The sequence below is a fragment of the Gouania willdenowi genome, chromosome 13 (genome assembly GCF_900634775.1).
Source record: "Gouania willdenowi chromosome 13, fGouWil2.1, whole genome shotgun sequence".
In the NCBI taxonomy this organism is placed as follows: domain Eukaryota; kingdom Metazoa; phylum Chordata; class Actinopteri; order Blenniiformes; family Gobiesocidae; genus Gouania; species Gouania willdenowi.
This window is the reverse complement of record NC_041056.1, coordinates 1,650,516-1,712,320: the sequence shown is the minus strand read 5'-3', so window position 1 is coordinate 1,712,320 and position 61,805 is coordinate 1,650,516. Positions and strand designations below refer to the sequence as shown.

Sequence of the window (61,805 nt, the reverse complement as noted above, 5' to 3'; positions counted from 1 at the left end):
AAAATAGAGGTAAGGCTACAGTAAAGAATAAATAATGGGTGAAAAAATTTCAAACACCAAAAAATGGAGGTAAGGCTATAGTAAGGCGTGAAAAATTACAAAAAAAATTTCAAACGCCAAAAAATTAAAGGCAAGGTTATAGTAAGGCATGAAAAATGGCGAAAAATTTTCAATTGCCAAAAAATAGAGGTAAGAAATAAAAAAATTTAAAAAAAAAATTCAAATGCCAAAAAATCGAGGTATGGCTACAGTAAAGCATAAAAAATGGGTGAAAACATTTAAAACCTCAAAAAATGGAGGTAAGGCTATAGTAAGGCATGAAAAATTACAAAAAGATTTCAAACGCCAAAAAATTAAAGGGAAGGCTATAGTAAGGCATGAAAAATGGCAAAAAAATTTCAAACGCCAAAAAATTAGATGTAAGGCTATAGTAAAGCATAAAAAATTACAAAAAAAATTCAAACGCCAAAAAATGGAGGTAATGGTATGAAAAATGGTGAAAAATTTTCAAGCGCCAAAAAATGGAGGTAAGGCTATATTAAGGCATGAAAAATGGTGAAAAAAATTCAAACACCAAAAAATGGAGGTAAGGCAGAAAAAATGACAAAAAAATTTCAATCGTCAAAAAATAGAAGTAAAGCTAGAGTAAGGAATAAAAAATGGGTGAAAAAATTTCAAACGCTAAAAAATGGAGGTAAGGCTATAGTAAGGCATGAAAAATTACAAAAAAAAATTCAAACTCCAAAAAATGTAGGTAAGGCTATAGTAAGGCAGAAAAAATGACAAAAAAATTTCAATCGCCAAAAAATGGAGGTAAAGCTATAGTAAGGCATGAAAAATGGTGAAAAAATTTCAATCGCCAAAAAATGGAGGTAAGGCTATAGTAAGGCATGATAAATTACAAAAGAATTTCAAACACCAAAAATTGAAGGTAAAGTTATAGTAAGGCATGAAAAATTACAAAAAAAATTTCAAACGCCAAAAAAATGGAGCTAAGGCTATAGTAAGGCATAAAAAATGGCGAAAAAATTTCAAGCGCCAAAAAAATGGAGGTAAGGCTTTAGTAATGCGAGAAAAATAGCGAAAAAATTTCAAACGCCAAAAATTGGAGGTAAGGCTATAGTAAGACATGAAAAATGGCAAAATAATTTCAATCGCCAAAAAATTGGAGGTAAGGCTATAATAAGACATAAAAAATGGAGAAAAAATTTCAAACCCCAAAAAATGGAGGTAAGGCTATAGTAAGGCATAAAAAATGGCGAAAAATTTTCAAGTGCCAAAAAATGAAGGTAAGGCTTCAGTAATGCGAGAAAAAAAGCGAAAAAATTTCAAACGCCAAAAATTGGAGGTAAGGCTATAGTAAGGCATAAAAAATTACAAAAAAATTTCAAAAGCCAAAAAATGGAGGTAAGGCTATAGTAAGACATGAAAAATGGCGAAATAATTTCAATCGCCAAAAAATTGAGGTAAGGCTATAGTAAGACATGAAAAATAGCAAAAAATTTTCAAGCGCCAAAAAATGGAGGTAAGGCTATAGTAAGGCATGAAAAATGGGTGAAAGTATGTCAAAGGCAAACATTGGAGGTAAGGCTATAGTAAGGCGTAAAAAATGTCAAAAAAATTTCAAAAACAGAAAATTGAAGGGAAGGCTTTAGTAAGGCATGAAAAATTACAAAAAAATTTCAAACGCCAAAAAATGGAGGTAAGGCTATAGTAAGGCATGAAAAATGGCGAAAAATTTTCAAGCGCCAAAAATTGGAGGTAAGGCTTCAGTAATGCGAGAAAAAAAGCGAAAAAATTTCAAACCCCAAAAAATGAAGGTAAGGCATGAAAAATTACAAAAAAAAATTTAAATGCCAAAAAACTAAAGGTAAGGCTATAGTAAGGCATGAAAAATGGGTGAAAATATGTCAAAGGCAAAAAATGGAGGTAAGGCTATAGTAAGGCATAAAAAATGTCGAAAAAATTTCAAAAATAGAAAAATGAAGGTAAGGCTTCAGTAATGCGAGAAAAATAGCGAAAAAATTTCAAACGCCAAAAATTGGAGGTAAGGCTATAGTAAGGCATGAAAAATTACAAAAAAATTTCAAACGCCAAAAATTGGAGGTAAGGCTATAGTAAGGCATGAAAATTTACAAAAAAATTTCAAAAGCCAAAAAATGGAGGTACGGTTATAGTAAGGCATAAAAAATTCCAAAAAAATTTCAAATGCCAAAAAATGGAGGTAAGGCTATAATAAGACATAAAAAATGGCGAAAAAATTTCAAACCCCAAAAAATGGAGGTAAGGCTATAGTAAGGCATAAAAAATGGCGAAAAATTTTCAAGTGCCAAAAAATGAAGGTAAGGCTTCAGTAATGCGAGAAAAATAGCGAAAAAATTTCAAACGCCAAAAAAATGGAGGTAAGGCTATAGTAAGACATGAAAAATTACAAAAAAATTTCAAAAGCCAAAAAATGGAGGTAAGGCTATAGTAAGACATGAAAAATAGCAAAAATTTTTCAAGCGCCAAAAAATGGAGGTAAGGCTATATAGTAAGGCATGAAAAATTACAAAAAAAAATTCAAACGCCAAAAAACTAAAGGTAAGGCTATAGTAAGGCATGAAAAATGGGTGAAAGTATGTCAAAGGCAAACAATGGAGGTAAGGCTATAGTAAGGCATGAAAAATGGCGAAAAAATTTCAATCGCCAAAAAATGGAGGTAAGGCTATAGTAAGACATGAAAAATAGCGAAAAAATTTCAAAAACAAAAAAATGGAGGTAAGGCTATAGTAAGGCATAAAAAATGTCGAAAAAATTTCTGAAACAGAAAAATGAAGGTAAGGCTTTAGTAAGACATGAAAAATGGCAAAAAAATTTCAAATGCCAAAAAATGGAGGTAAGGCTATAGTAAGGCATAAAAAATGGCGAAAAAATTTAAAACGCCAAAAAATGGAGGTAAGGCTATAGTAATGCGAGAAAAATAGCGAAAAAATTTCAAAAGCGAAAAAATCGAGGTAAGGCTATAGTAAGACATAAAAAATGGAGAAAAATTTCAAACCCCAAAAAATGGAGGTAAGGCTATAGTAAGGCATAAAAAATTACAAAAAAAATTTCAAACGCCAAAAAAATGGAGGTAAGGCTATAGTAAGGCATGAAAAATGGCGAAAAAATTTCAAGCGCCAAAAAAATGGAGGTAAGGCTTTAGTAAGACATAAAAAATGGAGAAAAATTTCAAGCGCCAAAAAATGAAGGTAAGGCTTCAGTAATGCGAGAAAAATAGCGAAAAAATTTCAAACGCCAAAAATTGGAGGTAAGGCTATAGTAAGGCATGAAAAATGGCGAAAAAATTTCAAGCGCCAAAAAAATGGAGGTAAGGCTTTAGTAAGACATGAAAAATGGCAAAATAATTTCAATCGCCAAAAAATTGGAGGTAAGGCTATAGTAAGACATAAAAAATGGAGAAAAATTTCAAACCCCAAAAAATGGAGGTAAGGCTATAGTAAGGCATAAAAAATGGCGAAAAATTTTCAAGTGCCAAAAAATGAAGGTAAGGCTTCAGTAATGCGAGAAAAAAAGCGAAAAAATTTCAAACGCCAAAAATTGGAGGTAAGGCTATAGTAAGGCATAAAAAATTACAAAAAAATTTCAAAAGCCAAAAAATGGAGGTAAGGCTATAGTAAGACATGAAAAATGGCGAAATAATTTCAATCGCCAAAAAATTGAGGTAAGGCTATAGTAAGACATGAAAAATAGCAAAAAATTTTCAAGCGCCAAAAAATGGAGGTAAGGCTATAGTAAGGCATGAAAAATGGGTGAAAGTATGTCAAAGGCAAACAATGGAGGTAAGGCTATAGTAAGGCATAAAAAATGTCAAAAAAATTTCAAAAACAAAAAAATGGAGGTAAGGCTATAGTAAGGCGTAAAAAATGTCAAAAAAATTTCAAAAACAGAAAATTGAAGGGAAGGCTTTAGTAAGGCATGAAAAATTACAAAAAAATTTCAAACGCCAAAAAATGGAGGTAAGGCTATAGTAAGGCATGAAAAATGGCGAAAAATTTTCAAGCGCCAAAAATTGGAGGTAAGGCTTCAGTAATGCGAGAAAAAAAGCGAAAAAATTTCAAACCCCAAAAAATGAAGGTAAGGCATGAAAAATTACAAAAAAAAATTTAAATGCCAAAAAACTAAAGGTAAGGCTATAGTAAGGCATGAAAAATGGGTGAAAATATGTCAAAGGCAAAAAATGGAGGTAAGGCTATAGTAAGGCATAAAAAATGTCGAAAAAATTTCAAAAATAGAAAAATGAAGGTAAGGCTTCAGTAATGCGAGAAAAATAGCGAAAAAATTTCAAACGCCAAAAATTGGAGGTAAGGCTATAGTAAGGCATGAAAAATTACAAAAAAATTTCAAACGCCAAAAATTGGAGGTAAGGCTATAGTAAGGCATGAAAATTTACAAAAAAATTTCAAAAGCCAAAAAATGGAGGTACGGTTATAGTAAGACATGAAAAATGGCGAAATAATTTCAATCGCCAAAAAATTGGAGGTAAGGCTATAATAAGACATAAAAAATGGAGAAAAAATTTCAAACCCCAAAAATTGGAGGTAAGGCTATAATAAGACATAAAAAATGGAGAAAAAAATTCAAACCCCAAAAAATGGAGGTAAGGCTATAGTAAGGCATAAAAAATGGCGAAAAATTTTCAAGTGCCAAAAAATGAAGGTAAGGCTTCAGTAATGCGAGAAAAATAGCGAAAAAATTTCAAACGCCAAAAAATGGAGGTAAGGCTATAGTAAGACATGAAAAATTACAAAAAAATTTCAAAAGCCAAAAAATGGAGGTAAGGCTATAGTAAGACATGAAAAATAGCAAAAATTTTTCAAGCGCCAAAAAATGGAGGTAAGGCTATATAGTAAGGCATGAAAAATTACAAAAAAAAATTCAAACGCCAAAAAACTAAAGGTAAGGCTATAGTAAGGCATAAAAAATGTCGAAAAAATTTCAAAAACAAAAAAATGGAGGTAAGGCTATAGTAAGGCATGAAAAATGGCGACAAAATTTCAATCGCCAAAAAATGGAGGTAAGGCTATAGTAAGACATGAAAAATAGCGAAAAAATTTCAAAAACAAAAAAATGGAGGTAAGGCTATAGTAAGGCATAAAAAATGTCGAAAAAATTTCTGAAACAGAAAAATGAAGGTAAGGCTTTAGTAAGACATGAAAAATGGCAAAAAAATTTCACATGCCAAAAAATGGAGGTAAGGCTATAGTAAGGCATAAAAAATGGCGAAAAAATTTAAAACGCCAAAAAAATGGAGGTAAGGCTATAGTAATGCGAGAAAAATAGCGAAAAAATTTCAAAAGCGAAAAAATGAAGGTAAGGCTATAGTAAGACATAAAAAATGGAGAAAAATTTCAAACCCCAAAAAATGAAGGTAAGGCTATAGTAAGGCATAAAAAATTACAAAAAAAATTTCAAACGCCAAAAAATGGAGGTAAGGCTTTAGTAAGGCATGAAAAATGGAGAAAAATTTCAAGCGCCAAAAAATGAAGGTAAGGCTTCAGTAATGCGAGAAAAATAGCGAAAAAATTTCAAACGCCAAAAATTGGAGGTAAGGCTATAGTAAGACATGAAAAATGGCAAAATAATTTCAATCGCCAAAAAATTGGAGGTAAGGCTTTAGTAAGACATAAAAAATGGAGAAAAAATTTGAAACCCCAAAAAATGGAGGTAAGGCTATAGTAAGGCATAAAAAATGGCGAAAAATTTTCAAGCGCCAAAAATTGGAGGTAAGGCTTCAGTAATGCGAGAAAAAAAGCGAAAAAATTTCAAACCCCAAAAAATGAAGGTAAGGCATGAAAAATTACAAAAAAAAATTTAAATGCCAAAAAACTAAAGGTAAGGCTATAGTAAGGCATGAAAAATGGGTGAAAATATGTCAAAGGCAAAAAATGGAGGTAAGGCTATAGTAAGGCATAAAAAATGTCGAAAAATTTCAAAAATAGAAAAATGAAGGTAAGGCTTCAGTAATGCGAGAAAAATAGCGAAAAAATTTCAAACGCCAAAAATTGGAGGTAAGGCTATAGTAAGGCATGAAAAATTACAAAAACATTTCAAACGCCAAAAATTGGAGGTAAGGCTATAGTAAGGCATGAAAAATTACAAAAACATTTCAAACGCCAAAAATTGGAGGTAAGGCTATAGTAAGGCATGAAAAATGGCGAAAAAATTTCAAACTCCAAAAAATGGAGGTAAGGCTATAGTAAGAAATAAAAATGAGAAAAAAGTTCAAATTCCAAAGAACGGACTTAATGCATGAAGATGTACAAAAAAAATTTAAACGCCAAAAAATGGAGGTAATAATAAATAAATTTCATATAGAGGTTTTTTTAGGAACGCAAAGTCACTTTACAGAATTAAGAAATAATTATTTCACTCCACAATGGTGGTAAGCTTTCCTGCTCGGGGCAGACACCACCAACAATACATTCACACTAGGCAATGTGTGTGAAGTGCCTTGACCAAGGACACAATATCAGATACCACTGTAACCTGAAATTCTCAGTGGTCTCCCATCCATCTACTAACCAGGCCCACACCTGCTTCGCAGCACAGATCTAACCAGATCATGCAACAGCCTGGTATGGCCACATAAAGGTAACACTATAGTAAGGCATAACTAAAGATGAGAAAAATGTCAAACACCAAATAATGGAAATAAGGCAATAAAATGGGTGAAAAAAATTCAAATGTGACTAAAAACTCTGTTTTAACTCTATCAGCAGTGACTAGCTTTTAGTGTGAGATCATGCATGTGAGGGGTGGAGAACGAGCAGGGAGACAGGAAGACGTGATTGGTTGAAAAAAAAATGGTTCATTTTTTTCCATTGGTTGAAGTTTTGGATTTTCTTCGTTCCTTTTTCAGAGAACACATGATCTTAATTTCTGTCAGGACATAAAGACAATTTCAAACAAAAACTTATCTGGAGAAAATTGCCTACCTTAGCTTTAAGCAACACCGAACCTGGTTGGTACCAAGTTATGTAGTGAATCAGATCTGAGCAACTATAAAGGCTCCGCCTCCTGGTGCGCTGCACTAACATTGTTGCTTTTCACCGTCATCATAAATGTATATTATTGTTTTTATTTAAGATCATAAGATGTTCCTCCATAGGCCCTTTGGCTCTATGCTACGAATCTAGATTAATCTTTGTTAGCTGGCTTCAACTAAACAAACATTCCCTGTCAGAGAGAAGCTGTCCTACAAAGGTCGATAACAACACGCTAATTTAAGCCAAGTGTTTTCAGCCTGGATACGTGCGCTATTCAAGTAGACCGCTATCACACACACACTGATTGTTTCACTGTCTGTAGTATGTTCCTGCTGATGTTGTCAGCCTCACTAGCGTATGAATGAATGAATGAATTAAAGCTGATATGCAGAGTTTCTGAGAAATCTATGTTCATGTATGATTCTTTTGAAATGCGAAAAAATACCTAACTAGTCTTTTACTATGGTCTACTGCTGGTGGTCATTTAAATACATTAATGTATATAAGCCCCTCCTTCGTCCTATAGACCCCTATACAAATGGAAACGATCGCCGATTGCGCCCAGCCATATAGGCTTCCACTTCCTGTTTTTGAGACTGTCAATCAAAGTGAATGTGGAACTGTGCACGGAAACAAGGCCGTGCGTCACAACAGCAAACATGTAAATATGATTATGGTTCTTACCTGACACATAGACATATATCAATACAACCCGATGCGACCTTGTTATGTTCTGCGATGCGCATGCAGAAAAATAGAGGCGTGGCTTCCAGTAGATTGCAGAAGCAGTGGGAGGAAGTGAAGCTGTTTAGGGCGGGACATCAGGACGTCCTCTCAGAAACTCCGGATTTCAACTTTAAAGATTTCACCCGTCCACGAATGCGGATCGAGACACAGGCTTCATCAGCTGACTGTAGACCAATCCGTCAGATATAAATCTATATCTTTCCTAAAGGATGTCATCGCTAAATTAAAGGATTAATTCATAATTAATCATCTTTATTTCCTAAACGCAGCTGTCAGATCTGCACCAACCAGGATCCTATAACAAAGGGCAGGTCGTTTTCTAAGAGACCTGATTGGTCAGGAGGCGGGGCTTTGGTACTCGCTAAGATCCTAGCCAGAACAAAACCTGTGGAGCCGACCATCGTTCAGCCTAAGTTACAATAATGATTTAGCTCGACGTTAGCGAGCTTCGTAGGACAGCACACATTGTTTAAATCCTGGAAGTTAGCGTGATAAGAGGTAATCTCGCTTCGTAGCATAGGCCCAAACAAAACTAAAACACAAACAAAACAAAGACACAAACACACACTAAGCAGGTAAATATCAGAGACTCACAAAAAAACAAAGATTTCAATCGTAAAAACTTTATTTGTTGTTTGTAAACAAAGGATTCATTGAACCTCAATAATCCTCCAATCAGGACTGGTTTTATTAACAATTAAAACAAGTCACAGAAACTTCAATGAAATCAAACAAAGACAAAGTAGAAATAAGTAGAAAAGGGTAAGAAGAGGTCAAAGGTCATGTTTGCAGATAAAAAGATTTAAACAGGTTTTTGTTTGGCTCATGTGACCTCACAGTAAACAGTTCAAATGTAACGTAAACACGTTCAAAGTGGCGTAAATGTTTCTAAAACAATGTAAACTTTGACCTAAAAAGTGGTGAAATCCACAGGAACATTTTCACGTCAACAGGAAGTGGAGACGTGTCTTAGACTCAGATAAACAGGAAGTGGAAACTCAGATGCCGGTGAGGATGCTGCTGGTTACCACGGCAATGGTGATGGTGCCAGGGAGCTCGTTGTCACGGTCACCGCCTTTGCCATGGAGGTGCAGCGTGGTCTGGATGGTGCCTTGCTCAGCGGGTAGAGTCAGCTGACCCAGGAAGGAGTCCTTCAGCAAGTTGTGGTTATAGAGCTACACACACACACACACACACACACACAGGGCCACAAACATGTGATTGGATCTGATCTGAGAGTCACATGATCAACATTACAATATCAACCAATCAGAGCATTAACACAGGAAACAACAAAGGAAATTTTTTTTTTGAGTAATTTTGTGTATTTTTGATGTTGTTTAGTGTATTTTTTTCTAATATTGTTTTTTGTGTTTTATTCTTGTCATTTTGTTTTTTTAGAATTTTTTTTTTTTTTTTTGTCGTCTTCTGTGTTTTCGCTCTAAATTTAGTTTTTAGTTTTTTTTTTTATTTTACTTTTTTGTAATCTAGTATGTTTTTTGAATTATTTTGTGGTCATTTTGGGTATTATTGTTGTTGTCTTCTGTGTTTTCACTCTAATTGTGTGTAATTTTATTGTCAATTGTAAATTGTTTGTAATTTATTATTATTTTTGTGTATTTTTCAGACACACCTCGATGCTGATTGGCTGCTGGGTGTTCTTCCTGTAGAAAATCCCTTTGGTGTCAAACATGGGGCTGCGGGTGCTCTTGTGGACGGGGGAGCGAACCTTGGTCCCTTCACAGCGGATGATGACGTACGGATCTGAAACTGAGACATGAGCAGTGGGAATTACAGCAGACATTGAACACAACACCATCTACGGTTCATCCACGAGGTTTATCCACACGTCACGAGAACAAAAGACATGATGTCAGAGACAGGATGTGGGCGTGGTCTGTTGTCTGAACCAATCAGTGAATTCACGCAACTCAGATTGTTTCGCTTCTGCTGGGATGAGTCAACAGGTTTAATGATCACCAGTTGATCCGATACACCGACAGGTAATCGTTTCTTATTAAGCTTTACTAAAGCAGAAAACTTTTTATACGATCATTTTAAAGCATCTTCTCACTCTGAATTTAAATAACAGATTTTAATGCATTTTAGTGTTGTTTTGTGTATTTTTTCTTGTCGTCTTCTGTGTTTTTGCTCTAATTTTGTGTTTTCTTGAAACTCTTTGTAATTGTGTGATTTTTGGAGTCATTTTATGTATTTTTGTTGTGTTTTTTTCTTCTTCTGTATGTTTCTGTATTTTTGTTGTCATCTTGTGTGATTTTGGAATAGTTTTGTGGTCATTGTGTGTATTTTTGTTGTCCTTTATTATTAATAATAATAATAATAATAATAATGCATACAATTTATATAGCACTTTTTTGGACACTCAAAAACACTTTACAGAATTAAGGGATTATTCTTTCACTCCACACTTAGTGGTGGTAAGCTACTATTGTAGCCACAGCTGCCCTGCGGCAGACTGACGGAGGCGAGGCTGCCAAAGTCCGCCATCGGCTCCTCCCACCACCACCAACACTCACTCACACACTACATTCATACTAGGCAATGTGGGTGAAGTGCCTTGCCCAAGGACACAATGACAGATACCACTGAGGTGACTGTCCCCCACTGTGGCCCCTGTAATTCTCAGTGGTCTCCATCATCTACTGACCAGGACCAGACCTGCTTAGCTTCAGAGATCTAACGGGATCAGGCAATGACAGGCTGGTATGGTCACTTTAGTGAGTTTCTCCCTAATATTGTGTTAATTTTCACATCAGAGACGCATTTTCTCATTGTTTCTCTGACTATATCAGACAGAATAAATCTGCTTTTTAATGTTGATTCTTCCACTCTACCTCCGTCTGAGTCTTGTCCAGCGAGTCCATCGGCCTGTAGGACGTGGATCTGTGTGACCAGGGACGGGTACCCACACAGTCCAGACCAGCAGGTCTGAGGAGGTTCATCCAGGGTCAGTTTTCTGTAAACGGACACAGAAACGCTTTAGAACCAGTATGGATTACATTAGCAGGTTTGACCTCACTTTGAGAAAAAAAAAAAACTCCTGTTACTGACCTGCAGGTGGCAGCAAAACACCATCACTGCTCTGTAATGATTGTATTCAAAGGTCCATTATCTGCTATTTTTCACCCATCTCCATTTGTTCTAAGAACCCCAAAAACATAGTGTTTGAGGTTTATTTTCCCAAACTCGCCTGTTTCCTGGAGTTTTAGCAACGGGCTGTTTTGATGCTGCTTATGCAGATTCACGAGGGGGCGTGTCTATAAACACTAAATTGCCTGCATGCTTCGCTCATCACACTGTTGTTATTGTTTTCAGCCAAAAAGCTGCACATTACAGTAAAATACATGGATAGTTAAGCGGCTATTGTTATTGTGAGTCTGTCTCAGCGCTTCAGGGTACGTGTTTATCTCAGCAGCAATCATTCAAACTCTCACCAGAGTTAAACTGCTGAGTCACTTTCTCCTCCTCTGCTCTTCTAACTACAGGAATAGTGCATTTAAGGTGATAATCATTTATTTTGTCCAACCGCTGCACAGCATTGGGTCACATACACGTCAGATCAGCGATACGAGGCGATAGAACAGGTAGAAAAATGTGTCTGTTCCCTGGTGCTACAGTGTTGCTGCCCACTGCTCCTCAGGGAGGGGTTAAATGCTGAGAACACATTTTGTGTATGTAGCTTTACATATGTGACAATACAGTGTTAAATATTCCTTTTTACTAGAACGGCAGGTTACACAGAAGCACCTGAACAAATCACTGCGCCAATGCAACAAACCACAAGAGCGGAGTGCACATCCGCATGAACAAATAGTGCACACACTACAGTGTACGTTCACTGTGGAGGCGTGGCACCGGCGACAGGCACTTCCTGGAGGGGGCGGTTCAGACTTAGTGACGTCACAAAAGTTTGAACCAGAGGAACCGCTCGTTTTTCAGAAGGGGGCGGAGCAGCAGCTCAGAGAGGAAGATTAGTGAGGATTGTTCAGAGATGCAGGAAGGAAGCCCAATAATACTTTGGGGGTGTTTTTGAGAAGGAGTTAATATTGTAACAAGGTTAAAAGCTCAAAAATGTTAATTTGCATGATATAGGACCTTTAATGTGTCTTTTATTGGAAACATTTTAAACGGCCAACAACTTCAGCTCGTTCCTTCTTTAGTTTGTTCAGTATCACATGATTCACATGCCATTTTTAATCAATAATCATCAAATTAACATTTCTCCATAATCCAGATCAGAAAGTCATTAAATTACCTGTAATATTTGGATTTTGTTTCACTCAGAGTGATATAACACAATGTTTGATTATGATCAACAATGAAATCTCTTTAAAAACACATTTTTAAATAAACTGAAGCTTAATATTAAGTGTTTTAAAGGAGAGTTTAATGAATCTTAATAAAGAATCAATTGTTCTTTGATCTAAAAACTTCTCCTGCCTGCAGTCTGAAGGAACATCGGTGAAGATGCGCAGCAGGAACTCTCCCTCCAGGCCGGGGTCAAAGGTCGTGGGGATGATGACGTAGCGTCCCTGCTTCAGGTCCGTGCGCAGGAACACAGACCGCGAGTTGATGAAGATGCTGCCGCCAACTTTCTGCTGAGTGCTGTGCATCCTGTAGGTCCTGTTCATCTCCACCTGACGCACGCACGCGCACACACACACGCGCACGCACACGCACAACAAAGGAACTGTTTGTTTTGTTGTTTTTGTGATTTTTCTATATATTCTATATATTGTGTGTATTTGGAGTAGTTTTGTTGTCATTCTGTGTTTAGTGTGTTATAACTCACAAGTCATTTGAGTGTATATTTGTGTTAGTTTTCTATATCTTACTTTTATATTTGTGTATTTTTGTGTTGGTTTTGTATATTGTTGGGTTAGCTTTTCAAAATGTTACTGCTATGTTTGTGTATTTTTGTATATATTTTACTGTTATATGTGTGTATTTATGTACTAGTTTTGTATATTTTACTGTTTTAATTGTGTAATTTTTTCATTAGTTTTGTATATTTTCCTGTTATATCTGATGTCTATCTTGTGCTCACTCTGTGGATGTCAAAGCCCATGGCCAGGTTCTCTCCTTGTCCTCCCCTCAGTGAAGCTCGTCGGTCCTTCTGCTGCAGACAGATCAGAACCTCGTCCTCAGGCTTCTTCACGTCAAACACAAACTGTACACACACACGTACACACACACAAAAGATGAGTCTGTCAGTAAATCTGTCAAAAAAAGGCAAAATTATTTTTTGGTCTTTCTTACCTTTCCAAAAACATCATATTGTGAATTCAGTGCATCGTCCCACCTCTACTATAGTATGTATATGTACATTTAAGGGCTAGTAGTGCCATCTTGCACCGTGTTTTCTATCTAAACACTTGTCAAACTCTTTTATTTCACACGGTTTGATCTCATGTGAGCTGAAGAAAAAGCAGTGTTTTTAACATTAATGTGAACTAGTTTGGACTTACATGAATAAATGATGCGTAAATATCATTCATTTTGGGACCAATATTCATGAAGTTTGGGAAATTGTGTGTAATAATCCAAAAAAAAGTGCAAGATTTTGGATAAATTGAGAGTTCTGTCAACAATGTGAAATTAAAAAAGTCTGCCATCCTGTGATCTACGTGCGGGAAAACAAAAATATTGTAGTTTCATTAAATTTGTGTTTGGAGGGACTGAAATCTACAACTAAATTATTTGGTCATCTACACACTGATCATTTGTATTTCCTAATGCAGGACACATATACACCATAAATACATATATATATATATATATATATATGTATAGTCTGACCTGTGGGTTCTGGAGGAAGGAGCTCTTGTTGTTGGCACAGCCGCCGCTTCGGTTGCGCAGCGGGTCGTCATGGCGACGCCAGGAGCCTTTCATCACTGCCTCCTCCCAGGTTTTATGGAAGCTCAGGTAGGACGTGTTGATGAGACGACAAAGGATCAGGTCTGTGAAGTGAGTCGCAAAGTCATCAAAGTTCATCCTGGAAAACATGAGAAGAACAGTCATGAGTCATCAAATAATCCAGAGACCACAGCTTTTATAACAGCGGGGCCACAAAACAGATTGTGACGGATCTAAAGATCACATGAAACTACAAAGACTTTGTGTGTTTTTGTGTACTGATATTTTAGTTATTTTTGTGCAGTTTTTGTTCGTTTTGTGACATTTTAACATTGTGATACGCACGCACGCACACGCACGCACACACACACACACACCAGAATCTGATCTTTATAAAAGCAGAGTCATTAACAGCAGCGCTACAGCAGCTGTTTCACACAGAACACAGTGAACTTCCTCATTAAAACTGTCAATCAACGCTCACTGAGGGCTGTGATTGGAGGAAACCGTCCTCTCAGCTTTTATAGGAGGGGCGGGGCCAACAGTGAGAGTAGATGACGCCGGGGAATCTTAAAGAATCTGTTTCAGCCAATAGTAAAATTCAGTTGTAATAGCGGCGTTCAACCCTTAGAGGGCAGTAACTCTGATATTTTACAACTAAATACATACAAGTTAAATACTTTCAGTAAAATGTGAAGAGTGAGACTAGGATTAATAAACAGCACTACTTAATACCCAAATACACATGTATTCAGCAGAAAAAAGTGAGTTTGGGGTTTAGTTACTTTTTAAATGAATATAATGAATTTTTTCAGGCAGAAAACGATCGTTGGAAAATGTTTCTAATGGAAAAGAAGATGATGAATTGTTAGGAGTTTCATCGTGAATCGTATGTTTTTGTCGCGAACGTTACAGTTTTATTGTGAATTGTTAGAGATTTATTGTGAATTGTTAGTTTTATGTCAGCGTTTTATTGTGAAGGGGATAGGTAAAGTGTGGTGATCCTCACCAGAACTCTCCGTCATCCTGTACGGTGACGCCCATGCTCTCCCTCTCACCCCTGCTCACCTTCTTCCACTCCTCCGAGCTGCAGACACACATGAAGGTCACTGGTTTCCAGCTCCAGTCCAACACAAACATGGCCACACCCCCTTACCTGTCGCTCCACGCCCCGTTCCACTCCCTCTGACCCCACGGGTTCCTCAGTCTGATCATGGTCAGTTTGTCTGACCTAAAGAAGGCCAGAAGGCCGTGACCCAGCCTGACCCGCCTCACGTCCGTCACGGCGTAGGCGTGGCCCTTCACCAGGCCGCAGTCCAGACGCGCCTCCATGTCTGCAGCGGTGGTGGCCTGTGAGGACAGAGACTGTCAGGGTGAGTGTGTGACAGCAAAATATAAAAAATACACAAATATTACAGTAAAACATACAAAAATACACAAATATAATATAAAAATATACAAATAGAACAGTAAATTATATAAAAATATACAAATAGAACAGTAAATTATATAAAAATATACAAATAGAACAGTAAATTATACAAAAATATACAAATATTACAGTAAAATATACAAAAAATATACAAAGATGGCAGTGAATTCTACAAAAATACACAAATAAAATATTAAAATATAAAAAATACATAAATAGAACAGTAAATTATACAAAAAGACACAAATGAACAGTGAAATGTACAAAAGAAAATGATTGAAGTCATCCTGTGTGTGTGTGTGTGTGTGTGTGTGTGTGTGTGTGTGTGTGTGTGTGTGTGTGTGTGTCCTGACCCTGATGGAGCAGCTGATCAGTCCTCCTCTGACGTGAACCTTCAGGACTCTCTCAAACAGCTCCGTGCGCTTGTCCTCGTCCTCTTTGTGCCCGTTCTCCAGCAGGTCCAGGGGCTCCGACACGCCGCCCGTGAAATCCACCAGAGCATCGGCCGTGTTCCCCCCATCCAGAGCCTCATAGCAGCCGCACATCCTGGAAACATCGAGGATCCACCAAAGAAAAGGATTAGATCAGGGGCCAAATACGGAGCAGTTTGATCTCTAGTGGGCCACAGATTTTATGCTGGAAAACCAGTAATTTCAACATAATTGTGGCCCAGTTTACACTTCTACGTATACATAAAATACTAACTATGCAAGAAACCGACAATATCCAAGAAATAAGTGATAGATATCAATCCCAGCAGGGACTACACTTAAAATGTCCTAGATTTTGTGACCAATTTCTATTAAATTAAGGGAAATATTATGTAATCATTTGAGTAAAATTGAAGGATTTGTAAGAATTTTGAGTTTTTTTCAATAGTTTAACATTAAAATGACTACCATGTGATATAAACACCAGGAAAACTGTGAGCACCCACAAATATTGTTGAGTTTCATTTATACAATGATTCATTTTTACTTTCTTCTGCGGGCCGAATTGGACGCTCTAAAAAGCCGGATTTGGCCCCGAACCTAGAGTTTGACACATACCCTAAATTAAAAAAATCAAAAACTAAAAAATCCTACAGATTAAAAACATTAATGAGCACATTATGGTCAGAAATATATAAACTCTATATGGTTTTCAATGCTTGTTAATGTGATGATGTTTGCAAGGAATTATTTTGAAGATAAAATACTCTGTTTTACAATCATTCCTCAGTATATGATGTTTTTATGGTTGTTTGCATCTGTAAAGTCAGAGAAAAATTGTTTTTTTCTGGTTAAATAAAAAAGAAATCAACAATAATCCCCTTCCTCCTTTTGTTGGATCAACAAACGTCGAACCATCATCATCAAAGTTAACCTACAGAGCTGGAACCGTTTCAACATTAATCAATTCACATTGACGCACATGACCTGGTTAGACACACACGTGCACACACACGTGCACACTCACTTGGCGTAGGCCTTCTCCACCAGCGCGCTCCAGAACTCGTTGCTATCGTTGGAGTGGCAGTAGACCAGCTGACCCCCCGCGGTGGGCAGACGGTCATCGATCACCACATCCACCCACACCCCAAACCTCCAGAACCTGAAGTGGAAGATCCCGGCGTAGGACTCCGGCTTCTGCTCGTCCCACTCCTGGTCCTGCCAGTCAGGAATCACCTGAGGGAAACCAGTGGATACATTTAGGATTTTTATACATTTTCTAAATTATGTCACAATCCAGTTTTTTTTCTACTTTTCCTGATAAATTTTTTCACCAAATATAATTTTTCTGTGTAGCTCAACTGTTTTTATTTGATTATTTGATATTTCACTTTTTTTTAATTATTTATTCCTGACGTGTAAAAACCATTGCATGGAACACAAACTTCATATAAAAATAAAATAATTAAATAAAAAACAACATTTATATATAATTCCTTATGTATATATTAGAGGGACTTGATTAAAAAATGAATCTAATTAATCAGAGACTTTGTAGTTAATTAATCTAAATAAATGGCCCAACATTATTTGACACAAGAAGCAACATTTTTCAGTTTAAATGTATTTTGGTATATTTGGTATGCTACATGTTTAGCATTGAGGTTCTAGCTGCTACATGTTTAGCATTGAGGTTCTAGCTGCTACATGTTAGCATTGAGGTGCTAGCTGTTACATGTTTAACATTGAGGTTCTAGCTGTTACATGTTAGCATTGAGGTGCTAGCTGCTACATGTTTAGCATTGAGGTGCTAGCTGCTACATGTTTAGCATTGAGGTGCTAGCTGCTACATGTTTAGCATTGAGGTGCTAGCTGCTACATGTTTAGCATTGAGGTGCTAGCTGCTACATGTTTAGCATTGAGGTGCTAGCTGCTACATGTTTAGCATTGATGTGCTAGCTGCTACATGTTTAGCATTGAGGTGCTAGCTGCTACATGTTTAGCATTGAGGTGCTAGCTGCTACATGTTTAACATTGAGGTGCTAGCTGCTACATGTTTAGCATTGTGGGTCTAGCTGATACATGTTTAGCATTGAGGTTCTAGCTGCTACATGTTTAGCATTGAGGTTCTAGCTGCTACATGTTAGCATTGAGGTGCTAGCTGGGGCTAGCAGAGCTCAATCTGCACACAACTGAGCTTTAGTTTTCAATCCGGTGTTTTTATTTCAACAAAAATGAACACCCATGAAGCATAGCAACGACTTCTCCTCTGTTTCACCTGTTTCTTGTGCTGTGGTCTGTGCATCAGTATTATGGGTATACCGGGAACTTGTGAAATGTGAAAGGTTTCACAAGGTTTGGAGGGAAAAAAAAAGTGATAAACTGCATTTTTTATTTTTATTTTAGAGCATTCTTTTTCTGTAATGAATTTTTCTCAATTAAGTCCCAACTCAAGTCACAACTATTGCATGTAAGACAAAAAACATACTAAAATAATTACATTTGCCTGTATACAAACCAAAATGATAGCCAATGTGCACACACCAGACGATAAAACACATTAAGCTATAAATATAACGCTATGATCTAATGTCATGATTATTATTCTCGAGTCATTGGAAACCAGTGGTCCTGTGTGTTTGTTTTGAAAACGTATCTTTTTTTCCACTCCATCAACCTTCAGTGTGTATAATTAACAGGAAGCACAAACAGGGGAATATATCCGTCCACATCCTCCACTTTTCCCCCACAGACGGCACATTAGCACTGACGTAACACCAGCCAACCCTGCGCTACGAGGCCGATGGAAATAAATCCAGCAGCATCCCATTGAGCCGAGACGGACCAGCTCCCACAAGTGCTCAGGAAGCTCCCAGAGTTCCCAGTCACACGTCATCACAGCGTTGAGTTGCTTAGCATCCTCATACATCAGCCACTGGCTCAGCCATGGACGAGGAACCAGGGACAGGGTTTAGTCGTTCAGAGCGAGGGTTCACACACGTTGAACTGTGTGTGTGTGTGTTTCTTCTGTACAAACTCCAAGAACAAAGGAACCTGAAATCCACTGCAGAGTTTAACAGCACCTAATCAGTGATCTGTGCAGCAATGAGGTTTCCACCGCATGAAAAAGTCTTCAAACAAAAGACTTACACGCGCCATGTAAAGGCCCTTGGTCTAATTTTGTGCGGCTCCAACAACAAATACGCAAAAAAACACAACAAAAATACACATAAAGCAAGAAAGAAAAAAAAATCTCAAGCAATAAAAAATATACAAAAAATGTCAACAGAAATAAACAAAACACTGAAAAAATACACACAACAAAAAACACAAAACATTGCAAAAATACACATTAGACAACAAACACACAAAACACTGCAAAAACACACGCTAGATTAAAAAAAAAACACACTAAACACCGCAAAAATACACACTAGACAACAAAAAAAAGCAGAACTCCTCCAGAAAATGAATTTAAATCGAATTTCATTTATGTAGTGCTATTTACAACAGTCATCTCATAGCAATCATCCAAATATAAGAAATAAGTGTGTGTGTGTGTGTGATGTTCACTGAACACAGTTTGTGAGTTTCTGTGCTGAAATGTGTTTCTATGAGCCAAAATCGTGGGTTTGATCTCACACTCAGTGTCTCTCAACAATCGATGTGATCTCACTAAACTGGGAGGGGGGAGGGAGGATGAAAGTGAGAAACTGGGATGGAAACTGGAGGCGGAGGAACACCAACCAATGAGAGAAAGGGGATGAAGATGGAAAAAGTCCAGCATCCGTCCTCCAGCTCCAAAGCTGCTCAGAGTCAGACATGGAGAAGAGGAGCTGCACAGACGCCATAGTGCTGGAGTTTAGAGAGGACGTCGCACTGACCGAGGTGAGACTCACTCTGTCTCACTCACTCCACACACAACATCTCCGTCTGATCTAATGAATCTACACACAACAACGGTAACACGGTTAACCCTTTAGTTGCCACAGGTTTGAGAAAACTTTTACATCATGGAAATTTAATGCTCAGTATAGTTAATAAAGTGAGTAAAAAAGTGAATGTAGTGCTATTTTAGTACTGTATTCATTTAGAATAGTTAGAGCATCATTATGCTGTAAACTGTCTCTGATGATTATTGATGATTTTACAATTAACAAGAACGCTTAATTGGTTGGTTGGATGGATGATCAAAGGGTTGGTTCATTTGTTTGTTGGTTGGATGGATGGATGGTGGATCAAATCATTAGTTCGTTCCCTGGTTAGTTGGATGGAGAAATAATTGGAAAGTTCAGTTTGTTTGTTTGTTTGTTGGATGGTTGATTGAACGGTCGGTTCTTTGTTGGTTGGATGGATGGTTGATCAAACAGTCAGGTTTGCTTGTTTGTTAGTAGGATAAATGGTTAATGGAACAGTTAGTTCGTTTGTTGGTTGGTTGGATGGATGGTTAGTTTGTTAGTTGGATGGATGGATGGATGGATGGATGGTTGGTTGATTGAAGAGTCAGTTCATTTGCTGCTTGTTGGATGAATGGTTGGTTGATTGAACAGTCGATTCCTTTGTTGGATGGTTGATCAAACGGTTGGTTCGGTTGTTGGTTGGTTGGTTGGTTGAATGGATGGTTAATGAAAAGATCAGTTCGTTTGTAGGTTGAACGGTTGGATGGTTGATCGAAACCAATAAATAAGTGCAACTTTATTATTAAAATTTGAGTTTTTAGATTCTTTTTTCAAAGGACAATAGTTCATCAGGAGTTGTGCAGTTATGTTGGATGTAAGTCAGTATTTCATTTCTTCTTCTACAGATGATGCGTCTGCGCGTGTCGTCTCTGCAGCGTTCGGGTCAGAAGCGTCAGGACGGAGAGCGTCTGCTGCTGCCCTACGAGGCCGTGTACCGCCTGGACTTCCCCACACAGGACCTGAGCTTCTCCCGCTGGTACTTCTCCCTCTGCGGACACGGACGGGTCACCGTCACCGGGATCTGCCAGCTGTGGACCCCCGACCTCACCCACCTGATGACCCGCCAGTTGCTGGAGCCCATCGGGACCTTCTGGAGAAACGCAGAGGACCCCGAGGACTCGCCGCTGAAGAGCCTGGAGGCCGACATGCAGGAGTTTGGAGAGCGGATCGCTGAGCTGGCCAAGGTCAGGAAGGTTATGTACTTCCTGTTAGCGCTGAAGGATGGAGCAGAAGCAGCAAAGCTCAGCTGCTCAGTGGAGTTCACGCCACAGAAATGAGCGACAGCGTTGGATTCTCCTCTGGAACATCACTTTAGTCTCTCAGTAGAAGCAGTTTGAACCTTTAACCACTCAGTAGATCCACAACGTTATGACAACAAGAACACACGAGTCCTGAAAGGATCCACCAACTAATCACAGCAACAGCGCTGAGCCAGCATCCATCGAGAGAGCTAGTGGATTGGTTAGATCAGCGGTTCTCAACCTTGGGGTCACCAGATGCCTTCAAGAAACTAAGAATATTTTTTGAACAATTTGAGCCAATTTTTGCTTATTTTTACAATACAAAACTTATCATCTTTTAACCTATTTTTATCACTTTTTTCTTGCCATATTTTTGCTCTTTTAATGTATTTTTGCCACATTATTCCCATTTCTGACACTTCTCCCTCACTTTTCAATGACTTTTCTGCACATTTTTTCCATTTTCCAGACATGTTCAGCACTTATAAACCCTTTCCACCACTTTTCCACCTAATGTCACATATGTTGACCCATTATTGTCAGTTTTCACCATATTTCATGCATATTTTTGCCATTTTAAACACATTCACCATTTGACATGTCCAGTATTTCAAACTAATTGTTTCAATATTGACATTTTTTCTGTCCGTTTTTGGTCACTCTAATTTGCAAAGTGACACTAAAAACATACACAAATGCAAATAAGCAAAGAAAATGCACAAAATGACAACAAAAATTCACAATTACTTAAAATATATACAAAATGAAACCAAATGACAACAAAAACACCAAAAATAACTCCAAAATAGACAAAACAACAACAAAAATACTGAAATTACCAAGAAAACATCACAGAAGACCTTTGTTCTTTCATCTGCAACTACACCAAACTCACCATATTGTAACCTCATCACCTTTTCTTGCCATATTTTTGCTCCTTTTAATGCATTTTTGCTACATTACTCCCATTTCTGACACTTCTCCATCAAATTTCAGTGCTTTATCTGCACGGCTGAAAAGGTTGAGAACCACTGGTGTAGTGGACTAGATGATTATCGGTTGGTTGGTTAGACTTTTCAATGTCCACATTGTTTACAAATTAAAAGCCAGAGCTTTAGAAAAAGAAAAGATTATTAAAGTAAAATGTTATGAACATGAAAACCGAGGCTTGTTTGAATTAAAACATGTCTGTTTACTCTAAACACTACTGGGACCAAACCATGGATGTAAAATAGTAGAATTTTTATGAAAAAGTGAGAATCAATGATGGTTTTCTTTGTGTAAATTCATGTGATGATATGTCAAATGTTATTGTAAAGTAAATATATAGCATCTTGTTGGGATTAATGAAACAAAGAAAATGATGTAAACAGTTTTGTGAATAAAATCTGGGCCAGCTGTAACGACTGATGTATTATTTATTTTCCTTAGTGACTGCTGACCCGACAGGAAACTAAAATCAATGATCAATCACAGACAATCTGGGTTACTGTAGGGGAGGGATGGGCAACTTTGATCACAGTCAAGGCCATAAAAAGGTGATTGACTGGACAACAATATCAGAATATCATCTCAGAGTTTAGATTAATGACCAATCTGAAGATTAAAATTTGTGTTATTTTGTGTATGTTTGTATATTTTTCTTGCATTTTGTGTATTATTTGAGTCATTATGTGCATTTCTGTTGTCGCTTTGTCTATTTATTTGTAATCCTGTGTATTTTGGTTGTTGTTTTTTGTTTCAGTCATTTTTGTTTTTGTTTTCTTTATATTTCTGTTCATTTTGTGTATATTTGTAGTCGTCTTAACGTATTTTTGTTTTCCTTTTGTGCCATTTATTGTATTTTTGTACTTTATTTACTATTATGATTTTATGTAAAAATCAGGGATATATTATTTAAAAAAAGAAAAGTTATCTGCTTACAGAACGGGAAACTTGATCTCACCAAGAAGTTTTAAAACAAGTAAAAAGATGACGTAAAATAGTCTAAAAACTAACTGATAAGAAGAAATATTATTAATATTTTATTAATTTATAATAAGATATTTCATTTTATTGATATTTCTACAGAGGAGGATTAAGACCAATATTCTTTTATTATTATTAATGTTCTGAGAAGTTCAGAGTCAGAATTGTGGATTTAATCTTAGAATTCTGACTTTTTTGCAACAAAATTCTGGCTTTTTCTCTCAGAAATCAGACTTTCTGTCTTGCATTGAATATTATACTATTGAGTGCGATGGTTTTCTTATTTGTGGTTAAAAATGGAGGTGAATAGGATGACTGCCTGTATTTTTAAGTTAAATGTGAAGTCTATTATACCTTTTCTGTAATCAGTTGTTCTTTTTGGAGGTGTGGTGTGTTTTTAAATTGTGGAACCGAGTGACCTCTAGAACAAGAGAAGGTTATGGAAATAGAAAGTGGGATCCTGTTGGGATTGAGGATGGGGATAGGTTGGGTTTTTATTAGAGAGCGGGGTGTGGGAGGGATGTAGAGAGATGGTTTTGGTGCTCTTTTTTCTTTTGTATGTATTTAGATTTGCTTTGGCTCAGGAACCACGTTAGAACTGAGAAGCTACTGCTTCTTGTGTACATAGTCTTTCAATGTGATGACTCAGGTTAAGAATCTTCGTTTTATCTCCTGGAACCTGAAGGGTGTTAACCAGTCTGTTCAACTTAACAAGGTAATGACACTTTTAAAGCAACTCAAGGGAGATGTTTTCTTTCTTCAAGAAACTCACCTCCGTCCTCAGACGTCACCAAGATCAAGCGACCATGGGTAGGGTGTGTATTTCATTCTACATTCTCAGCAAGGGCAAGAGGAGCCCAACCGGACAAACGTTTTTCTTTTTTCCACACGTTCACCTCTCATATTCCTGGATAATTTTTTTTCTTTTAGATAATTTTTTTTTGTCAGATATGAATTCATGTGAATATCATAGTACTGTCATCTCAGACCACACCCCCGTATCTGTCGACATTAACTTCCCTTGTTGCTCCCCACCAGTCAGAAAGTGGAGGCTCAACTCTTCCTTGCTAGCCCGAACCCCATTTACAGAATTCCTTTCTGCCCAGATCAGTCTGTACTTTGATACCAATGACTCTCCGGAGATCTCTAGACACACGTTGTGGGAATCTTTTAAGGCATTCATGCGTGGGCAAATTATATCTTATGTTTCAACTCTAAGGAAAGCAGAAAAAGCTGAGTCGGAGGCAATTATTAAAGAAATATATAGAGTGGATCTTTTATACGCTTCAGCCCCTTCCCCCGATCTTTATAAAGAACACCTTCAACTTCAATCTAAATTTGATTTATTATCTACAAATAATATACAGACACTGTTATTCCTGACTAAACAAAACATTTTGAGACTGGGGTTAAAGCAGGTAGGATGCTAGATCATCAGGCCTGCACAGCAACGCTATCCAGATTGATCCCTAAGATCAAATACATAATCGATGAAGCTACCTCAGACCCTGTGGAGATTAACTCATTGAGTGCCATTCACAACTATAGACGAGAATTGTGTTTTTTGGCTGGGGTTGCTAGGAGACGGTTTGACAAAGCTCTCCTGTGAATATTGAGCTTGTACCATGATGTAGGTGGCAGCAGAGCACACTCGACCAGAGCATGTGTGGAACTAAGTGGACTATTGAGAGTGTCATGATGGAGAGGCAAAACAATCAAAACACGAGGCAAGTGGTGACACTCGGCATGTCCGGGATGAGGAGGAAGTTGTGTGTGTGGAGAATTGACGGGGGGAGAGACTTGGAGGAATGCCAAAATACAGTAAGCTCTGACATAGATAGTAAAATAATCATAATGTTGCCATTAAAAGCCCGGTGTTGTTTTTGTAGTTTTATAGAAGGAAACCAATGTTGAGGAGTCCCTAAATAAAAAAAAGAATTGCCTTGAAGTCATAGTTTGTCATAGTACAAAATATTCAGTGGGTCTTTAAAATCAGTCAAAATGTTCTATAATGGCTGTCAGTGAGTGGGTAGAAATTTAGAAATTTTACTCTGATCTCTACTCCTTACAGTGCCACACGAAAGTCTGGGAAGGAGATTACCCTCTCGATAATATTGTGTTCCCTATAATTAACAAAGATTTGAGTCGTGAATTGGGCAGGCCAATCTCTGTCAAGGAGGTACAAGAAGCTATCATGTTGCTGCAGAATGGCAAAACAACTGGCCCTGATGGGTTTACTGTTGAACTTTTGAAGTTATTCTCCACCCCCATACCGCCAGTCCTACAGAGAATGTATAACGAGTCATTTTCTGAGGGTTGCCTACCCCTACCCTGTCGGAAGCCTCAATTTCTCTTCTTCTTAAGAGTGACAAAGACCCTGTTCTGTGCAGCAGTTACAGGCCAATTTCTCTTCTAGATGTGGACCTGAAAATCTTGTCAAAGATCGTAGCCCAACGTTTACAGCAGGTCCTATCGAGCATATTCTCAATTGACAAAACAGGATTCATGCTGGGAAGACATTAATTCCATAATACAAGGAGGCTCCTAAACATCATTAACTCTTCGAGTTCGTGTTTCCCAGAAGTTATTATTTCACTAGACGCAGAAAAGGACTTTGACAGGGTGGAATGGAGGCATCTTTACTTTATCTTGCAGAAATTTGATTTTAGTTTAGAGTTTATATCTTGGATTAAATTGCTTTCTGCTATGAAAGGACTCCAGTCAACCCCATTTCCCTTTTATAAAGGAACTAAGCAAAGCTGCCCTCTTTCCCCCCTCTTGTTTGCCCTAGCCATTGAACTTCTAACTATCTGGCTATGTCAGGAGGATGGGTTTGAGGGCATCACTTGAGCGGGAAAAGTCCACAAACTATCCTTATATGATATATATATATATATATATCCCCGTTTTTATTAAGAAGTCTTTTTTTTAGATCACTCAATCAATTAATAAGTTCTTTTCTATGGGGTAATAAAACTCAGTGCATCAGGAGATCAGTATTACAGCTCCCCAAAACATTTGGCGGCCTGGCTCTGTCCAATTTCTTGCATTATTACTGGTCTTGTAATATTCATAAACTGTTATACTGGATGAATGATATACCTCTGACATATGTCTGATGCTAATGACTGAACCCCCCCTTTTTAATTCAATTTTATTCATTTATTTTGTTGTGTGTATTGTTTAAATGTACTTTGTCTTATTGATCTGTCCTTGACCGTTACGCACTGATAACTGCTCTCCTAGGGGAGTTATGGGAGGGTGGGAGGAGATTTGGGGATAAAAAACGAAAAATGCATTACACTATGTTGTATTGTTACCAGTGAAGCTTCCAATAAAAAGAGTTATCAAAAAAAGAATTCAGACTTTTTCTTAGAATGTAAAAAAAAAGTCAGAATTCTGACTTTAATCTCATAATTCTTAGAAAACCAGAATCATGTCATTACCTTTAAATATCACAGGATTCACTATAGAGCAGTGAGCGACCACAGGCTGGAGCAGGTGGCCCTGGGGCTTTGAGGACCACAGTTTGTTTTTTTTTTTTGGACCTTTGAAGGGAGTCAAGACGACTGAGCTCCCCAGAGACACGCACGCACGCACGCACGCACGCACGCACGCACGCACGCACGCACGCACGCACGCACGCACGCACGCACGCACGCACGCACGCACGCACGCACGCACGCACGCACGCACGCACGCACGCACGCACGCACGCACGCACGCACGCACGCACGCACGCACGCACGCACGCACGCACGCACGCACGCACGCACACACACACACACACACACACACACACACACACACACACACACACACACACACACACACACACACACACACACACACACACACACACACACACACACACACACACACACACACACACACACACACACACACACACACACACACACACACACTCACACACACACACACACACACACACACACACACACACACACACACACACACACACACACACACACACACACACACACACACACACACACACACACACACACACACACACACACACACACACACACACACACACACACACACACAGAGGATAGAAAAGCAGGTACGGTGAAACCTCAGAGACGACAGTGGAAACAACACACACACATTAATCCTTAAAGTGTTCGTACACCTCCAGGCTTCTGCTGACCTGCCACTGGGGGGAAATTAAAATAGGCCTTGGTTATGGGCGTGGCTCCAGCAATAAGCCCCAGAAAACCAACACACACAAGCCAAGACAACACACACAGCGTTAAGAAGTACACACACATCCACACACACACAGAGACAGATGGGAATGTACACACACGATGTGTCTGTACAAACATACATTCATTGAAGAACCCTCTGATTGGACCAAAATCTGCTCTTTGTGGAAGTCAGTCGCTGCTGCATTCTGGGTGGAGCCTCCCTGAAATGTGGGCGTTCCCATTCAAATCATGCCTTACGCGTATTCTCCTGTCTGCTTAAGTTATTTTCCTCTTATGTTCTTCTGAACCTGGAATAAGTGCAGCGCCCCCATAAGGTGAAACATTATATTGCACTAGAAGTTTGGACAATTTAAGCCACACAGACTCATAATATTGCAGAAGACACACCCAGAAATAATCTATCCAAACTGACACTGTCACAGGGTTCAATACAGTATGTTCACATTTACCAATTGTAGACGGGACAAAATGTGTTACATTTAATTATATTTTATACGTGCCATCCTCTCCTTTTACCGTAGGGTGGTGGGCGCTGCGTCGTGGAGTTGATCAGCTGGGATCACCCGAGTTGCGCCTCAGCTGCTGCTGCTCGATTAATTAAAACTCTGACAGACGCAGACTTCTGTCCACGTTGGTCACAGTGATGTCCAACTATTTTCATACTATGTCCAACATAAAGTCACAGTTTGGTGAAATGAACATGAGGATGAACCAGAAACTATTCCCACACATATTTAAATGAGGCTCAGCTTCAGTTTGAACTCACTTACATCAGCTCGATAAGGCTTTTAACAATTTAGATTTAAAACTGTGTTTTATGGAGGAAGCCAATGGTTCTGTTTCACTGCAAACATCTCTGTGTCCTGTGGATTGAAGCAGGACGCTCTACAGGATTAATTCCTCAAACCTGCAGTGCAGGTACCGTATTGATGATGGTGATGCGCTAATCATTTCTGAATGTAGCAATGGAAGAAGTTAATAAAATCAGACTTTTCACACAAACAAACATTAATCTGTCATTAGTATGAAGGGAAAAAGGAGAGATTTTAACTGTGACAGAAGAATGCGACCAATCCTCACACTGCAATAATCTGATCAATGATCTCATCAAATCAACCTGTGATATTGTTTATCAATGAAGGCGTTTCAAATTAAAAGTGCAAGGATTTCAATATTTACAAGCGTTGGGAAAACTCCCTGTTCCGTGATTTCTAGAGAGTCTCAAAAAATGACATCATGGCCCAGTCCGCCTCCTTTGCTTCAGACCGCCTTCATTCACAGACTACGCATTTTTGGTGGGCGTGTCAGGAACCTGGAACGAAGAATACTCGCAGGAGAGAGGCGCGCAACTGTAGGCGCGTAAAAAAGGGCTTAATTCCAGACGGAACAATAGACCCCAGAGTAACAAACATCACAGCAGCTGAACACAGTTCCACATGGAGCTGTCAATCAATGCTGACTGAAACACAAGCCCCTCCTACCAGCTTTTATAATAGGGGCGGGGTCAACAGTGACGGTTAATGACGTCACCAACACAAAACAGTCACCGAACCTAATCTCAGCCGATAGTAAACTTCATTTGTAACAGCAAGCGTTCAACCCATAGAGGGCAGTGACTCTGATAGTTTACAACTCCAAACAGCAGAGTGGGACTACGATCAATAAACCATATTACTTTTACCTAATCATTGATGGATTCAACAGGAAAAAGTGGCTTTATTGTGGAATATGAGTTTATTTTAGACATCAGAAGATTTCACTTACTATTTATTATTCTTTCAGTTTTAGTCAGTCAAGTAAATTCTAAATCCTGTCGATCGAGTCAATCTGTAGTGGATTTAGTCGATTCACGTCTACACATTGGCAACTCTAGTTATTTTTACTGATTGTTCAACAAAAATAAAGGAAGATAAATTCTGATAAAATCATCACATCATCCTCAGAACTCACACAGTGTCATTATTGACCACAAAGTTTGATAGTTTTCACTAGAATTCTTTTAATCCAATTAAAGTTAAAATTCCGTTCTCGTCAACTAAATCTAGAGAAAATAAATGATTTATTAGCATGCCTTAACTTTCATGAAAATCTCTTTTAACTCCATGATTTACAATTATTTTACTATTAGTAAAATATTAGTAAGTAATTTTTAGTGTATAATTTAAAAAGATTAAACTGGTGTGGTGGTTTTGCCGCCCTCTTGTGGACAGAGCACATAATTCAACTTATTTTTTAACCTCTTTGAAAATCATGTAAATCCATTTCTAAACACACTTATCCTGTTCACTATATCCTGCAGCTTATCTCAGCCAATCACAGGGGACCACACCCATGGAGAACATACACTCCTAACATTAGAGGACAACATTCAAACCCATTACATACACGTTTTTCCTCCAACAGATTGTGTCGAACTTTTTTAACTTTTTTAAAAATCCTGGAAATGTTTTTAGAAAACTTTGAAACATTATAAATAAATAAATAAATAAATAAATAAATAAATAAATAAATAAATAAATAAAAATTCATACAAACTTTTGAACAAACAAAATGCAGTTTTTTTTTTTACAAATGTTTCTACTATTTTTAGTTTGATCTTTTTTGTTATTTCTAACGATACTGGAGCAGAAACGAGGTCAAAAACTTTTTTTCTTATAAAACATACATATACAGCTCTTCCTTTTTTAAATGTGTTAGGTAATAATAACAAGTGCCTCCCTTAATGAAACATTACTTTTAAAATAGTTTCCCTATACAGCTATAGATGTATAAAAAATAGATCTGTTCCATGAATTAAATCAAACATTAAAGCCCATTAGACTGGAAGATGAGAACACAGGGTAAAAAATGGAGAATTTGCCATTACAGGCTGATCAGAAGCTGTCACATGGATAGTTATGGTGTATCCCTACTTTAGAGACGTTTACCTTCTGCCACAGAGCTTCTCTGGAGGCCAGACTGGAGCAGGCGGCCACGAACCAGCAGTTTCCCAGCTGCCCCTGGTGCAGGTCGTGGGCACTGATGCCATCTACGAACAGATGAGGGTCACTGCTCAACTCCTACAGGAAGGAACACCACCACCACATATATCATTAGGGCTGGGACCATGTGCATTTGTACTGAATCCATATATCATGTCATTTCAGGTCATTTTACCAAATGAAAGAAAAGAAAATAGATCTGCTATACATCCTATCTGGTGGACATGTCAGCTCCTCTAAATAGTCACAAAGTCAGTGTGTGTTTGGGTCTGGAACATGTTTGGGTCTTCAGTAAACTACTTAGCATATGTCTCAGCTCCCTGTAATGTGATCAGCTTAGAGCTATGAACATAGACTGTTCACATCACTAATGATTAGTCACAGATATGCATTGGTTCTTGGGTGATACACTATGAAAATCCAAAAAATTGTCCCATAACCACATGTGGGAATGTAAAAAAATTCTGATCTGTTGTAATTTATAGTATAAATGTAAATCTTTCTTGGGATATAAAACTATTTGTCTTTGTGCTACTTCTTTTTTTTATTTTGGACCCAAACTTTGGGTTATTTCACCACACGTGAATATTGAAAATCATTATTAGTTCAAGCTGTCATTGCTAAATCCTGTTTGAACAACAAACCAAAGACTACAGCTGATTAAAAACCATGTCTATCCATCCACGGTTAGAGGAGAGATGTTTCTTCCGCAGCATCGGGAACAGGAAGTGGTCGGACTGAACCAATGAGAGGAGGCGTAGAGCCGGTGCGTGGTCGGCCCCACATGTTAAACACAGAGATTAGGAGGAGCAAACAAACCTCAGAGAGGCAGGGCTGCAGCTGAATGATAGAGCCCAGAAAAAACCAGGACACACCCAGTAAAACCACAGTGAGCCACACACACACGCACACGCACACAGAGCAGGGGACTAAAAAAATGTGCTTGTCTGATTCGAGCATCACGTAAATAACAATAATGTCAACATTTAGAATAATGACCAATTTACAGTAAGTAAAGTCTAAGTCATCTTATGTGTTTTTGTTGTTGGTTTGTGTATTTTTGCTGTTGCTTTGTGTATTTTTGTATATTAATTCTCTATTTGGTTGTATGATTGGGGTCGTCTTGCGTCTTTGAAGTAATTTAGTGGACTGTTATTGCAGTTTTGCATACTTTATTATGTTTTTGAGTATTTCTGTTCTCTTTTGTGCATTTTTGTTGTTGTTTTGCCTATTTTTCAGTTGTTTAGTGTATTTCTGCTATCCTTTGGTGTATTTTTAATATCCTTTTGTGTTTTAGTTGTTGTTTTGTATAATATTTATCATTTTGAGTGTGTTTGTTGTTGCCTTATGTCTTTGGAGTCATTTGTTGAATTTGTTACTGTTTATTGTCTTTATGAAAAGAATTGATGTTACCATTAGTAATTATTTTAGTGTTTATTTTGTGCATGTTTGGTCTGCGACACGCACTCTACTAACTTCAGCCAATCAGATTAATGAGTTTTCCCTTTGAAAATAACTGCACAGGAGACGCGACCCGCTGAAAACAGAACTGTGAGACGTTTTGTGGTCCCGACCCAGGAGTTGAGAACCTCTGCTTTAGATGAATGTCGCTCTCAGCAGAGCAGAGAGGCCTCGAGTCGCCCACACTCGGAGGAAATGATCAAATTAGAAGCTGTGTGTTCAGTGTGTGCTCACAGAAATACACACATGCAGAGTCTGGTCCTTGAGGGTCTCAGTCCTGCCTGTTTAAACAATCTGAACGACATGATATAAATGTCAGCAGCTCATCTTCACCGTGCCTATGTGTGATTCTGTCTCCAGTGTCAGATTAAAGTCCTATTTTCTCACTCAGCAAAGCAAACATGACCTGAAGATCAATATTTGATCAGGAACTATTCCCATGGCAACAAACACAACATGTCAACACACAATGACACACGACATGCCTCAAGCACTGGATTCACTTTAAAGTACAGTAAAAACAGAAGTTTCTCTAATAAACAGTAAAAAGAAACATCAGCAGCTGGTCATGTGACCTCCAGCTACTGCAGGGGTTGATCAGCTGATCAATGTTTACATTTATCTTTGTAGTCCTGCCCAATCAATAATAGTCATATTTATTTTTCATATCCAAGCTTAAATGATCTTTCATAACATGAATTAAACTGTTAACGTTTCAGATTTTTGTTATATTTGAAAAAAACACATGATAAAATATCATGATCAGTTCCGGAATAGATGAAGTAACTTTAATAAGAATAATTTTATGACTAAAATCTAACAAACAAGAACAATTATAGCTTCTGCGCAGCAATGGTCGGGGCCAGGCAATTTTATGCAAAATAACAAGCAAAGAATAGGAAGATGGGGAAAAAAATGGCCTTATAATGTGAATTTTACTGAGTTATTAATAGGGCTGCCAACTTTGGTTGTTTAGTCGACTAATTGGTCGATGCCGTCGTGGTCGACCAAGATTTTCATTGGTCGACCATCAATAATAACAGTTTCAATACCGTTAAAAAAAAATGCAATGCACTTATATAGGTGATAAGGATTAAATATTAAATATAATTTATTTAATGCCTAAACATGATTCTATATCCAGCAACAGCTGTGTGTGAGTGCGTGCTGCGCTGCAAAAAAAATAGAAAAGTGTTGCACTTCAGCTGTCAGTGAAATGAAGACATTCACTATTAAATCAATCTTTTTTCTGCACAAGAACATGGATTATCCTTATATTTGATACGTAGATTGATTATGTGAATAGATCCACTGTCACCTGTGTTGACGTGTTGGTTTGGTATGTTGACATTGTCTATTAATAAAAGCAGGCTTACCAGTAGATCTAACGTAAATATGTCATTTTATGAGGGAAAAATAGGTTTTAATTATCTGTTTCAGGTCGGGCTCTGATATAAATACCTCGGGAGGTTTAATTTTGCTTTGTCGGGTTCTATTCAAAGCTTGAATAAGGGTCAGATTATAAATGGTCTGTGTTTAAAAGCAAATTAGCTCCACAAAACACCAAAACTAAATATTTCTCTCTCTTTTTTTCCTCCTCTGCACCTGATCATTCACGTTATGTTTTTTTTTTTTCTCTTTGGTCGACTAATCACTACGTGAGCCATAGTTTTGGTCGATCAACCATTTCCTTGGTTGATTACAGCTTGAAATATTAGCACTTGGAAACGTCACCTGTAGCTTCAATAATCACCTGTGTGCAAGACAGCAGCTGTTAGCGTTCAAAGGCAGAATAATACACAGCCAATATACAAACATCATGGAGATGTTGGTCGTTTGTTCATAACAACGATTTATTTATTGGCTTCAAGTGTAAAAACTGATTTTAAAAATTCTATTTAAAAATGCTGTAAAAAAAAAATACAAATAAATGAAAAAATGCGTTTTTGAGATTAAATGTTGATGTAATAATTCCAGCAAGTTCATTTTGTCTTTGTTTTTGAAATATTATGTTATAGTTTAATTTATTCAGACAACTTTTTTCAGGAAATTTACTTTGATCTCGTAAGTATATTTCAAATTAAATTTGTCTGAATAAATGAAACCTTAACATATTGGTTAAAAGATGTGTAAGAAAATAGTTTTTGTGGAGAAAGATTGATTGGAAATGAAGTTAGAAATCAATTTTTTTTTAATGTTTGAACTAAATGATTTAAAACTTGCGTTATTATGCCAAACTAAATTTATCTTAGAAGGAATCTTGTGGACGACAACTTTGCGTTAGCTTAGCACGTAGCGGTGCAGGCTGAGCAGGGTCAAAGGTCAAAGGATGAACCTGACTCACCTTTGGTCTTTTCCAGGTAACATGTCCTATCTTGTTGTCCTGGTAGAACAGGGATGTGTCCTCGGGGGGGAACAGGGGGTCCTCAAACAGGCGTCCGTTCTGCCTGCACTGCCTCCTCAGAGCAGAGAAGTTCTGACCCTCGTACCCGACCACCATCACCCTGAGAGGGAGCAGAACCAGGGAGAATCAGGGAGAACCAGGGAGAACTAGAAAAGCACTCAGAGAGCGCAGACCTCCGCCAAGCCGCTCACTGAGGACACCTGCTGGTCAATATTTAGGGGCTGTTTTTTTTAGGATACGCGATCCACTTTAGCTGTTTTTAAAGTGCTTTGTGCTGTAGATTCTATGCAGCTTTCTCCTGAATTACTGTTACTACCTGTCAACATTGAGCTATTGACTCTATGAGAACCTATGACTTCATCAACAAGATATCCACGAGTGGTATTTTCTCATTTTTGGTAATCCAGAACATCACCAAAATGAAATCACCTGTTCCTTGTCCCATTATCAACATTTCCTGAAAATTCCTAATCTGTTCATAACTTTTCAAGCAAACAGATAAATGCAGGGTGTAACATAACTTTCCAGAGGTAATCATGGAGAACCAGGCTTTAGAGCGGATTTGGATCTACAACCAAACTAGACAGACACAGACTACAAAGGATAGTCAGGAATGCAGAAAAGATCATTGGTGTTGATCTGCCCTCCATCCAAGACTTATACCTGTCCAGGGTCAGGAAACGGGCAGGTAGCATCACTGCAGACCCCTCACACCCTGCACACAATCTGTTTAAACTCCTCCCCTCAGGCAGACGCTACAGATCACTGTACGCCAAAACTTCCCGCCATAAAAACAGTTTCTTCCCTCAGGCTGTCACTGTGATCAACACTAAACAGTCATAGAGTGTCAGACCTGTTTCTGTTACTGTGAAATAACCTGGAACTAAACATATCAACCCTGGAACAACCTGTCACTGTGAATGTTCATGGACATAACTTTTTCATTTAAATGTTCACCTATTTGCACTACTCATCAATGCACTACTGCACTATTATCTTATTATTATTATTATTGTATTCTTATTTTATTTCATTATTATTATTATTATTATTATTATTATTATCTGTTATTTTTTATTTAGTTTGCACATATTAGTCTAACTACTCTTATATTTATGTTTATACTTCTTTTTTTTTTCTTTTTATTTTTCTCTATTTTATTGATTTTTCTTTATTGTAGTTGATTGTTATTATTTAATGTTATACTACCTGAGAGAGCACAGGTCACCAAAAGAAATTCCTCGTGTGTATTCATTCACCCCTGGCCAATAAAGTTGATTCTGATTCTGATTCTGATATCAGTGGGAGGAGCTACTGTACGTGTAGTTGAGAACTCAGCAGATTTACTACATCAGACGTACACACGAACCGACACTAAACACTTTAATAATAGCATTAACATTGTTTTTTAATCAAATTTACTTTTCCTTCACTCTATTTTACCATAACAAAACATAATAAGGTCATATTATTATGAAAATGGTCATCATTTTATTAAAATAAAGTCAGTTCTATGAGAATAAAGTTGTAATTTTAAAAGTTATAATTATGACTTTATTTTATGATATTACAAGTTTCTCATAAAAATATTACAAGTAAAAAAATATATATTCTCATAAACTCATAAGTCTAAAAAAAATCCTCCAAATGCTGTTGTAGGGAAACAGAGCCATGATAATGAAATATTAAAGTATTAGGTAGTTATTAGGGTATTTTCAAAGTAAAACTCAGCAGCTGAATGTAGAATTAAGGCCTAAACTCACACTTTCTGAGAAAAAACACTGGTTGTGGTTTAATGTGGGCAACGATAAACAAACAAACAACATGTTATAAAACAGCAGGTCTTTCTCAACCACAAGATTCCGGATGTTTAACAACAATAAAGACAAACTTGTTCTAAAAATCAGTGTAAGTCAAGCAAAAAGCCTTCAAAATAAAACTACAAACGTTCACGTTCAAATTACAGAACAGTTTGAACCAAATCTTACGCAGAATAAGTTTTATCAAAGCCTGATTAAAATTAATATAAGAAAAAGTACTAAAATTAAATAAATAAATCTGCTTTTAGATGCTAATAAATATTGCTTAGGGCACAGAAAGAAATATGAATAGATATGACCAGATAACATAGCACATAATGCAATAAGTTTAGATAAGAAACAATTAGATTTAAGATACAATAATAATAATAATAATATTTTGGCAGTTTAAATATATATACACATGTGTTATTTTTGGAGAATTTTGAAGTTTTAAGGCATTTTATAACTTTTAAAACCATTAATTTATTATATATCTCAATTCAATTATTCATTGTACATTACAATTATAATAATTACTATTATTGATAATAAATAAATTAGATCTTGATTTTAAAGAAATGTGTATATCGACATCTATTTTTTGATAAATATAAACTTATTAAAATAAATAATAATTATCGTGTAGGATGGTAATAAATTCTTTTGATATTACAAAGGCTGTCTTTCACTCATATCATACCATCGTAAAGATAATCGTGAAGATGTTTCTGATTTTTAATAAAAATAACTGCACATCCTGCGTTTTATTGTGAAGGTTGCTTCAGGATTAGCTATTTTTACGGCAGCTAATTTCCATAAAACCGAAGTTTATTTTGCTTGAAAAGTTTATCGTTAGGAAATGTATTATTATTATTATTTAGTTATTTGTGCAAAAACTAAATAATTACAGCTTTCAAAACGCTTTGTTTTATGATAGTTTTTAATAAAAGTAGTTTTTTATTTAATCATCTAACTAACCGTCAGAAATGTGTGTTTCTACGCTTCGTTTGTAAAAGTAAATCTTTCTTAAACATTTTAAGTCACTGCAGTCAAATGTTAGTAAACTAGTTTTAAAACTTTACCTGGTTCGGTTTAACACCTTTGTGGGGATATTTCCGTGCTTTCTTCTGGAGCTCTGCACCGATGCTTCCTGAGTCTTTACGTCCCAAAAACAAACCTCTGAAGTCGGACAGGAGGAGCCGCGGCGTCGGTCTGATCCTCTGCTGTAACACTTCATCTGGTAACCAGTGTAAATGGTGACCAACAAACTGCATCATCAACGCTGTTTGCTGTTAGTAACGGAATTTGTCCGTCATGTATGAGTAAAATGTTGGCTTTTTATTGAGCACTGTTTGCTAACATCCACCAGTTCATTTCTGACCAATAGTTTGTGTTTTCTTGTGACCACCGAAGCTATATCAGTTAGCATCATGCTATTTTCTATCCTATCGTGATATTACAAACAAGAAACATTTTATTTTAAATCAATATTACAAATATATGTCATATGGTCAATAAGCGTATATTTTCTTATAGCTATAAAGTTTTTCTACAGTTTTCTGAGTTACTTCTAGCAACTAGCACGTCACAGATTACATTGGTCACCAGCTGAGCTGTAACACCAATGATAGATGATGCATTCAGGAGCCGCACGGAAACTTAACAAAATCTCAGTTAGAAATCCAAAAGTATGCGTTAAAAAAATAATGTAACATCATAATACTCAGAAAATATAAATAGGTAACTGATTTGTTGAACTCCATAATCTGTCATTGATGTGGGATATAATAATTAATAATTCTACCTGATTTACATTTCTCCAGATAGTTGTGAATGTGACAAATTATTTACATAAATTGTATTCATTTATCCTCTTTTTGAAACACTTTATAGCTTTTCTTTAAACATTTTAAATTATGTCATAAGGTGAGAAGCTCAGTCATTCGGGAGGGGCTCAAAGTAGAGTCGCTGCTCCTCCGCATCAAGAAGAGCCAGATGAGGTGGCTCGGGCACCTATTTAGGATGCCCCCTGAACGCCTCCATAGTGAGGCGTTCAGGGCACGTCCCTCCGGAAGGAGGCCCCGGGGAAGACCCAGGACACGCTGGAGAGACTATGTCTCTCGGCTGGCCTGGGAACGTCTCGGGGTCCCCCTGGAAGAGCTGGAGGAAGTGGCCGGGGAGAGGGAAGTCTGGGCCTCCCTACTGAGGATGCTGCCCCCGCGACCCGGAAACGGTTAAGCGGGAGAAGATGGATGGATGGATGGATGGAAATTATGTCAGATTTTAAAACATGAATATTACGTAAAAGCATTTAAATAAAGTAACTTTTTTTTTTAATTTTAATTAAGGTAAATACTTTAAAAACACATAGACTAGTGGTGAAAAGAGTGATTTCTACTCTTAAACAGTAAATAAACATGTTGATCTACATTAAGGGCTCTAAAGTAACTTTTGTAAATTAGTTTTCTGATATTACAAGTAAATGTTAAAGGTACTAATAAGTTAAGTGTGTATAATACAAGGTGAAAAGTTGTTGCTTTTACGATTCAAATAAAATAAGCTGTTCAAACTAACTAAACTAATTATTCAGAGGTTACTTTAATACTAAAGAGAATTGTGGTTTCATTTGTGTTTGTGTGGAACAATGACAGAGAGCAGAAGTGTGACATCATTTATCTTACAACCACAGAAACCTCAGTTTTCCATTCAAACCAGTCAAATCATAACCTAGTGATACATTCAAACTGTTTCCTTTTATTCTAACGAGATAGCTCAATGAAAATGTTCACATTTCAGTAATAACAAATTATGAATAAATGTATGAATAAAAAAAGTACAAAATTAAAGAACAATACTTTAAGTATGACAATTGTCATACCCTAAAGTCTGCACTATACTTAAGTTAGAGACATGGGCAACTCGAAAAACACACAAAATGACAGAAAAATACACTGAAGTACAACAAAGATACATACAATTATTCCAAAAACACATACAATGATTGAAATATTTGTAAAACGTTATTGAACTACGCAAAAAAAATCCAAAAACATATAAAATGGGAGAAAGATGTCCTAATCGACAACAGAAATACACAAAATTACACAAAAACATAAAAGAACAACAAAAATACATGAAATGACTTCATAAACAAAATGACAACACATTTACACAAAATGACTACAAAACACACATTAAATAAACAAAAAAAATATTATACAAAACATCTACAAAAATACATAAAATGAGACAAATATCTAAAAGGAAACTCTAAAAGGACGATTCCAAAAACACATTTCAAATCAGAGAAAAATACACAAAACAACAACAAAAACACACAGAATTAATCAAAAAACAAAACTGAACCAAAGAAGAAAAATGAAACAGAAAATGAGAGAAATACATAAAAAATGACAACACAACTACACAAAAAACCTAAAATATACGACATGAAACACATAATATTCCTGCAAAAAGATAGAAAATGACTATAAACTCGTTCTAAATGTTGAAATGAATGTTGTTAATGTGACCCTCGGATCAGACAATCATATTTCTGTGGCCCTGATTCTGATAAAAGTGGCCCATCTCTGAGGAACAGCATCAGTGGTGTTTTGCTGCCACCTGCTGGTCAAAACTGGGATTTGTTCTTAATGTAAAAGTGCGACACATAGTGGGAAAAAAAAGAATAGCAGCTGCTTCTGTATCATTTTAAACTGACCCAGGACCTGGATTAGACCCTCAGACCCTCACCTTAATGTTGTGTTCAAAGAGTAAGTGTAAGATTTGAACTAAAACTCTCAAACTTGAGGTCAGGACCCCATTTGAGGTCACGAGACACTTGGAGGGGGTCGCCATGATGCCTTCAAGAAACTCCTTCTTCTTGCTTCTCTCGACGAGGACAGTCGCATTCTCTGTTTCTCCCTCCCTTCCTTTCTTATCTCTCCAGCTGCTGCTTTGTCTGGTCTTGTGAAGCCTAACAAGAGCCTCTCTCTGTAACTCATCCAAAACCGGAATAATGGAATTAATTAGTTGGTCTCTCAGTGCTATCGATCAGACGAAAAGAACCGGGGGTGGTGACCCCGCATGTCCAAGCGGGACGTTTGCGGCTGGATACACCCTTAACCCTTGGAACAAGTGGCGAGTTGTGTGTCTGTCCATCCTTTCCGTGGAAGACGTGGAGGACATCTACATGATTGGAATAATGATAGTAGGCATGCTGCTGATCGGAGCTGGTGGCTTCCTAATCTATGGAAAAGTCCGTACTACGCTGGCGACTGTTTTGGAAAAGCTGCCAGTGATTTCTGAAGGATGTAGCAGGGCTCTGAACACTCAGACTCATGTGTTGATCGATATCAAAAGCAAGCAAGAGCTGCTTTTGGATCGTCTACGCGTTATGGATAACAACTGGGAGAAGTTTGAGGCCCGGCTTGGAAGTGGAAACTAGGCCATTCATTGGATTACAGCAGAGAAACCCAGGACAGAAGGCTATTGGAAATTAACATAGCCTGTATCAAATCACATTGCTTATCTCCCTTTCGGCTCCCCAGCTAGCCAAGGCTAAAGCCAAGGTTGTCTCAACTCTTATCACCAGGAAGTTTCTGCAGACGGCGGCTCTTACCCCCACTCCCTTCCCCCGCTCCTTCCCTACATTCCTCCTGGAACTGTTGATGCTGAACTTTTCCACACGTCATCTGGTCATCAGTAACGCAGCTACAGGTCTTCAACTTCAAATGCCTCGTCGGCCATCTTTCCCCACCTCCCATCCACAGCTGCATGGAGGCGTGGTTGCAGCGCCCATTGGCAGCACGCCCATGTCCCCAAACGGCTGGAATCCTGCTGTTCTTCCCACCTGACCCCCTCCCCCAGCCAACCTCCCACCTAACCTTCCCACATGCCTTGTCTCGAGTTGTTTGACTGTGTCATGCTTACATTTATGTTTGCAGAGGCGGTTTTTTTCCTGGTTTCACACTGTTTTCTCTGTTTAGGGAAATCAGTTTCAAACTGGCAGTTTTTTTCCCCTCACCCCTCCTCTCCTCCTGTTATTGATCCCTTTTTTCACCTAAATATGTGGGCGCCGCAAAAGGCTGCTCCGGTGTGTTGATGTGTCTTCTTCACTGCAACTACCTAGTCAAATTCCTCGTATTGTTCTAAACTGTACCTGGTCAATAAAGCTGATTCTGATTCTGATTCTGATTCTGATTCTAAGAATATTTTTTAAAACAATTTGAGCCCATTATTCCTCATTTTTTTTATCCTTTTTCTGCAACTACATTAAACTTGCTACATTTTAACCTATTTTTATCACATTTTCTTGCCATATTTTTGCTCCTTTTAATGTATTTTTGCAACATTTCTCCCATTTTTGACACTTCTACATCACATTTTAATGTCTTTTCTGCACATTTTTCCTCTTTCTAGACATGTTCAGCACTTATAAACCCTTTCCACCACTTTTCCATCTAATGTCACATAAGTTGACCCATTATTGTCACCTCTTTTTACCATATTTAATGATTATTTTTTGCCAATTTATCCACATTCACATTTTTTCACGCCCATTATTTGCCAGTTTAAAATAATTGTTCCAATATTGACACTTTGAACCCTTTTACTTTATTTCTGTGATGATCCCAGAGAAGCTGCTATGAATGTGTCTGTTAATTAATCTTTAACATCATCACAGGAGAAACGTCCTGGTGTCATGTGAGAAGCTGTACTTTAGTCTCTATTGGAGGAGACGCAACGACTCAAACACTCAAAGCAAAGCAGCTGAAAAGAAGAAGAAGAAAAAGGTAAACAACAAACTCTGATTTGCTTGTTGAAGATTGCTGCTGCATCTTCTTCTTCTTCTTTCTTTTTTCATTTTATTGCAGATCAAACATTAAACTGAAACGTTCCCTCAGACTCAGACTAATGTGTGTTGTTACAGCCCTGGATGTTTGTGTTTGGGTTGTATTTTAGTTTAAATATGTGACCAATGAGTATCCTGTGGGGCGCTAAAGTTGCGCATTCTAAAATAAACAGCTTTTTAGTAACAAACCACGTTTAAAAAAGTTGCTTTTGACCAGATTTACAGCAATATTTGTAAAATTTGTGATTTTTTCACATAAAATATATGTCAAATCTAAATCTAAATGCTTAATGTTAAATCTAAATGCTAAATGTTCAATCTAAATGTTAAATTTAAATCTAAATGTTAAATCTAAATCTTAAATGTAAATCTAAATGCTAAATATAAATATAAATCTAAATGGTAAATCTAAATCTAAATGTTAAATCTATATGCTAAATCTAAATGCTAAATCTAAATCTAAACCAAAATGCTAAATGTTAAATCTAAATCTAAATGGTAAATCTAAATGGTAAATCTAAATGGTAAATCTAAATGCTAAATCTAAATGCTAAATATAAATATAAATGTTAAATCGAAATGTCACGGGTGAAACTATATACTTAGCTAATGTGCAAATTCACCATTTAGATTTAACATTTAGATTTAGATTTAACAGTGACATTATATTTTTACAAAAAAAAAATCTCACTAATCTCACAAATATTGCTGTAAATCTGGTCAAAAGTATAGTTTTTTTTAAAACGTGGTTTGTTACTAAATGTTGCTGTTTATTTTAGAATGGCCAACATTCGGCGCTCCATCGGGTTCCTGTGATCCCGACACGTTTTAAAAGCTTATTTTTTATGCTCAGGCCTGTAAAACATCCACATCCAGTAACTACAGAGCAGCGTAAAGATAGAATCTAAAGTCACTGTGATGATTTGATCACTGTTTGTACTTTTATAGATCAGCAAAAACACAGAGTTATCTGCTTATTTCTTATTTTTTTTAGTTTAGGTCAAAGATGCTAAGCTGCTGGCTAACTATCGCTGCCCTGCTGATGCATTCAGGGGCTGCAGCTGGGGGTCAGCCAACTGTGACCCTAGCTCCTCCCTACAGGGTCAAAGGTCAACCAGGGGTCGAACTGACCCTGAACTGTGGAGACGGAAACAACAGCAGAGGTGAGAGACAGACGAGAGTCACGTTTGAGTTTTAATGACATTAGGTGTATGAAAAGTTATGAATATATTTACAAATAGAAAAGTGCATTATTAAAAAACTTATTAAAAACAATTTAACAATACAATAAAGCAGACATGGGCCACATGCCGCTCTGCAACCCTGAAAGTAAACACACAAAATGGCAGAAAAATACACACAATTACTCAAAAATCATGTAAAATGAGAGAAATATTTATGAATAATATGGCAAAATCCAAAAACATATCAAATGAGATAAAAATATCTGAATCAACAACACATTTACACAAAATGACTCAAAAGAAAACCCACATTAAACAACAGAACATTATACAAAAAATCAACAACAACACATAAAATGAGAGAAAAATATCAAAAATGACAACAGACTTAAAAAACACAAAAGAACAACAAAAATACATAAAACAACTCCAAAAATACATGAATAGAGAGAAAAATCAAAACCAAAACATTTAAATAAAACAGAAAATGAGAGAAACACATAAAAGATTATAACACAAACACACAAAATAACACAAATATACGACAAGAAACACATAAAATTACTGCAGAAACATTAAAAAAATGACAAAAAACTCATTCTAAATGTTGATAATGTGTCTGTATAATATGTGTGATGATGTATAACATCTTTCTCAAACATTCTTGGTTAATTTGCAAGAATTTTGTGGAATTGTTTGTCAGAAATCACATCATTTTAGAAAAAAACGTGAGAAAGCTCCGGAGACACACACAGATGTGGCTATAATCCAGCATGTTTACGTCTATTTTGTTGTTTCAATGCAGATGTTCATTAATGTGCATTGTCCTCATCAACTAAATAAATAAAATAAAACAATTCAAACACAATTACACAAATTGGGAGAAAATTTAACAGAACTAGAATAAATAAAAATACAGAAAATTACTCCCAAAATGCACAAAATGACAGAAAAACAGTGATAATGATGCTGTTGTCATGGTTACAGTAGAAGACTAACTCTGTGCGTGTCTCCTGTCTTTAATGTGAAGGTGTGGTTAAGTTCTGGAACACTCCGTTTGGAGCCGTGCACACGGCGGTGAGCGTGCACGCTGCACACCTGGAGCCGGTCCTCCTGCAGCAGGACGGGAGCCTCCTGCTCCCCAACATCAGCTCAGCGCACAGCGGTCTGTACTACTGTCTGCTGGAGGAGGGGGGGGCACGCACCCTCAGGCCGACCGTCCTCAACATCGGTACCAGGACCAGGACCAGGACGTCCAGCGTCCCAGGTGTCCCTCAGAGTCACTATATAGCAGCCATAGCGTCCTCAGTGCTCCTCAGCTTCATGTTGGGCTTCAGCAGCGGAGCCATGAGCAGGACTCACGTTCTCAGGTCAGAACCATCGTTAGAACCCTGTGGTGGTGTTTGCATGTTCTCCCTCTCCCTCAGCGTGTGTGTGAGCTTCCTCTGAGTCAACCTTTCAAAGTAAAAGACTGTGTAATACTAATGCGTGACCCTCTCAGGTGTTTGAGCGCCGTCGCAAAGAGGATGCGGTTACCACGACGACGGCGAAGTTACAGCGATGAGCCGGACCGGGGCGTCGCCATGGTAACCGTCCCCCCCTCAGAGACGAGCCCGAATCCGCCCACAAAACCTCAGAGGAGCTTCAGACACCGGTCAACAGACCACGCAGTAAGTACGAGTAAAGTTACTTTTAATAAAACAAAAATACATTACAGATAAAAAACTACTTGAAACAGTAACTTATGTACAGTATTTATAATCTATTACTTACGTTTCTACCGACAGGTCGAGGAAAGGCAAACTGCTGCGTACCTGGAGTCATGTGACCACGTAAAGAATGAGGAGAGGAAGGACGCAGGAAAAGAGGAAGAGGAAGAGAGAAAGGAGGAAGAGAGCCGAACTGAGGAGGAGGTAGACGAAAACCAGGAAGAAGGCCTAACTGAGGAAGAGGAAGCAGAAGAGGACAGGAAGCAGGAAGAGAGTCAAACTGAGGAAGAGAAAGAGGAGGAAGACAGGAAGCAGGAAGAGAGTCAAACTGAGGAAGAGAAAGAGGAGGAAGACAGGAAGCAGGAAGAGAGTCAAACTGAGGAAGAGAAAGAGGAAGACAGGAAGCAGGAAGAGAGTCAAACTGATGAAGAAAAAGAGGAGGAAGACAGGAAGCAGGAAGAGAGTCAAACTGAGGAAGAGAAAGAGGAAGACAGGAAGCAGGAAAAGAGCCAAACTGAGGAGGAAGCGGCGAAAAGAAACAGGAAGGATGAGGAGGAAGGAAACGGAAAGGGAGAGGAAGAGGAGGAAGGAGAAGAGGAAAAGGACACAAACTCTTCCTCAAAAACAGAAACCTCAGAAGAAGAACCTTCGGGGTTTGAGGCCACGCCCACCGGCCGCCGCGTCATCCGTCTGTATCAGTACGATGAGGACGGACGTCGTTACGCTCACCTGCCTGACCCCGCCCCCTCTGACCCCGCCCCCAGGCTCAAACAGCGCTCTCTCTCTCTGACGCGTCTCAACGCCATCATGGCCACCGCCTCTTCCTCTCCATTGGACAGGAAACAGGAAGTAGAGCCAAGGCCGCACTTCCACATGGAGATCTGACACTAAACATTATTTATTATTGTTAGTTGTTTGTATTCATTTAATAACGAAGTCCATTAATTCATGTCATTAACTATAAAACCTATGTCTGTAATAAATATAATTAGGGTAATTAATTAAAATATTAACAATTGGCAAAACTAAAGCAGAACGGAGTTAGTGTTATTTATTATTTATTTACATGTCTGACCTTATTTGATTCATTCATCCTAACGTATCAACATGTTAATACCAGTTTTTCTATGATTTATTAATAAAACTGTATTTCTATTTTCTAAATGATTTTACATTTTTAAATATCTGTTAGCTTATTATTAATTTTTTTTCTAGGGCACAAAATTCACTCATAAAACATTAAAAAAAAAAAAAAGAATCCATTTTGACTCTAAAACCACAACAAAAACACAGAGAATGACAGAAAAATGTACAAATAAAAAAAAATATATTCTAAAAACCCAAAATCAAAACAAAACACATACATTTCCTCCAAAAACAAAACAATAAAAAACAAAATGCAAAAATACCAGAAAAACAAAATCAGAAAAATATACAAAAGAAAAACACAAGACTACAGAAATACAGAAAATAAAACAAAAACACAGAAGAGAAAAAAAACTTTGTACATTTCAGTATGAACAGAATATGATTTATTAATAGTGATCGTTTTGTGGGCGGAGCTATAAGAGCTTAATTAATGTTGACTAAAGAATGACAGAGCTGTGAAACCTTCATATACTTCATTTATTGTGAAATCTATAAACAAGACACAAAATAGGAAAATAATCACAACAAATGAACAAAAACAGATCTCATTCTTGATGTTTGAAATAATCCAAATAAAGACGATAAAAGTCCTGACTCAGCGTTCTTGCAGCAGCAGAGCGTCACACACAGGAAGTCCTTTAGTTTCACCCTCACACACTTCCTGTGCCACACGTCCTCGTAGTTCCATGTTCTCCTCCTTTGCCGTTAGCACGATGTTAGCATAACGTCCAGCTTTTCTTCCATTCCACAAACTCATCGAGCAGCACCGGCCCTGAACATAGACATCTCTACGTTAGATACGAGACTCACCTCCAGAAAAACAAGTAGAGGCCCCATGAAGCATGGGCAAATAACAGATCTACTCTTTATAAGTCTGTAACAAATGATGGAAACCGATCTATTCTTTATACGTCTGTAATAAAGGACAGGAACAGATCTATTCTTTATACGTCTGTAACAAAAGATTTCAAACTTCTTCTGGAAGTTAAAAATCCCATTTTCTCCTTGAATGTTTTGAATTCAACCTTTAGTTGCATATCGATAATTCTGGTTTCCACGTTGGTAATTTCCATCTCTAATAAAGTAGGAGATGATTGGCTCATGACGTGTGAGGGGAGGGACTTAACTCACAGGCTCCATCTTCGTCGTAGTTGCTGAGGTCAGGTTTGATGGTTCTACTGAACTCCAGCACGTTGAACCACTGGTCTTTGTTCAGACCTTTGTACTTGGACTGCTGCAGGTGAACAAAGAGAGAGAATAATCAACACACACACACACACACACACACACACACACACACACACACACACACACACACACACACACACACACACACACACACACACACACACACACACACACACACACACACACACACACACACACACACACACACACACACACACACACACACACACACACACACACACACGTAGTGTGTGTTTACCTCCAGGAACTGGTAGAACAGAGGGAACAGAGGCCAGGTTCTGGACAGCAGCAGAGACAACATAGCTTTAGCTGTGTCCATGTCTAAACTCCTCTGGTGTTTGTCCTGCACACACACACACACATACACACACTTCAGTAAAGTTCACTGTGGAAACTAACCAAAGTAAATGCAGCTGCAGCTACAGCTGTAGATGGCCTCCACCAGTATATATGCTGTGTGAATGTATAAAATTATTAATTGCTTCTGAAAAGTGAAAAAAGTGTGATATAAATTCAATTATTCTTAACTTTCACATTTTTCATTTCTTTTTTCCTCAGAACTTTCCTGTGTCTCCAAAAACCCACAACAGGCCAGAAAAATACACGAGTTAAAAAAAAAAAAAAAAAACACTACACAATTTGACTTTAAAAATGCACAGAATTACAGAAAAATATACAAACCAACAACAATACACAAAACAAAATGTAAAAATACATATATTGACTCTAAAACGAACAAACAACAAAAACAAAAAACACATTAGGGCTGAACGACTTTGGAAAATAATGCAATTTTTTTCCTCTCAATATCGTCATATTTTCAAGGTCCTCTTATGTATTTTTCAACAAACAATCAATATATTAATTAATGATTATTAGAACACATTCCAATGTGTTCCAATAAACAATATGATACATATTATACATAAATTGTTCTGAAAGGCTTATGTTAAGATAAAGGAAAATAAAGCATGAATTAATATTGAAGACAGTTTATTTATCGACTTTTACAGTTGTAATCTTAAATACTTTGACATGCACTCTTGTAAACATTCACCACAACAACATAACAAACTTCTGCCTAACATCAGCGGACAATGAATCCCACACTAGCGCGCCCGCAGCAAGTCCGTCGCGAACCGTGAGACACGTCGCTTGGTGGTGAAGCAGCATCTTCTCTTTTATAGAATAAATAATTCCACACACTGACGTGTTGCTGCTCTTTGGTTCTAAACGTTGTCCAGTGTTGTTTTGGAAAATAGTTGGACCAGACTAACATGTACGTGCAAAAATGTCAGGTTGTATGTGTGCGTGTCCAGATAAGAAGTAAACCCAGGAAATGTTTGTTCAACGTACAGTGCACTATGTCTGTATTCTGATTTGTTAAAGCATTGTATTAAAGATTCTTCGCTGCCAAAGAGAACCAAAACATCTGCATTGTTTGTTGCTGCATCTGAACATTTCCTCCACTGCAGTGTCTGTCCAGCCTCAGGCCGTTGTTCAACAGGTTAAAGCAGCGTTTACGTCTCCATCCACTCACAAGTCATGTGGCCAGAACTTTTTTATTTTTTTAACGGCATTTGTGGTTAGGAAATGGTTTTATCATATCGCGATATCGCAAATGCAGTTAATCGTTCAAACACACACAACATAAGAGAGGAATATACAAAATGATTCCAAAAACTCAAAATCCAAACAAAATAAATAAATTGACCCAGAAACACACAAAACAACAAAAACAAAACGACAAAAATACAGATCTATTCTTTATTTGTCTGTAACAAAAGGACAGGAGCAGATCTACTCTTTTGGGCTTTATTTCTATATTTGAAAAGTTTTTCTGTATATCCATAATTTTATTTCTTGTTAATAATTGCTTTTCCAAAGATTTGTAAGCATGTGAAAAATGTTTGTTACTATTATATTAATATATTATTAATATTACACTGGTAAGCCCAGTAGTAGATTTGTATGTAAAAACTTTCAAAATAAAAGCTGAGCCTCAGCACTTGAAGCTAATCTTGTCTGTTGTGATGTGGACGTTAAATGTTGTGTAACATTGTAGTGTTTTACAAATGGAAGATGGATGTGTGATGTCACAGATAGAGCTCTAATGTGATTGGCTGACTCACTCTGGTGAAGTCGAAGGCGTATCTGTAGATGTTTCTGAAGGCTGTGGAGTCGTTGAGCTCAGAGCGCAGGTGATCTAGTTTACTCTGCAGACGCTCTTTAGAGTCACACCTAGAGGAGGAGGAGCAGATCACGCACTGAGCATGTGCAGAGCGTCAACAAAGTGAAGCAGAATAGGCCACGCCTCTCACTGTAATGACGTCATTCCCCTGACCCACTCGTCTTTGGTGAAGAATCCCATGTTTACAGCTTCAAGACGCCACGCCAACACCAGCATGACCACCTGAGGAGCACATCTACCAGTTATAAATCTGTGATAAAGACAAGAACACATCTATTATTTCAATAATCTATAACTCAGGACAGGAACATATCTATCATTTATAAATCAATAACTAAGGACAGGAACACATCTGTCATTTATAGATCTATAATATAACTAAGGACAGAAACACATCTATCATTATAGATCTATAATATAACTAAGGACAGGAACACATCTATCATAGTGACAAAGATGATTCTATATGTCTGTAACAGCTACAGATGTATAGATGTGTCTCACGTTCTCTGGCTCTACTCCGATGTCCTCACAGAACCTCTCCATGGCGTCAGGGCCGAACACTTTATCAGCTCCAATGTACTCGTGGAACCAGGAAACGCATTTCTTGGAGGAGAACGGCCTCTCAGAGCAGAGAGGACGCACCACGCGAGTCTGAGGGCGAGATATTCTACCACAGAGAGAAGCAGAAGAAGAACGTTAGAACCAATCCCCACGGAGCTCTATAGAAACAAACATGGCCGCCACAGCCTGACTCACCTGGTGATCTTATGGCTGTGGTTTGGATCTTCAGCTTCAGGAAGCCTCCTCTTCTTCACAGGCATCCCTCAACCTTCCTCTGACGTCACCTTGTGGGCTGAACAACAACAGCAACTCATGTGAAGTAAAGGAACGTGTAACAAATACACCAGTGGTTCCCAAACTTTTATGGGTGTTCCCCACTTTGAACCAAGGTGAACTTTCAAGCCCCACCTACTCCCATTGCCCCCCAATAATCCACAATTTCTGATGTATTGAACTAACGGGCAACATCATATTTCATAATAAACAAAAAGTCATCTTATCTATAATGCAAGGAATCTGTCTGTGGCTCAAATATCTCTGCGGTTCAGGGACAGACTGAGCTGAGACTTTCAACATGGCTGCTGCTTGGTTCAAGCCTGTGCAACGTCAAATTTGTTTGGACTGCAATGATAACATTAATAAATTATTTCTTAAATGCATCGTCAGGGCAAAATTGTTAGTTATGTTTATTAACATATTTACTCATAGACCTTATTCTTTTTAAGGCTTTAAGTTGAGACTTTTCATTTCTGCTGTCTTGTGTTTTCTGCTCTCTTCTCGAGGTCAGCTTCCCAAAACACATCTTATCCCTCAGACACAGAGGCATGACACACTCACATGCCTACACACACTCACATAGTCACACATACACACCCAATACACATCCATTCATTCATACACACAAACACCATACACGCACACACCTCCAACACTCACGACAATCAGGAGATACCAGAGAACTGGTTGTTTTGACCTAAAGAAGAAACTGTCTCTTTTCACTCTCTTCTATTACCTCCACCCTGTCCTCTTTATCTCCTGGGGGGAGGAGGGAGGGGGACTGAGGGGGAATATACGTGATGAGTTAGAACTGTGCCACTCAATCATCGGACGTCCGCCCGGGGCGGTCACTAATTTTGTCCATCTTTGTACACCTTTTTATTTAGTTTTATAATAAACCTTTTTTATAAAATCATCAATGTCTCGCCTGGACTCCATCATTCAACCAGAGCAATAAATCATGTCTCCAAATGAGGTCAACCGCAAATTTGCCGTGACAGCATTCTCAGAACAACTCAATGTTAAGAAAAGTGACGATGATGTCACGTGTTCAATCGAATAGTTCTCTCAAGGGTCCCAAGCTTGGACAAAAGAGGAGGGTTGGACGTTTTAGCGAGCAGTTCCACCCCGCATAACAGTCTTTTCATTGAATTTGATTTTCTAATATTTAACAATACAGGACAAAATTTATTTGTGTAATGCTATACAAATAAAGATTGATTGATTGGTGAAGTTATTTTTTTGCCTCTTTCAACGGCAAAATAAAAAAATAATAAACAAGAATCAACAGAAGAAAGTTCATTTGTAGGTTTTCTTTCTCACTGAAATTAATTATTTCAGTCATCTATTGAAGATGTGTTTATTGTTCTGCTCCATGTGATGTACTGTATATGCCGACGTAAATCATTATTTTTACACTTTAGATCCACGTTACGTGTTGTTCCTGATCCATATCTAATGCAGTCTAATTATTTATTGCTCTTTTCATTTCTGCTACATTTTTAGGTTCTCAATATTACTTTATTTGTGTGTTTAGTGTTTATGATCTTTATTATTAATTAAAAAAAAGGCATTCGGCTTAAATTGAAAATGTCCTCCTGTTTGTTGCGCCCCACCAGGGGGACATGCTACACACTTTGAGAAGCACTAGATTTAAGCCTTATCAAGTCTAGAAGACACAGCTTTCTTCTTCTCATTGGGTTCTAAACCCAGGGGTCGAGACCCAAAACTAAGTTCTGGACCTGTTTTAAATTTGGTAAAAAAACGTTTTTTTGTTTGTTTTGTTTTTAAACCATGAAGTATAATTACATTGTTGACAACAGGAGGTAATTTGTCACCATTTTACCGTATATTCTTAGAAATAAAGTAATCACATTAAAGGTGCTGTACTTTTTAATGAACTTTTTGATATATTTATATTTTGGTTTTCCTAAAATGAACTTTTTGTCTTCAGGCTGCACTGGGCTGGGGATGGTGTTTCAGATCGAACGGTTCCCACGTCACCTGGTGACAGAGTTGTGGTTGCCCCTGGTTACCACAGGCCACACGCACACACACGCACGCACGCACGCACACACACACACACACACACACACACACACACACACACACACACACACACACACACACACACACACACACACACACACACACACACACACACACACACACACTAAAAGGATTATTGAGAAAAAAAAGTCAGCTTATATAAGATACTGAAATACAGCTCAATAAAACCCACTTTATAGATTTACAAATTATATATGAAATTACCACAAATATTGATTGTGATACTTATTGATTGTAAAAATAATCAAAAAAAAAAAACAAAACAATTCGTATTCTTAAAATATCTGCACTACAAATTGAAATTGTCTTTAAAACCTGTTCTTTAAAACTATAAATCTAAGTAAATATTCACATGGCGACAACTTTTCAACCTCTGTTGGCTCGTTTTCTTTCCTTCAGCTAACATCGCGAGGAGGAGTGTTACGACTCAACAGGCACACGGCTTATCTGGTGACAAATGTCCTTAAGTGAAGCTGGTTTATTCTGATTTGAATGACAAAATAAGACTTAACCGTCCTAGTAATAGTTGGCAATTATTACCTGGTGAAAGAAACAACCTGAGTTTAAAAAGAGCAAACAGTGAAGCAGAAATCCGTCATCGTTTAGACTGGTTACGATATGAACCATAGCAGCGCAGCGCTCTGGTTTTAGCTAGCAGCGGTCATTTAATAGGTAAAAACGCGTTAAATGTATAACACAGCAGCCTGAGCGTCATTCTAAAAACTAATATATAAAGTATTTGGTTCAGTAAATGTTCACTATCACATTAAAGTGTTACAAACACCCACCTTAAATCGGTAAACCTTCCGTAGAGTTCACTTGCTTCTCTGAAACCGGCGTTTCCAGAGTAGTGGACGATACCACCGCAGTCAAGAAGAGGGGTGGGCTATTAAATAAAGAGTTGAAAAAAAGGGACATTTTCACAAAGTCTCGGTAAATTTTGTGCCACGAGCGTGATAATACAGTTTTAAATTGAAATGATGACCGTAAATAACACATTTTCAGTAATGAATGAACCCTCGGGAAATAAATAAAAACTGGACACCCCCGCACGTTCAGTGGGACCGTTTGAAACGTGCTCGTTTGTAAGGCGCTCACGTTTTTGTAAACAAACGCACTTAATTAATTATCCTGTGTAATTTATGAGCCGGGACTCGTTTTTAATAATAAAAAAAAAATTGATCATATAATAATAATTGATTCAATGTCTGTTGTGTTCACAAATGTAGTTTAAAGGGTTCATGTTACGCTAAATGGACTTTTCTGTGCTTTAAACATAATAAAGGTTTATTATGGCTTCATACTCATGCACAAAGTGTTTTTTCATTGATTCCATCAATTGTTCGTTAGAGGGTGATTTGCTCCTTTCTTACTGCAGGGCGAGCTTAAACACCTCGCTACAATTTAATGACAGGTTCCCACTTTGATGACGAATTTGATGTGGCACTGAGCTGGAGAAGCCACGCCTCCATTAAGCTCTATGTCGTGACTGTCATGTAAACAAACACGCCCACAAAGGTGAGCATGTCAGTGTCCTTCGCGCAGTGCTATGTATGTATTTTCTACAGTCTATGTGTGTACCGGCGAACGCCCCGCCCCCACACTCTGTCTCATGTTTATAAAGCAGCATGAGGGTGTGCCGTCCTCTGGCCCTACGTCACCCGTGCGGGGAGGAGGAAGTCAGTGTCCCGTCTATAGACACGCCCACTCATGAATTTGCATAAGTAGGACGTAAATCAGCCTGTTTGTGTAGAGTTGGTCAGTAAGTTTCAGAACAGGGGTTCAGAACAAATGGATACGGGTGAAAAATGGCATGACATGGGACCTTTAATCATGTTTTGGGTCTCAGAAAAAAAGTTTTTTAAATATCAATTTGGGAACTTTCACTAAAAAATATATTTAATGTAAATAAAGAGCATTGATGTTTTTTATTCCATCTTCATTTCAAACACATGGATTTCAACTCATGTGGGAAAAATATAAAATAAATGAAAAACTTAATATTGTGTTAAACATTTAGACTTTAGTCCAACATGTCAAACAAATATTTTTTTCACTTAGTTTGGATTTTCTGGGCTAATGAAACCTCATATGTAAATTAATTATAAATAAAAACATAAAATTGTAGTATTTTAATACAAATTGTCATTTTACCCAGTCTACAGCAAACTTTGGCTACTGGTGGCATGGGGCCCAAATGTGGCCCTCTGTGTAATTTTTGTGGCCCCCAAAGTAGATGCAGAGAATGACCCCCAAAACGCACAAAATGACAGATTAATACACAATACAAAAAATCGGCAAAATCATTTCAAAAACACACAGGTGCTATAAAAATACACAAAACACAATATATATAGAAAAAAAATACAACAAAAATACATAAAAAATTATTCCAAAGACACAAAATGACAGAAAAATACACAACGCAATTTTACAGGACAAAACAATAGTAACAATTACTCCAAAAACACACTAAAGAAATACACAAAAATAACAAAAATAGATATGATTTTAAAAACACACTATTAACAAATAATAACAGTAAAATTGTGTATTTTTGGAGTCATATTGTGTCTGTTTGTCTTACGAGTCATTTTGAGTATTTATAATTTAGTTTTATGTATTTGTGTACATTAGGAGTGGTTTTGTATGTTTGTCTATTTTTCCGTTTCATTTCGTAGAATCGTTTTGTCCTTTTGTCTATATTTTCGGAAATATTGTAAATGTTTTGCTGTTTTGTGTTCAGAGCAAAATGTTTGAAATGACAAATCAAAGATAGACACAAGGCGTTCGTTCCTCAGTGTTTGTTTAATTCACTGCTGAACGTTAAAGCTGCTGATCATCATCACGCAAAGAAAAACTAAATGCAGAAATTCAAAGAAATCTCAAAAACCTTTGTTTCCTCCCGCAGATACAAAAAAAATCAAAACAACCAAACAACCAGCCAGCAATAAAACACTGAGTGAAGCCTGTGCATAGAGAGGAAAACTGCATAAGACGATCAGCGCGTTCCATTGTTTGTCTCAGGATCACAAAGAAAGATCAGAGCCACGTTGAAGGGTGTTATTGATCTGAAAATAAAAAAATCAGACTTGTAGAGTTTCTTTTTAAAGTCATAATTCTGAAAAGAAGAAGAAAAAAAAAAGGTCAAGAATAACAGAGAATATCAGAATTAACTTTTAAAGTCAGAATTCAGAGGAAAAACAGACTGAAATTCAAGTATTTTCAGCACAGTTTACGTAACTGCATAAACGCTGTTTGTGAGCAACTAAAGTGTGTAAATACATAGAGTATAGATTACATTCTGGGACCACAGGGGGAAACATTTTAATAATTAAACCATGGAGCATTAAAATATTTTCCTCGATGTAAAAAAAGTTGTTGATGATTTAACTTAACATGTAAAAAACTGAATATAAGTTCTTTTTCTCAGTTGAACCCACAAATATGATCACTTTAATGTAAAAACTGGTGGAAAAAATGTCAGAATCCTGACATTCTCACTTATTCTGAATTAATTTTTTTAGTGTGGCTCTAATCCTCTTCGTAAAGGAGAGGAGATTCTTTATTTGCATTTGTTTTCGTGTTTAAACCGTGATTTTTGATCAACTGAGACACTTTTCTCTGACACAACACATCTGTACACACACACACACACACACACACACACACACACACACACACACACACACACACAGAACAAAGTCATTCATCATAAATATAGAATAAATATCTCATTTAAAAACAGATTCCTACACACCTCTCAGTCACACTGAAGTGCTGACTCAGCGTTACAATAATGTGAATTCAAAGAGTAAAAGTGAATCAGTCGTTGGACACTAAAAAAAAAACTCCCTGTAGATTCAGTACCAGGTGACAGCCCCCTAGTGTTACACGTGGATTCTCCTTCAAAATAAAAGCACAGGGTCTTTTTTTCCTCACTCGTTCTATTGAAATATGCAGAGGCAGTAAAAACCGTAACGTAGAAAGAAATCCACGGTTACGCACACACACAAAGTCTGATTAAAGGCATGCAGATCCAAGTGAACACACACACACACACACACACACACACACACACACACACACACACACACGACAAGCCTGCTCCAATCAGGGCTTTTTTTCTCACTGACGACAACATTTACCAGATGTTGAAATGCAAAGATGAGAAATAATATAAATAATCAGAATAAAAATGGGCTAAAAGTGACCAAAAATGAAAAAAAATGTGGTGAAATGGAATTTTAAAATCACTGACACTGCATTAACAGCAATAATAATAATAATGATGATGATGATGAATTCCTTCCTCCAGTTTACTGTATTTTTCAGACACGTTTCTGAGTGAATGAAACATTGGTCGATCACGATCGGTTTCTTAGTTACGTACACACACACACACGCACACACATTTTGGCAAATCCTCCTGGTAGTTTGTACTCCTCTCTGCAGACTCCATATTTCCAGTTCCAAAGCAGTCGGCGGCTGCGTTGCGTAAGGCAGGAAGTTTGGATTGAAACGCGTCTCTAACGCTGCTCATGCACCTCCTCACCTCTGACACCAGGGGGAGCAGAACCATCCTCACCCCTCCTGTAGAGGTTTCTCTCCTCCCTCACAGGGTGAAACAGTGCCCCACCCCCACCCCACCCACCCCTCCCGGCTGAAGGAGGGCTGGTAAAAAACACATCCCAGGCTCCGCCCCCTTTCCCTAGGCCATGTAGATGAAGGTGTTGATGTCGCCCTCGTCCCTCTTGATGTACTTGTGCTCTATGAGCCACTCAATCTGCTCTTTGATCATCTTCTTCTGGGGCAAGAACATGTTCTTCAGGATCTCCACCAGCTCCGTCTGTAGCTGAGCGTTACTCAGACGCTTCCTCATCTTCATGATCTGGATGATGGCCTCCTGCACACAGCAACCAGCGCATATTACCCATGATTCTCCTGGGGGTGGATCTCTTTCTTTACTCTATAGAACTTTCACTGCAAGTATTTAATCTTATGGCGTCGTAGCAGCTCAACATAAAGACTATTCTCTGTAAACTTTCCACTAGGAATCAATGAAATGCAATAAAAACAACTTTAAACGCTTTGATGGAGTCTTTAATTTGATATGAATTTGTAACAAAGTGTAACTACAATATTTGCATTTCCTGAAGAAAATGCAGGTGAGGATGCAGGGGTGCTGGAGACTGAATTAGCCTAGCATTGGTTTAGCATTAGCCTAGCATTAGCATTGTCTAGATTTAAGCTAGCATTAGCATTAACCTTGCATTAGCTAGATTTAGCCTTGCATTAACATTAACCTAGCATTAGCATTAAACTAACATTAGCTAGCATTAACCTAACAATGTTATTAACTATGCATTAACCTATCAATACCTTAGCATTAACATTAACCTAACATTAGCAATTAAACTGATGTTTGTAACCCGACACCGACGCTGACAGCACTGTCACCAACATGACCTTTGACCTGTACCTGAGTCCTGAGGATCCTCAGCTGGACGATTCCTTCATTTTCCTCCTCCCTCATTCGCTCCGTGGTCAGCTGCAGACGACCAATCAGGTTGATCTTTCCCCGCTTCTGAACTTTGGTGTTTTTACTGAGAAACAAAAAGGAAATCTTAGTGCCACACACACACATCACTACACCTAGATCTAGTTTGTGTAGAACTCACATGAGGGAGAAATCCTGGTTGACGTAGAACAATGTGCTGTCAGTAAAGTCTTTGGGAGAGCTCACAGACGGATCGTAGGATAGAACCTGACGCTTCAGCTTAGGGAACGACACTAGAGACTGAACAGAGAGGAACAGATCTATTCCTTATATGTCTGTAACTAAGGACAGGAATAGATCTATTCCTTATATGTCTGTAGCTAAGGACAGGAACAGATCTGTTCTTCATATGTCTGTAACTAAGGACAGGAACGAATCTATTCTTTAAAAGTCTGTAACTAAGGACAGGAATAGATCTATTCTTCATATGTCTGTGTCCCACTGACCCATAGCGTTCTCCTCAGCTCAGCGTCTGGTAGCTCTGTGGCTAGTTTCAGGTTCTCAAAGGTGATTTTCTCTCTGGGTCGTTGGTTCCAGGCGAACAGAACAGCCAGCTGGAAGGTGGTCACCTCCAGGTCGTACTGACCCACCTCGTTCTTAAACGTGATCTGAGACAGAGCAGAGATAGATAGTCAGAGTCACATCTGTTCCTCTCCTCTCACACACTGTGTCTACAGACAAACACGTAGTGACTCACGATGCCGTTGGACATGAGGTGATGCCAGTGCAGTTTGCGTCCGCTGTGGCTTCTCTTGTAGAAGTCCTCCACCTCTGGGATCAGGTCCTCCAGCTCCGTGGGTAGAGACACAAACACCTTCTCACTGCTACGGGACCACGCCCCAGCATTCAGGATCTTAATGTTCACGCTGTCAGCTGCAGGAGGAGAACAACCAATGAAGGCAGGACTGCTTTTATCACGGGGGGGGGGCACAAACATGTGACTGTATCTGATATGAGGGTCACATGATCAACCAATCAGAGCATTAACACAGGAACCAACAACGAGTTTGTGTGTGTTGTCTTTATGTTCTCATTTAGTGTGTGTTTGTTGTTCTTTGGTGTGTTTTTAAAGTCATTTTGTGTATTTTGTTTTCTTTTTGCGTATTTCTGTATTTGTTTTTTGTGTTTTGCGAACAATTTTGTGCATTTCTGTGGTCAAGTTAAGTATTTGTTCTCATTTGTGTGTATTTTTCTGTCATTTGTAGAATTTTTGCTGTCATTTTGTGTGTTTTTTGTATTATTTTTCTGAGTTTTTTTTCAGTATTTTTGGTCTCAATTTGTGCAATTCTGGAGTAAATTTGTTGTTTGCTGTTTTATGTATTTTTCGGTCATTTTCTGTAATTTGGTTGCCATTTTGTGTGTTTAGGTGGTTGCTTTTTTGTGTGGCTGTTGTCATTTTGTGTATTTTTGGGACTCTTTTCATTAATATTTGGTGTTATTTTTGTGGACAATTTGTTTGTTTTCGGACTCTTTGTGTATTATGTTAGGTTTTATATTCCTTCTAACCTCATGCATTGCAATATTTTTGGGGGGATTTGCTTTAGGGTCAAACAAAATTAGGTCTAGTTAAATTTAGCCACACACACAAACACACACGCACACACACACACAAACACAATTACATCGTTGTTTTGTTGTGAAACAGTGAAAGTGCAGCTAAACAATAATTGTTTTTGTGCGTTTCTTACCTTGCAGGGCGAGCCGGTTGTGTTTGTACATCTCCTTGAAGACCTGGTTGAGGTCCTCAGAGACTTTGATGTCCTGAAACATCCTGGCCAGCTTGTTTACGTAATCAGCAGGCATTCCTACTTCCTACACGCACACACACACACACACCCCGGTTACAATAAAATGTGTTCATTACTTGATTGGAGGCCACATCCTGCTCATGAAGGACTGCTGTCCTGCTTGCTCTAGGAGTCATGTTGATTTATACACAAACATCCAATCATCTAAAGCACACGTGGGCAACTGGTGCAAAAAATAAACGCACAAAATCACAGCAAAAACAAACAAAATTACAGAAAAATACACACAAACGACTACACACACTTAATATGATAACAGAAATGACCGCAATTACTCCTAAACACAAAAGACAAAACACAAAAATACGCAAAAAGAAAGAAAAACATACAAAATGAGAACAATACACAAAGTGACTCCAAAAATGCACAAAATGACAACGAACACTTACAAAATGAGAGAAAAACGAGTTCAAAAACAGACATAAAGACCATAAAACACACAAAACCACAGCAAAAACAACTACAAATAAAAGCTCCCAAAACAGACAAGACGACTAAAAAATATACAAAACGACAACAAAAGTAAACAAAGTGACTCCCAAAAAGCACAAAATGACAACAAAAATACATAAAATGGGAGAACAAAAAGATGTAAACAACACCAAAAACACACAATCTACAACAAAAGCAAACAAAATAACACAAAAATTTTAGCAAAAACAAAAAATGAGAGAAAACTATACGAAATGACCAAAAAAAAAACAGACAAACTCTTTGATGTTTCCTGTGTTAATACTCTAATTGGTTGATCACGTGACCCTCAGATGAGATACAGTCACATGTTTGTGGCCCCGCCCCCTGTGATGAAATTTGCCCGTCTCTGATCTGCAGGAGCGTAGTGTGGTGAACTCACTCTGAGCCACTCCACCATGTTCTCCTCTATCTCACTGTCTGCTGAGATGTCCAGGATGAGGCGTCTGGTCAGGTGAGCTTTGTGGTAGCGCATGAACACGTCTTTGTTCTGGACGTACTTCAGCACCAACAGCTGCACGTTAACAATAACACACACACACTCTTTTAGTAGGTGATTGTTGATGGAGGAGGAGCTCAGAGAAGAGGAGGAGCTCCTCACCACTTCTTTCAGCTTCAGTTCTATCTCCTCTGAGCTGAGCTTTTTGCTGAGCGGTGTTTTCCTCAGTAACATGTCACAGTAGTTAGCCAGCAGCTCAGGACACTTGGACTCAGGCTGGGTCTTCATAGCGGCGCTGTGTGGACACAGTGACACATTAACACACACACGCACACAGACAGACACACACACTCCTCTTACCCTTTCTGCTTCAGTGGCAGCTCCAGCTTAAAGATGGTGGCGTCGTTGACCACAGCCTTGTACGCCTGAGCGAGACACGGGACACATGAACGTTACGTTATCTACTTACTCTTAGACATCTTAGACAGCTCAGGGCCACGTGTCAATTTAAATACACAAAATTACAGAAAAATAAACAAAATGACAAAAACAAACACACAAAACGAAAAAAAAATGCATACAGTGACTCCAAAAACACACAAAATTACAAGAGACAATATAAAACATGAATAAAAACACAAAAAATCATCATAAAACCACACAAAATAGCAATAAAAACATGTAAAATTACAGAAAAACCAAATAAAACAACAAAAACACACAAGACACAAATGGGGTGTGCTATAAATCTAGATTAACTCTTATTGCGCTAACTTCTGGCTTGGATGTTAGCGAGTCCAAAAGCCCCGCCTCCTGACCAATCAGATCTCATAGAAAATGACCTGCCCATTGATAGATGATCCTGGTTGGTGCAGATCTAACAGCTGGGTTTATACAGAAGATTATTAATTATAAATTAATCATTTCGTTTACCGATGACATCATTTAGGAAAGATATAGATTTATATCTGATGGACTGATCTACAGTCAGCTGATGAAGTCTGTGTGTGTGGACGGCTGAAGTCAATAATTAATTAATTAATTCATTCATTCATAAACTGAGGCTGACATCATCATCATCAGGAACATACTACAGTAAACAATGTGTTCTCATCCCAGTGTGTGATAAATAGATCTACATGAATAGAAACACGTGTGTGCTGTAATAAAGTTTAACTGCAGAGCGCTGTCTGTTTATCATCTAAAAGATTAAAATCATAAATAATCTCACACTTTTACACATTAACAGTATCAGCAGCTTCCTGTCTGAGTTCTATCATTCCTGTCTTTTCTGTAACAACAGGGTTGTTTTTGGTCTGAATTATGGATTTTAATTATTCATCATTTTAAACTTCATCAACCTGGTCAGTACCAAGATATGAAGTGGATCAGATCTGAGTGAGTATAAAAGCTCCGCCTCCTGCTTCACTGTCGTCATGGATTTATATTAATTATATTTATTTAAAATCATAATCTGTTCATTCATTCATTGTAAAGACGCTCAGTCTAACAGTCCTCTCCATTGATTGGTCAGACGTTGCAAGCTCCACCCCTTTCATGTGCACGCGCACGTAGCGAGGCTGTAATAAATTAGCGTGTTGTGATCATAGGTGATGACGTTGGTAGTACAGTCTGTCTGACAGAGAACGTTTGGTTAGTTGAAGCCAGCTAACGTAGATTAATCTAATCTAGAATAGTAACACTGACTCCAAATACAAACAAATCACAAAACAACAAAAACAGAAAAAAAAT

The 61,805-nt window shown here is 37.7% G+C and overlaps 5 protein-coding genes across 7 annotated transcripts in view; 2 read left to right on the top strand and 3 right to left on the bottom strand.

Annotated features, from left to right (window-relative positions):
• Window positions 1–8,385: 8,385 nt before the first annotated feature.
• On the bottom strand, window positions 8,386–36,819 carry capn5a (calpain 5a). The gene is made up of 13 exons (XM_028465289.1): window positions 36,652–36,819; window positions 33,708–33,867; window positions 29,849–29,980; window positions 16,546–16,754; window positions 15,441–15,633; window positions 14,812–15,005; window positions 14,665–14,742; window positions 13,599–13,794; window positions 12,847–12,969; window positions 12,240–12,436; window positions 10,634–10,755; window positions 9,412–9,548; window positions 8,386–8,953 (listed from the first exon to the last, which is right to left on the bottom strand). The coding sequence occupies exons 1-13, from the start codon at window positions 36,804–36,806 to the stop codon at window positions 8,777–8,779; spliced, it is 2,073 nt and encodes a 690-aa protein (XP_028321090.1). The 5' UTR covers window positions 36,807–36,819; the 3' UTR covers window positions 8,386–8,776.
• ompa (olfactory marker protein a) lies at window positions 19,336–20,980 on the top strand. Of its 2 annotated transcripts, none has more exons than XM_028465291.1 (2): window positions 19,336–19,406; window positions 20,323–20,980. In XM_028465291.1, the coding sequence occupies exons 1-2, from the start codon at window positions 19,341–19,343 to the stop codon at window positions 20,752–20,754; spliced, it is 498 nt and encodes a 165-aa protein (XP_028321092.1). In that variant the 5' UTR covers window positions 19,336–19,340; the 3' UTR covers window positions 20,755–20,980. The 2 variants fall into 2 exon arrangements, with proteins under 2 accessions (XP_028321092.1, XP_028321093.1); XM_028465292.1 differs by lacking the exon at window positions 19,336–19,406 and adding an exon at window positions 19,431–19,563.
• Window positions 36,820–36,825: 6 nt separating the features above from the next.
• LOC114474776 (high mobility group nucleosome-binding domain-containing protein 5-like) lies at window positions 36,826–45,530 on the top strand. The gene is made up of 6 exons (XM_028465290.1): window positions 36,826–36,860; window positions 41,256–41,364; window positions 42,418–42,586; window positions 43,638–43,977; window positions 44,109–44,277; window positions 44,395–45,530. Exons 3-6 carry the CDS (start codon window positions 42,430–42,432, stop codon window positions 45,199–45,201), a joined length of 1,473 nt encoding a protein of 490 aa, XP_028321091.1. The 5' UTR covers window positions 36,826–36,860; window positions 41,256–41,364; window positions 42,418–42,429; the 3' UTR covers window positions 45,202–45,530.
• Window positions 45,531–45,923: 393 nt separating this feature from the next.
• On the bottom strand, window positions 45,924–52,637 carry dcun1d5 (DCN1, defective in cullin neddylation 1, domain containing 5 (S. cerevisiae)). The gene is made up of 8 exons (XM_028464998.1): window positions 52,564–52,637; window positions 49,625–49,721; window positions 49,370–49,535; window positions 48,996–49,087; window positions 48,807–48,915; window positions 46,913–47,017; window positions 46,597–46,699; window positions 45,924–46,237 (listed from the first exon to the last, which is right to left on the bottom strand). The coding sequence occupies exons 2-8, from the start codon at window positions 49,687–49,689 to the stop codon at window positions 46,182–46,184; spliced, it is 696 nt and encodes a 231-aa protein (XP_028320799.1). The 5' UTR covers window positions 49,690–49,721; window positions 52,564–52,637; the 3' UTR covers window positions 45,924–46,181.
• A 3,802-nt stretch (window positions 52,638–56,439) lies between these two features.
• LOC114474289 (cullin-5-like) overlaps window positions 56,440–61,805 on the bottom strand; it is a 13,959-nt gene continuing 8,593 nt past the window's right edge. For both annotated transcript variants that reach the window (XM_028464479.1, XM_028464480.1), the window contains 9 exons: window positions 60,414–60,478; window positions 60,216–60,348; window positions 59,997–60,128; window positions 59,024–59,147; window positions 58,033–58,208; window positions 57,782–57,943; window positions 57,457–57,575; window positions 57,258–57,381; window positions 56,440–56,681 (listed from right to left, as the gene is read on the bottom strand). In XM_028464479.1, the coding sequence (XP_028320280.1) occupies window positions 56,487–56,681; window positions 57,258–57,381; window positions 57,457–57,575; window positions 57,782–57,943; window positions 58,033–58,208; window positions 59,024–59,147; window positions 59,997–60,128; window positions 60,216–60,348; window positions 60,414–60,478 (1,230 nt within the window). In that variant the 3' untranslated portion in view covers window positions 56,440–56,486. The remainder of the gene's footprint in view (window positions 56,682–57,257; window positions 57,382–57,456; window positions 57,576–57,781; window positions 57,944–58,032; window positions 58,209–59,023; window positions 59,148–59,996; window positions 60,129–60,215; window positions 60,349–60,413; window positions 60,479–61,805) is intronic.

Bases quoted from the DNA above. Each gene is read 5' to 3' on its own strand.
- ompa (XM_028465291.1), top strand. From the start codon at position 19,341: ATGGAGAAGAGGAGCTGCACAGACGCCATAGTGCTGGAGTTTAGAGAG. The intron at 19,407-20,322 runs GTGAGACTCACT...CTTCTTCTACAG, and splicing joins AGGACGTCGCACTGACCGAG to ATGATGCGTCTGCGCGTGTC.
- capn5a (XM_028465289.1), bottom strand. From the start codon at position 36,806: ATGAAGTGTTACAGCAGAGGATCAGACCGACGCCGCGGCTCCTCCTGT. The intron at 14,743-14,811 runs GTAAGGGGGTGT...GTGTGTCTGCAG, and splicing joins AACGGGGCGTGGAGCGACAG to CTCGGAGGAGTGGAAGAAGG. The intron at 13,795-14,664 runs GTGAGGATCACC...CATGTTTTCCAG, and splicing joins CAGGATGACGGAGAGTTCTG to GATGAACTTTGATGACTTTG.
- LOC114474776 (XM_028465290.1), top strand. From the start codon at position 42,430: ATGCTAAGCTGCTGGCTAACTATCGCTGCCCTGCTGATGCATTCAGGG. The intron at 43,978-44,108 runs GTCAGAACCATC...TGACCCTCTCAG, and splicing joins AGCAGGACTCACGTTCTCAG to GTGTTTGAGCGCCGTCGCAA. The intron at 44,278-44,394 runs GTAAGTACGAGT...TTCTACCGACAG, and splicing joins ACCGGTCAACAGACCACGCA to GTCGAGGAAAGGCAAACTGC.
- dcun1d5 (XM_028464998.1), bottom strand. From the start codon at position 49,689: ATGCCTGTGAAGAAGAGGAGGCTTCCTGAAGCTGAAGATCCAAACCAC. The intron at 49,536-49,624 runs GTGAGTCAGGCT...TCTCTGTGGTAG, and splicing joins CACAGCCATAAGATCACCAG to AATATCTCGCCCTCAGACTC. The intron at 49,088-49,369 runs GTGAGACACATC...TGTGCTCCTCAG, and splicing joins TCGGAGTAGAGCCAGAGAAC to GTGGTCATGCTGGTGTTGGC.